The 70168-nt window shown below is 46.8% G+C and overlaps 14 non-coding genes across 14 annotated transcripts; 8 read left to right on the plus strand and 6 right to left on the minus strand.

The window, feature by feature from the left end:
* Positions 1 to 6564: 6564 nt before the first annotated feature.
* TRNAI-AAU (transfer RNA isoleucine (anticodon AAU)) lies at positions 6565 to 6638 on the minus strand. The gene has a single exon. It is a non-coding gene; the product is annotated as a tRNA-Ile (tRNA).
* Positions 6639 to 8842: 2204 nt separating this feature from the next.
* On the plus strand, positions 8843 to 8916 carry TRNAT-AGU (transfer RNA threonine (anticodon AGU)). Its single transcript has one exon. It is a non-coding gene; the product is annotated as a tRNA-Thr (tRNA).
* Positions 8917 to 12068: 3152 nt separating this feature from the next.
* Positions 12069 to 12141, plus strand: TRNAV-AAC (transfer RNA valine (anticodon AAC)). Its single transcript has one exon. It is a non-coding gene; the product is annotated as a tRNA-Val (tRNA).
* Positions 12142 to 13675: 1534 nt separating this feature from the next.
* Positions 13676 to 13757, plus strand: TRNAS-CGA (transfer RNA serine (anticodon CGA)). Its single transcript has one exon. It is a non-coding gene; the product is annotated as a tRNA-Ser (tRNA).
* A 1164-nt stretch (positions 13758 to 14921) lies between these two features.
* On the plus strand, positions 14922 to 14994 carry TRNAR-ACG (transfer RNA arginine (anticodon ACG)). Its single transcript has one exon. It is a non-coding gene; the product is annotated as a tRNA-Arg (tRNA).
* Positions 14995 to 16456: 1462 nt separating this feature from the next.
* Positions 16457 to 16530, minus strand: TRNAI-AAU (transfer RNA isoleucine (anticodon AAU)). Its single transcript has one exon. It is a non-coding gene; the product is annotated as a tRNA-Ile (tRNA).
* A 2331-nt stretch (positions 16531 to 18861) lies between these two features.
* On the minus strand, positions 18862 to 18934 carry TRNAF-GAA (transfer RNA phenylalanine (anticodon GAA)). Its single transcript has one exon. It is a non-coding gene; the product is annotated as a tRNA-Phe (tRNA).
* Positions 18935 to 29480: 10546 nt separating this feature from the next.
* Positions 29481 to 29574, minus strand: TRNAI-UAU (transfer RNA isoleucine (anticodon UAU)). Its single transcript has 2 exons — positions 29537 to 29574; positions 29481 to 29516 (listed from the first exon to the last, which is right to left on the minus strand). It is a non-coding gene; the product is annotated as a tRNA-Ile (tRNA).
* A 17757-nt stretch (positions 29575 to 47331) lies between these two features.
* TRNAT-CGU (transfer RNA threonine (anticodon CGU)) lies at positions 47332 to 47404 on the minus strand. Its single transcript has one exon. It is a non-coding gene; the product is annotated as a tRNA-Thr (tRNA).
* Positions 47405 to 53443: 6039 nt separating this feature from the next.
* TRNAL-CAA (transfer RNA leucine (anticodon CAA)) lies at positions 53444 to 53549 on the plus strand. The gene is made up of 2 exons: positions 53444 to 53481; positions 53504 to 53549. It is a non-coding gene; the product is annotated as a tRNA-Leu (tRNA).
* A 3688-nt stretch (positions 53550 to 57237) lies between these two features.
* Positions 57238 to 57343, minus strand: TRNAL-CAA (transfer RNA leucine (anticodon CAA)). The gene is made up of 2 exons: positions 57306 to 57343; positions 57238 to 57283 (listed from the first exon to the last, which is right to left on the minus strand). It is a non-coding gene; the product is annotated as a tRNA-Leu (tRNA).
* Positions 57344 to 62637: 5294 nt separating this feature from the next.
* TRNAM-CAU (transfer RNA methionine (anticodon CAU)) lies at positions 62638 to 62709 on the plus strand. Its single transcript has one exon. It is a non-coding gene; the product is annotated as a tRNA-Met (tRNA).
* Positions 62710 to 63868: 1159 nt separating this feature from the next.
* Positions 63869 to 63941, plus strand: TRNAK-UUU (transfer RNA lysine (anticodon UUU)). Its single transcript has one exon. It is a non-coding gene; the product is annotated as a tRNA-Lys (tRNA).
* Positions 63942 to 67653: 3712 nt separating this feature from the next.
* Positions 67654 to 67725, plus strand: TRNAD-GUC (transfer RNA aspartic acid (anticodon GUC)). The gene has a single exon. It is a non-coding gene; the product is annotated as a tRNA-Asp (tRNA).
* The last annotated feature ends 2443 nt before the right edge of the window (positions 67726 to 70168 follow it).

A 70168-nucleotide genomic window follows, 5' to 3' on the forward strand; every position in this document is an offset into this window, starting at 1 on the left:
CCCTCCACCTTTTATAAAGACTTTATTTTTTAGAGAAGTCACTCCCTTTAGAAACAGGTTTCTAGAAGCCCCTCACAAGTGATTTTCACTTGAATCTCAATGGTCAGACCCAGGTCCCATGCCAACCACTCCAACCATAAGGGAGGGAAGAAGTTTTGGCTTTCCAGGTACTATGGTGCAGGAAACCGAAGGAGAAAGGGATTTGGATAGAAATATACAGCATCAGCATGTAGACATCGGCCCCTGGTGATTAATCCAACTTCCAGCCCCTCTCCCCTTGCTGGAGGTCAGAGGGGGTAGAGCTGAAAGTTCTAATTCTCTAAACTCAAAATTGGTTCCTAACCCTATTGTAAGTTACTAGGAGCTTACCCCCCCCAAAAAAAATCACTTTATTAACATAAACTCAGGTGTGGTTGAAAAGGGTTTGTAATAAATAACAGAAAATATTCTTTTCACATTTATCACTCTAAAGATACTTGAGGAACCAAAGGGTAAACACCAAATATTTTAGCAAAAGATGCCCCCTCTTACTCTAGTCTCTTAGGAAACTACAAAGGGACCTATGAGCCAAGAACCATGGATAAAGACCAAAATATATATTTATTATATTATCATAATAGTTTATTCATACATAAACAAGCTATTACTAAGACAGAAATCTCTAAAATACAGTGTTAAGTGGAAAAAATAAGTGTAGTATGCCACTTAACATACAAGAAAGAGTGAAAATAAGAACACAATTTGTGTTTGCTTGTATTTTCACAAGGGAACTCTGCAGAGACAGCTAAAAACACTGATAAAAATGGTTATCTGTTTGCTGTGGTGGGAAGGGAACAGGGTGGATGGGAGGTCGGGCAGGAGTGAGACTTTACTGTGTACCTTCTTTAGTATTTTGATTTTGAACCGCATGAATATATAATGGTTTTTAAAAAGTAAATGTATAATAAAGACGTTTTAAAAATTGAGAGACTATAGCAGAAGCACCCCATTGGCTTAAAAGTAAAAAACACAGGCTCTGATGTCATACAAACATGAATTCAAATCCTTGGTTCTGCCACTTACTAGCTATGTGATCTTGACCCTTTACCAAGTTAAACTCTCTGAGCCCCAGCTTTACACGGTGTAAACGCATCTCTCGTTCAGGGTTGTGAGGATTAACCACAAAATATTTGCAAAGCCGTTTAGTAGTAGCTGGCATAGAATTCCTCCATGTGTGTTCCCGTAACTACTGCAACAGAGCAAAGAGCTTTTGAAGGATTTTTCAAATCACTGGAGCTTTCAAGAGCATCACTGAATGTTCACCCTAAGCCCTGACAGAAAAGACATTAAAATTCTATCACTGAGCTTTTAGCAGTACCAGAAAATGCTTATATGGACTCTCTTTTTGCTGAAGAAAAACTTGCTTAAACAGAGAAAAATACCACGGAGTTCTTCATCTTAAAAAAGATAGAAAGGGATAAGAAAGAATTCTTTCCCTCTGCTCATTCCTTGTACTACGGTGCTAGTAAATTTCACTCGGCGAACCACACACACGAATTAAGCGCTGGTTAAGCCACAAGGCCTCCACTAGACACAGTGTCAAAGAACTGTGTCTGCCCAGAGGAAGGGCAAGACACACCTCTGGGATCTGACTGGAGCCCGGTGGTTATCGTCACCCTCTGCACATTAACACTGCTCAAGAACTTTAATCTCTAATGACTTCAAGATAGAGGCAGGCTGTTGAGGTCGATGGACTGCTATCATCTGATGACCCCCTGTCCCCCCGTCCCGCCTCATGACATTACACATCTCACACTGACCTGATGCCCAGAATTATCAATGTGCACTCAACACAGTCACAACGCTTCCGCCTTCCAGAGAATGGTTTTGCAGAAGATGCTATCAGCCCGAGCTGTAAACCCCAGCACCTGCCGCCCAGCACCCGAGCAGTAAACCCCAGCACCTGCCGCCCAGCACCTGAGCCCGAGCAGCAAACCCCAGCACCTGCCGCCCCAGCACCCGAGCCCGAGCAGTAAACCCCAGCACCTGCCGCCCAGCACCCGAGCAGCAAACCCCAGCACCTGCCGCCCAGCACCCGAGCCCGAGCAGCAAACCCCAGCACCTGCCGCCCAGCACCCGAGCCCGAGCAGCAAACCCCAGCACCTGCCGCCCAGCACCCGAGCCCGAGCAGCAAACCCCAGCACCTGCCGCCCAGCACCCGAACCCGAGCAGCAAACCCCAGCACCTGCCGCCCAGCACCCGAACCCGAGCAGCAAACCCCAGCACCTGCCGCCCAGCACCCGAGCCCGAGCAGCAAACCCCAGCACCTGCCGCCCCAGCACCCGAGCCCGAGCAGCAAACCCCAGCACCTGCCGCCCAGCACCCGAGCAGTAAACCCCAGCACCTGCCGCCCAGCACCTGAGCCCGAGCAGCAAACCCCAGCACCTGCCGCCCAGCACCCGAACCCGAGCAGCAAACCCCAGCACCTGCCGCCCAGCACCTGAGCCCGAGCAGCAAACCCCAGCACCTGCCGCCCAGCACCCGAGCAGTAAACCCCAGCACCTGCAGCCCAGCACCTGAGCCCGAGCAGCAAACCCCAGCACCTGCCGCCCAGCACCCGAGCCCGAGCAGCAAACCCCAGCACCTGCCGCCCAGCACCCGAGCCCGAGCAGCAAACCCCAGCATCTGCCGCCCAGCACCCGAACCCGAGCAGCAAACCCCAGCACCTGCCGCCCAGCACCTGAGCCCGAGCAGCAAACCCCAGCACCTGCCGCCCAGCACCTGAGCCCGAGCAGCAAACCCCAGCACCTGCCGCCCAGCACCCGAACCCGAGCAGTGAACCCCAGCACCTGCCGCCCAGCACCCGAACCCGAGCAGCAAACCCCAGCACCTGCCGCCCAGCACCTGAGCCCGAGCAGCAAACCCCAGCACCTGCCGCCCAGCACCTGAGCCCGAGCAGCAAACCCCAGCACCTGCCGCCCAGCACCCGAACCCGAGCAGCAAACCCCAGCACCTGCCGCCCAGCACCTGAGCCCGAGCAGCAAACCCCAGCACCTGCCGCCCAGCACCCGAGCAGTAAACCCCAGCACCTGCAGCCCAGCACCCGAGCCCGAGCAGCAAACCCCAGCACCTGCCGCCCAGCACCCGAGCCCGAGCAGCAAACCCCAGCACCTGCCGCCCAGCACCCGAGCCCGAGCAGCAAACCCCAGCACCTGCCGCCCAGCACCCGAACCCGAGCAGTGAACCCCAGCACCTGCCGCCCAGCACCCGAACCCGAGCAGTGAACCCCAGCACCTGCCGCCCAGCACCCGAACCCCTCCGTGCGTCCCCCACCCCCAACCACACGCACAAATAGGGACGTCCTACCGTCTGCAAGACCAGGCCGCTCCGGGTGCATCTCACTTGTGGGGAGCGGCCAGGCCAGTGCCATCTGCTCCCGGGCCCGAGGACTCTGCACCGTCATCCACTCCGTTCCCTCCCGAAGGCCGAGGAGAAGCGACTACTGCCTTCCCCTCCGCCGGGCGCCTCCCGAGCCAGCCTGTGTGCCGCGGGGGCAGCTGCGGTCGCAGACCTACGTTTCTGGACACGTCCCCCCACGTCCCGCCTTCGTCAGGTGGCAGGCTCCGAAGCCTGGCCCTTCTCGAGCCGCCTCAGAGCCCATGGCAGTCCTGCGGCGCCTCCGGACCCGGGGAGCCGCCTTCCCACTCCGGGGCTGCTCCCGTCCGCAGAAACACCGCGAGCGCAGTGGCCGCTCGGGTCCACAACCGGACGCTCCGCCTCCGCCGCGGGCGTCATTTCCGGTCCGCTCTAGGAACCTGGAGGTCTCTGCGCCTCGGTGGTCGGCCTGCGATGTGACTTCTCCACCGGGGTCTCTCTCTCCTGGGTCGGCCTCCGAAATGGGCCGGGAGGGGTTCGGGCTTGACCGAGAATAGTATAATGAGCCCGATAACCGTATCTAACACTTTCAATAATTATCAACTCATGCAGTTTTATTCACGTATAACCCCAGCCCTCATTCCCCTCATTTACACGTTGAAGTAAATCTCAGACCTGAATCATAACTTCAGCTCAGCCTGGGGTAAGGTAAGGCGAGTACCTGCCTTGGGCACAAAACTGAGAAGCCTTACCAAAAAGCTTGGCAAACGAAAAAATATTTTAAAGCGATATTTTTTAAAAATAAAAATCAATGCAAAAGATCCATAATGAAGACAGTATCCAAGCTTTTAGTAGGGAATCAGTATTACTGATTTTTCCTTTTGCCTCAGGCTCCAATATAACTGGCATAGGACTAATATTTAAGTACGTACCTCTAAAAAATAAGGAAAAAATATAAATAAACAAAAATAAGAGATAAGGACTTGAAAAAACATAATCACAATACAATGATCACATCTAAAAATAAAAATAAAGTCAAGTACTCAATTATTGTTCAAATTTTGCCACTTGTTTTATATATTTTATAAATGGGTTCTATAATATATTACAATTATATGTAGATATTATAATGATAACCTGTATAATATAGAATATATTATAAAAAGCATATATATAGATAGATTACACATGTACTCTTTAAAAAACAAGCCTTTGAACTTATATGTCTCTCAAGTTCTTTGAATCTATAGTTTTTCTCTCTCTCCTTTTATTTGTAGAAGAAACTTGAGGTTTTCCACAGTCTGGATTTTGTTTCCTGTGGACTTTGAAGAAGGCACACAGCAGAAAACCAGTCTTTCACTCCAGTGAAGAGGAGCAAAAATAGTCTTTCTTTCTGCCCTTCTAAGTTCTCAATGTGAGCCCCCGTAACAAAAGACGAATTAACAGAAAAACACACAACTTTATTTAATGTGTTTTATGTAACACGGGATCCCTCATAAGGAAATGACCCAAAGAAGCAGATAGAGTTGCATGTGCATATACTGAATTGGACAAAGGGCAGTAAAATCAGGAAAATGTGATGAGTCAACGGGGCTGGAGCTAGGATAATTAATTGGGTGAAGTGACTAGGAAGATTAGGGTTAATTTAATAAGATTTCCCTGAGCCTCAACTTTCTATCCTTGAGAATTAGAGTGTGACTTTTCTGGTATAAAGAAGACATCTTTCACATGGGAATTTTATCTCCTACTTTTAAGAATAAGAAGAAAGTTTGGAGTGGTTTTCTTGTATCTGATGCTGTTCAAAAGCCCTTAGCTCAAAGTGATCATTGTGCCAAAGTGTCATATTTTGGGCTGGCATATTCTGCCACCCTTCACCAGCTTCTTCCTTATTTCCTAATGACAAAGCCCACAAATCAGCCAACCTACCTCACAAAAGCAGAATTTCCAGCTGGACCGCCTGAAGCTAGAGATCGTTCTGAGACTAAAATGGGCAGGGGAGGCCAGAGCACCAGACCCTCTTCTTTGCCAGCCTCCTTCAGCCACACGGGTCATCGATCTCTACAGTACTGTGTGTTCACTTGGTTTTAGGGCCTTTGCAGTTGCTGTACTGATGGAGAGGAAGAATTTTCTCTACCCTTCAAGTTTCTTCCAGCTGGTCTAAGAATTAAATTTACATGAGACTGATTAACAGGAGGAAAAAAACCCAAAGTTTCATTATGTACACATGGGGGGGGGGCAATAATGAGCAAAATTAAAAGCTTCCTTCCACAAGGAAATAAATATTTGTTAAAATTGTACATAATTTCTTTTGATTATTGAGCTGTTTGGGAGTCCATATTCAAGCCTCTAAATGTGATATGGCTTAAGAAAGAAAATGCTTTGTTCATACTAGAGAAAATTAAGGATATAATTTCCACTACCTCCTTCCCTGGGTTGGAAAAGCCTACACTTCGTACAATGTTGAGAGATTTCCAGATTCAACTTCTGGCTGGCAGGACCAACTCATTTGAAAATAAGCTTTAATTTTGATGGCGTACAAAGTAGAAAGTGCAATTAGAAATACTCAAGATATACTAAGAAAAAAAGTGCAAATGCAAAACAATGAGTAAATGATTATCTTTTGTGTGAAAAAGAAGAAAAATAATAATCAATATAAATATTTACATATACATGCCCAAGGAAAACCAGTAAGGATAAATGAGGAATTATGGACAGAGATTCCCTAGGAAGTGATTTTGAGATGTGGGCTAAGAATAAGGGTGAAAAGGAAACATCTCTATTTATCTTTTTAAAGTTTCTTTTTGAAATACAAAGATGTTGGTCATTCTTACTATTAAAGTTTTGGAAGATTTTTTTCTCATTTGTTAGCCTTTTTTTCTTTAAACTGAACTGGGAAATGCAGAATGACCCAGAAGGAGTGATATAAAGGGTGATCCCACAACTGGTTAATTCAGGGATTCTCCCCCCCCCCCAAAAAAACAGTTTCTTCACAGGAAAACAAAGCAAGACCAACGCTGTCTGTTGTGTCTGGTCTTTGCTGCCAAGCTGGACCTGCTGGTGAGATGCAGGAGCGCCTGGAGCCGAGGCTGGTATTCGGCTGCGTCCATGTGAGGACGCGACCTCGTCGCAAACCGGCTCAGAGATCCGTCCACTCCGCGTAGCCCGCGGTCGCCATTACGCCCCACGCGCAGCGCAAAAGCACCGCATCCGTGGCCCGTACGGGGATCGAACCCGCGACCTTGGCGTTATTAGCACCACGCTCTAACCAACTGAGCTAACCGGCCAGGATGTCCGTCGCGTCCTCTAAACGCCACTGAAACAGCATTTTTAATTTAATTTTATTTTTTTAAAGATTTTATTTATTTATTTGGCAGAGAGAGACGTCTACAGCGGGAGAGGGAACGCCAGCAGGGGGAGCGGGAGAGGGAGAAGCAGGCCTCCCGCGGAGCAGGGAGCCCGACGCGGGGCTGAAACAGCATTCCTATCTTGAGGTCTGTCTTGAGAAAAAGGGAGAATTGTTCCCACCCTTTGCGTCCTTCCCCTCTCGCGGGGCAGAGGGGGGAGAAGGGAGGGGAAAAGTTCCATACTCCGCTTCAAGGCATCACGCTTCTTCCAGGAACACCCGAGAAGAGTCAGGCCAAGGTCCGGCAGCGGGACCAGGTGGCTCCCGGCTCCTGGGGCCTGTTCGCGGCAGGCCAGCTCCGCCCGGACCCTGGGGACCCGGGACCCGCAGCCCCCGCCGCCCCCGGTCCGCCCCGAGGGTCGCCGATGTGGAGCTGCAGCGCGGCTCACCGGACGCGCGGTGGCGCCCGAGTGCGGGGCTGGCGTCGGCGCGCGCGCCGGAACCGGGGCGGTGGCCGAAGAGCTTCCGACCCCGCGGGGACCCGGAGCAGAGAGCCGGGCCCCCCCAAACCAGGCCGAGGGCTGCGGGAGGCAGGGCGTGACCAGAGCCAGGGCCGTCATCTGGCCCGGGAGAAACGCCGGGACTGACCCGGGTCGGGAGGCTCAGGAGGACGGCGGGAAACCTCCTCGGAGGTGCGCCCTCTCCAGCCCGCGCCCGACGCACCTGCCGGCAGGTGCGCGCCCCGGGAGGGGCCGACGGAGCCGCCGAGTCCTCTCATCCTCTGCTCTCGCTGCCGCGCTTGCTGCTCTTCTTCCCACCACGGCTCTTTCTGAGCGAGGGGTGCTAGTATTTTCAGAAGCTTATCGGCCTGTGTACATTCTAAAAACCTTTACCCTCCACTTGTAAGAACATATGTGCACATCTGTGTATTGTGTGGTCTTCTTCTGGATAAGCACTGTAGTCTGTAAGATGTTTAGTCCTTGATATTCTCGTTTTTTCCTAGAAATGGGAATCATATTCTTTGACTAGCTAAGTTTCCCACTTAGTTTCTAACCTCCCATTCCAGGTACTTGCTTCTAATACCATAAATTATTCTTCTGGTCCTTGAGCACGTTTTAACTAACTTTATACATCGTTTGAACCAATTAGTAGATATCTTCATATTTTTTGTCGTTCTGTGGCAACACTTCTGTAAGTCTGTGGGGTAGAATATTGATAGCACCACTCTTGTTTTACCAGGGCACTTGATGTGGTAGATGATTTCTGAGTCTGGGCCACATTCAGACTTACTTTGACCTCTAGAGATCGAAGGAGTCATCAGTCACTTGCCTTTGGTCAGGTTGTGGGCAGTTTTATTGGGAATGCTCTTAGAATCAGCAAATGAGAGAGGGTAAGGGAAGCGGGGTCGGCAAGAGGCAGAAGTTGAGCTTGATGTAGTTTAACAGAGGCCTCATTGTTCTCTCAGGGGTATTTGATCATGGAATGGCCCTTCAGAAATGTCCTGCCTTGAGTCCAATAGGAGGGGGGGAGGCCTTTATACTCTTCCATCAGCCAGTCTTGGATGTGAGCACCCCCAATGGTGGGTGTAAATTTGAGCAAGGTGCCTCTTCTGTTGAGGACAGTTCCCAGAGACCAACCCAGTTGTGAGCCAGCGGCAGTCAACATTTCTGAAGTTGAGAAATGAGTGCCACCATCCTTAAGCGCCATCTGACAGGTGCAAACATATCCTCACAGTTCTTCTGGCAACCGTGTGTCAGACACCTGTTGATTTTGACCAGTAGCATGTACCTTTCCACACTAATAGAGGAGAGCACAGGTGTGGTTAAAACAAAATGGTGGTCAGTATGAAGTCAATTCATTTTTCCTTTGGGGCTCAACAAAGGGCTCTGTCCCTGCCACCAGAGTTTATAGTCTGGCGAATCTAGGGGTGTCCACATTGAAACACTGATCCAAGAAGAGACAGTCATCTCAATCCAGTCCCTATGTTCATCCTTCCAAAAGAACATTCTTCTTTGGTTTTGACTGAGACAATGTGTGTTCTTTTTTGTTTTTGAAACATCTGGTAAACTAGTTACTAAGCTCATTACAGTTGAAGTGTGTGAAATCATACTCAAATAAGATGCAATTGGTGGGGCTGCTGTGCTTGGCTCCGTGGCTTAGCTGGTTAAAGCGCCTGTCTAGTAAACAGGAGATCCTGGGTTCAAATCCCAGCGGGGCCTGTCCTCCTGCTTTCTTCCTGGCTTTTGTGATTTAACCTCCTATGTTTTCTCTAGGTGAGTAGGAACGAACTTGAATTTACACTGGATGAATCTTGCAATACTCAGGCCCTTGAGAAGCATTCCCAACATATATACCAAGAGTAATTTAAGGACTCAGAATATTTGTCCTAGTCATGATATTTGCAGTAAGTGAGTAGCCTAGCTGGGGTTTGCCCCTTTGTCCTACCATTTGAGATCAAGTGACAGAGACTCAACCACTTTAACAACATGCCCTTTCAGATATTCTTTGTATTACTAAGAAAGGATTAATTTCTTGTTGATTGCTGAGCATCTGGGAATGCAAAGATGTTAGAGGACTATTTTTTAAAACTCCTTAAAGTGAATTTGAATCTAACAGATGACATCATGTAACTCCGGAAACACTGAGTGATTAACAGCACTAAATGATAAAAGGTGCCTACTCTGTGAGACAGTTTTAACCATGTCTTGGACATTCACAGTTGTGTCTTTGCTGAAGGGAGTTCTCTGTAATGGAAATGCTATTTCTTTCCTGACACAAGTTATTCTTTATTCAAACCACCTCCCCTATTAAATGTTCCCTGGCTTGGGATCCTCAGACAGACCTCTCCTCTTTTGTGCTATTAAAGTAGGCGTGCTGTTGTTTTAGACCAGCTGTGTGGTTCTTTCTTCTTCATGTCTAGTGATTCATTGGTGAAGTTGGGCAATTGGATAGTTTGGTGAATTCACCTGAACAAAATGTCCATTAAAAAGTGAAAGGTAAAGCATGGCCACGATGAGAAATGTCAGGGAAAGGGAAATGGTTAGGAAATATGTCCACTTGGTGTCTACCCAGGAAACTTTAGGTTTGAAACAAATGTCATAATGACCACACTGTGGATAACTACTTCCGGAAATCATTACTCTGCAGACTCAGCTGAGATCCTCTGGATTCATCTGTCCCTGTTACCTGTTATCACAGTTTCTTCTCTGTATTGGGATTGTTTAATGCTGAGTCTGTGTCTACAATTCCGCATACACAGCACATCAAACTTAGGAGTGTCAAACACTCTTAGGTGGTTAAGTTTTAAGTTCTTGAGTCTTGTACCTACACATGATTGCAACTGGAAGAATCTCAAGCATCTTGGTGCTTTCCAGGGCTGATGTTCACATCTTGACTCATTGCAAAGTCTCTGGAGTTGATCCTTCATCCTTCAGAATTTCTTCATCAACTCTAAACCTCTTGATTGCCTGCCTGGAGCTAATCTCCCCAAATATCCACATCTAAGACAGATCTCTCCCTAGCTTCAAACTCACATCTCAGTCTCCACTTGGATTTTATATAGGTACCACTAACACAGTGCACCATAAACTCAACTAACATCAATCCCATTGGAAACCTGTGGTTAACTTTGATTCCTCCCACCATCAAATCATCACAAAGTCTGTTGACTTTGCCTTCAACATGAGTAAGATGTCTTTCCCTTCTGTCCTTCTATTGGTCTCTATTTGGGTCTTCAATATCTCTTCCTGACCATAATCTATAATAGCCTCCTCTTGTTCCCCCCTGTCTTCAAGATTGGTCATCAAAGCCATTCTCGACATGTGTATTTTACAGTAGTTAAGTGTAGTGTCTTTTAAGTGCTAACTAGGTCAAGTTGATCAGTTACTAGCTATGGTTCAAATCCTCTATATCCTACTTACTTCCCCTTTTCTTTCAGCTTCTCATCAGCTACTCAAAGGAGTCTTTAAAATCACCAACCATAGTTGTGGTTGTTCTATTTCTTGTTTTAGTTTTCTCAGTTTTGCTTCATATGAGAATAAGTCCTCTTGGCGAATTGTTCATTTTATTGTTATTGAATGTGTCTCTTTATCTTTATGCCCTGCTTTTAAGCAGACAGAGAGTCTTTAGTACCCTAGGGTCTACTCTGTCTGATATTGATATATATCCGATATTGATATGATGGTTCATTTTTTCAAGGTATATCTTCCCTCACCACTCTACTTTCAACCTGTCATCTTTATTTGTCTTATGTATCTCTTGTAAGCAGGGTACAGGTGGCTCCTGTTTTTCTTTGTTTTATTTTACTATTTAGCCTGCCAATCTCTGCCTTTAATTATGTGTTTATCTCATTTACATTAAATGCAATTATTTATATTTGGATTTAAGTCCATCATCAAGTTAATTGTTTTCTATTTGTCCCAATTGTTTTTTCTCTTTTTCTGCCTTTCTTTGATTTAATATTTATTATTCCATTTAATCTTTGTTTAACCTAAAATGTATTCTCTTTTCCCCCCAGCTGCTTTTAAGGTTTTTTAAATTTTGGTTTTCAAGCATTTCAATATAATTTGGGTAGTTACAATTTTCTTTATGGTTAATCTGGCTGTCATTTTCTGAGTTTATTGAATCGATGCGTTGATGTGACTTTTTTTTTCATTGAGCTGTGTTCTTAAGATTAGTGCATTTTAATTATGTAAATTACACTTTGATTCTTTTTTAAAAAAGAAACCTTGGGGCGCCTCGGTGGCTCAGTCACTGAGCGTCTGCCTTCTGCTTCTCCCTCTCCCACTCCCTCTGCTGTGTTCCCTCTCACTGTCTCTCTCTCTCTGTAAAATAAATAAGTAAAATCTTAATAAAAAAAAAGAAATCTTCACTGATGACATCTACACTCCAAGAATTAGCAGTCCAACTTCTCTCCTCATATTCAGATTTAAATATACCTTCCCCTCTTTGGAAGGCACAACCCTTATTTTCTCTCATCTGGCCCACATATTCCCTTTTAATCTAATTTATTTCCATACCCTGCTTCAAATCCTTGGATATCCTCCCACCACCAACATCATGCCCACTCCATTCAGCTCCCGATGAAAAAATCCCCTTTCTAACTTCTCTGCATCAAATTTCATCATACTCTTTTCATCTATGAAGTCTCCGATCTGGTGTCATTTTCTCTAGAAAGCCACCAGGGCACTGGGGTAGTTTCCAGGTTTTTGGCTGTTCTAAACAGGCTTCTCTGAACATTATAGTAGATATATTTGGCAAGAGCATTTCTACCGGTATATGACAGTGTTAACTTCGTAAAGGGAAATCCCTCCGGAAAAAAGACCTGGGGCATCAAGAAATACTAACTTTTACCATGGGCTTCCCCCATGGGGTTTCCGTAGTGTAGTGGTTATCACATTCGCCTAACACGCGAAAGGTCCCCGGTTCGAAACCGGGCGGAAACACACGCTTTTTGCTTCTGAGCCTATTTCCTTTTAGCCATGAACTTGTACTTTCTTTCGAGGGTCTCAGACTTAAAAAAAAAAAACGCGAGTATTTGAGACCCTGAAATATGCCACTTTAGCATAAGGATGATTTTGAGCTGAGAGCTATTAAGAAAAAGCAAATAGGAAGGGCTCTCTGTCTTTCTCTGTCTGCTTAAAAGCAGGGCATGAATGTCCCTTTGTGAAGGTGTTCCCCTCCCGTCTCTCATGACAGAGGAGGAGAACTACCCTGATCACTAGAGATGGAAAGTCAGCACCAAGATGAGTCTGCAGAAACAAATCCTGCTAAAATAATCCCCGCTTCCATTAGTTTCCCCATATAGTTACCTTCCCACAAATGTTGCCCCTAGAAGCCCAAACTCCCCTTTTCTTTGTCTACCTACTTCCCTACAATGTTGTTAAAATGGTATGAAATCTTTCGAGTCTAACTGCCTCTTTGGGTTCTCGTTTCTTTCCTGGGAAGCCTTCATGAATGTAAAATTAAAATAAAAAACATCCACATCAACAAAATTTGTAAACTTTTTCTCCTGTTAACCTGTCCTTTGTCAGTTGGACTCATAGGCCCCTGCTACAAACCTAACAGAATAGAGGAAAAATTCTTCCTCCTTACATATGGAAATTGTGAAGATCAGGGCTTTGGGAATTTGAAGAAAATACACACATATCCAAAAAGATGTTAAGGATGAAGCATGTAATGTGGAGCCAGGAGTACTTGCATTTGAAACATAATTCACAAGGTTCCACACAAAATAAATAAGGTGCATAGTGTGTTAAAGGACCATGAGTGATATGGAGAAAAATAAAGCAAAGAATGGGGAGGAATCCTGGAATGAGGGGAGTGTAGGGCTTAGATATAATGTTCAGGCTGTGTTTCCTGATAAACTGATATTTGAGAAAGCACCTGAAGTAGGTAAGGGGCTGGGTCATACATATATCAAAGCAAGAATAGTCCAGCAAGGGGTGCAGTGGGAGAAATGAGATCTTGGGCAACTCAGCAGCCCAAGTGGGGGCTTTGGCATTTACTCTGATGAAATGAGATGTTGTTGAGTTTTGAGCAAAGCTGTGCTCAAAGTGTTTTGGGTTCAAAAAGATCTCTCTGGTTGCTTATCATTGAGTGTTTTGTAAGGACGGAAGAAGGGAAACCTATTAAGAGATTTTTGCAATATCCCATGTCAGAGATGAAGATGTGGTGGCCCGGGGTGATAGCAGTTAGGTGGTGAGAAGTTGTTCGGATCTAGATGCATTTTGAGGGGAGAGGAAACGAGAATCCCCTCACATATGTGGAATGGAAGAATAACTGAAGTCAAGGGTGTTGCCAAGATTTTTGCGTAAATATCTGAAAAGTTGAAATTGCCATTAAGTGAAATATGGAAGCCTGGGCTTGGAGAAGGTTTTGAGAGGACACTCAGGAACCAGTCATCCTCTCTCTAACATGCTACATGGTAAATGACATGTACCTGTCTTCACTCTAATGAATGAAGGACTCAGAAGAGGGGCTGTGATGGCCGAGTGGTTAAGGCGTTGGACTCGAAATCCAATGGGGTCTCCCCGCGCAGGTTCAAATCCTGCTCACAGCGTTGTGCTTTTTGGTGTGGGGCCCACCCGTTGAAGCTTCTGCAAAATTGAATGGCTCCCCGCCCAGCACCGCAGAGACAGCTCTTAAGCAGCAGTTCCAACTTATAACTCAAATCCTTTAGGAAGGCAGCGCCCCCTAGTTACGAGTTCCATCGTCTTTCATCGTCTGGGTGCCAGCTCAGTGTCCCCACTGTTCACACCGAGCTTCGGACGTGGAGCGCTCAAAAACACTGGCTGGTGGAGGGGAAGTTGTTAAATCTGGTGAGTGCCTGAGCACAGCAGCAAAGAGAACACAGGAGATGTTGAAATTTGGGGGAATAGATGCCCTTTCTGATCATAGAGCCCGCAGCTTCCTTAAAGGCATTCTCGGGCAGTAATCTTTAGTGTTTGTACTGACATCAAAGGCTGGTGAGAGCCATAAAAAATTTAGGGTAATACTCCATCATATTTGCCAAGTGCTCTTTGAGCACTTTTTACAAATAAGGAAATTGAGGCACAGAGAGGATATATTTGGACTTCTGACTTTGCCTTTTCAAGCCCATATGAAACCTCGTCCCCTCAGCAGACTACACCTCTCTTTTATAAGCACTTTTGCATTTGCAGCTCTTTTGAAGAGCTAAGTAAAATTTAAGCCAATTTTGTATTTGTTAGTAAATGAGTTCCTGGTTTCCAAGTTTCTTTGTCAAATGCCATTCTTAAAATGTATACTTCTATTGAATTCTTGCCTCCTTATTGCATCTTTTGTTTATTGCAATTTGTGGGCAGATGAATATTACGGGTGGGGGAGGGCAGTAATGAAGAGCTCAAAACTAGGCACTAATATAAACTGGGTAAGGAGTGAAGAGAGAACGTGGAAACTGAGTCCATGGAGATACGTTCAAGTAAAACAACAAAACAAAAATAAAACCAACAGCTACTAAGCACCAAACAAGTTTCCAAAGCATACAGTCAGAAAATAAGTGAAGATTGACCTATTTTCAATGAAAACATTTTATGTAAATGTGGATAATGCAAACCAGTCACAAAATAAATTATGCTTTCCCAGAATTGGTACAGATTTTGTTTCTAATCCCTGTCTAAATTAAAAAATCAACCACTTCTTCGTCTGATATGAATTGTGTATAGTAATAGAAAAATACAAGTATTGATAGCTTCATGACAGGTGCGGGCCAGTGGCGCAATGGATAACGCGTCTGACTACGGATCAGAAGATTCTAGGTTCGACTCCTGGCTGGCTCGCTGAGCTCACTTTTTCTTCACACTTTCTAGGTACTTTTTTTTTTTTTTTTTTTTTTAACAAAGCATTGAAGCAATCCTTAAAGTCTTTCGAATACACTTTCCTGGAACTGATCCTTCACTTTTGCGGATGCTCTCCCGCATCGACTGTTGCTGAGCCTGAAAGAGAGGTCAGAAGCATCAAACGAACAATCCTCTAAGATTTTCTTCTGTCATCGCTTCTTGAACTTGAGACAGGAGATTGGCTGAAAAAGACCATTAGAAGGAAGGTTTTAAAATCAAAGAAGCTCTAAAGAAAAATAAACAATGACTTTTCTTTCAGTGTCTTCTCCATTGATGTTTTCTCCCCACTGGGAAGAGTCCTCACCCTAGAGGTCTCTCCTGCGCAGTTCCTTCCTCGCGTGGCTACCAAAGAGAGAAGGACAGACATCTCTTGGGGAAATGTTGAGGCAGGGAAGGTTCGGCTGCGGGGACACGGGTGCGAGCGGCCCTTTGCCTCAGCTGAGCCCTTTAGAGAGAGGTTGGCTCTGAAGACCGCGGTCGCCACTCACCCCCGACGTGTCCCCACGTGCACGGCCGAGCCTTCTTCGGGACAGAGCCCCCACCCCCATCCCCACCCCCGAGGGGACAGAGAATCAACAGGAAGGGATCCCTTGTTTTGCAAAGGTAAACAACGGGGAAACGATGAGAGTGTAAGGAAGACCTGGGAGGTGGCAGCTTTCGGGCTGCCTCTCTGGACCGACCTGCCTCCTCCCTGCGCGTCGAGGCCGCGCGCAGAGGCTGGAGAGAAATCACTGCCAAGTGGGGAAAACGTCCTCAGACCAACCCCGAAAAATCATCTTCATATGTGGGCCGATTTCCGAAAGTGCAGCTCGTCTCCTCGGTGTGCATCGCAGGTGACTTGCAGTCCCCGCGTCGCTTTGGGGGCGGAGACCAAACCGGAGAAAGCAGGTGCGCCCGCAGGTGCACGGAGCCCGGCCCGCGCCGCGCTCGGCGCCCTGTCCTCGCAGGCACCCGGGACGGAGGGTTCTCGATGAAAAGGGAGGACCGAGCACGGACCCGACGGGAACCCAGCGCGCGTCTCGCGGCCCTAGCCGACCGGGTCGCTGGTGCCGCTGCGCACGACTGCTTTTCTCCCCTGAAGCTTGAAACTTCTATGACGCGCCCAGATAATGCTGTCTCCTGACTTCCACTGAAAACTGAGCAGGCGTATTTCAAAGACTCCTCAATGTCCCCATTCCTAAAACACAACCGCCTGGCTCCCACGATACTCCCTCAAGTTTCTTCAGTGGAGTCTTCCTAGCAGGGGTTACGTTACTTTTTATTAAAAACAAGCAAAGCGAGGCGAAAATACACAGCCTTCAAGTTGAGGGCCGATGTCTGAACTCTCGCTTGTGGCCCTGGCGATTTGGGGTTGTAGGTGGTTCGAGCTGGGCAGGCAGACAGGCCAAAAGGTCACCCTGTGTGGCCCGTACGGGGATCGAACCCGCGACCTTGGCGTTATTAGCACCACGCTCTAACCAACTGAGCTAACCGGCCACCCTGACGGCGAGGCCCTTTCTTTAAAAGGTAAGTTTCTCTACATTTCTGTTTGACACTAAAAGGAATTTCTTCTCTTCTCCCCCCTCGTTCTAAGGGGACCTCTCAGCCATATTCACAGAGTGTAATGAGTCTACATCCTTTCAGTTCTTCGGATTTGGAGAAGAAAATCCACGGAGAAACTTCTGTGCGGGGGCTGAGTCGAGTCTAGTTGTGGAGGGTGCGCTGTAGCCGGATTTTCAGCTGCTGGTGAAGGGAGTCCCCCCTTTTTAGAAGCACGTCCGTAGCGTTGGATCACAAATTGCACACTTGTCTTTCATGGCTGGTAACGTAACGTCCCATTAGGTTCAGGCTGTTCCAAGGCGAGGAAACGAGCGGCGGAGGGAAGGACCCAGGGCCCCGGGGTCGCGGACGACCCGCAGACACTGCGCTGACGTCATCAGCCATGCGGTCGGGCGCTGGACGGCGGCCCCCGGCAGCACGGGTCCCGCGCTAAGTCGGGGTGACTTGTTGTCTTGTTAGGGGTGGGGAAAGGGGCCGCGGAGGTCGGCAGAGGGCGAGGTGGCGGCGGCGCCGGCTGAGCGTTCACGTTCTCACCCGACGGCACATTCTGCGCGTCACTCAGGTTGCGGGGCGCGAGCCGAGGGGCCCCCGGCCCGGGCGGCGGAGGCCGGGGTCGGGGAGGCGCGCTCTGCTGGCCCCCTCGCCCGGAGACGGGGGGGCCGCCGCGTGCGTTGCCCTGTAACTTTCCGGTTTTCTTGCTGACCGACCCCAGGCAGTTTTCGGCGAGTCCTTCATCTGGAGCTGAGCGAATCAACAAGTAACGACTGTTGATTTGGAGGCCGACGCGGCCCCGGAGCGAAGCTTGAGCCTCCGGTGCCCCCGCTCAGGTCGAGCGCGGAGTCCCGCGATGTTCCCCCTCGCCCTCTTCCCGTCTGCAGGGCTCTCGCCGGCGGCCCGGGGCTCCCGAGCCTCGACGCCGCCGAAAGGGCGCTCTCCGACGTGGCCTCTGCAGTCTGCGTGCTCCTGGTCGCCGCGGTGGACTGCATCCCCGAGCGTCCGCAGGCAAAGCCACCGCGACGCACCTCGCTTGTGCCCGGGCCTTGCAACCCCAAAAGGATTACTCTTGGCTCCTCCCTCCTGCGGACGAGCGGAGTTTCCCGGGAGGCGGGCCTCCCTGACCTTTCCGACCCCGCCCGAGGGTGTCCGGGAGGATTCCTCGCGCCGGGCACTCGCTCTCCTAGAAAAGCCAGCACCTTCCCAGGTGGCAAACCCAAGATATGGGTCTGCTGTCCTCACCTCCACCTTCAGCTACGTCCCGGGTAGACTGAGGGCTCCAGATCCAAGAACTATATTTTCCTGTACCCTGCTTTTGAATGAAATATTGTGTATGAACCCTACTAAGAGTGATTCCGGATCAAAAGAAGGACTCGTTAAAAGATCTGTCCTTTAACATTACACCATGGTGCAGAACGAATCTCCACCGATCTTAGACTCCAACTCCCCCCAGATCCTCCTGGGAGGCCACCGGAGCGCTCGGTTTCTTGTTTATCCTCCTCAAAATATTCTGTGCATAGTCAAGCATACCTTTAATATCTTCACCTACATCATTGGCAATACACAAGGGAATACCTGCCTCAAATGTCTTGTAAGAAAATTTCAAATTATGTGTGTTACATTCCAGATTAGAGTCTATGAATTATCCAACACTGTCCCGGGAAAAATAATAAATCAATATTAAGAATCCCTATTATATTTTACAGCATATACGTATGTATACATACCATCCCATATAATCTTAATAAATACTACTAAAATTCAATTTATGCTTATACTATCATTCTTGCCTTTCTTCATAGTAAAATGACGCACTAGGCCTGTCTCAGCAGCTGAAAACCAAATGCTGTATAAGATAAGCAAAACTTTTTACAGGATTCAAAGTGCTGACAGCAATGTAAGGACCGGTAAGGGCCAACACTAAGTAAAGGCAGGAACAGAGGTAATTAAGAACTGAAAGTGCCCATGCCCTGATTCTTATAGATGCACTTAATAACACCCGAGTGCTCTGAAAAAGGCACTGGGAGGTTTTCTTTCTTTACTTCAAGGAATTGCTGGAAGGAATTAGGTGTATGGGCGTAGAATTGCCAAAGAATTTACAAGGGCCCTTTCCATGATGAGGGTAAATGTCTGTAGCTCCTTTCCACATCACTGGCACTGTGGACTCAACTTATTTGAAGGTGATTGACATTGGTATGGGTGGGTATTCACGGTTTACACAGCCAATCAGTAATGGGAAAGTCAACGATTTCTGCAAAAAGAACAGGAGGTAGCTGCCGAGACCCGGGATTGAACCAGGGACCTTTAGATCTTCAGTCTAACGCTCTCCCAACTGAGCTATCTCGGCCCGTCTTTAAGATGGTTTTTTTTTTTTGTCAATTACTTTTACAACCTTTTCTGAACAGCTTATTTTCCTTTTTGGATGCTACATTTCAAGAAAAATAAGTAAAGTCTTTGTCTTGTTTTCTGCAATTGTAACATTGTGCCCATTTCAAAAATGATTATACCTACATAAAAATTAGACAATGGGGAAACATACTCAAAGTTTCCTGAGTATTATAGGAAGAATGAAAAAACAGTGATAACGAAAATTTTATATACGGTTTCTAAGGATATGAATTAGACAACCGTTGGGGTGTAGTGATTCAAATCGTCCTGCTGGAAGAATTCAAGACAACACCATCTGGAATAAATTCTAGTTTGGACCGCAAACATTTTTTTATTCTTTCAGTTGTTTTTATTCCTTTCCCCGTTCATTTATTAAGGTATAAATTACATACAGTAAAGTATGCAAATCTTAAGTGCACAGCTTGATGATTTTTACAAATTTGCATTCCTGGGTAACCACCTCAGCTCTCTCAGGATCCCTCTCCTTTGCTATCCTCCCAAAGTTAGCCACCGGTCTGAACTCTCACTATATGTGCTGTCATTTATTTTGTACCTTCCCATACATTAAATCAAATTGAATCTGCGTTCTTCTATCTGGCTTCTTTCACTCAATATTGTCTTTGAGATTCATCTGTGTTTTTATCTATGAAAACAGTTTGTTCCTGTTCATCACCTTCCATTTGGTCAGACCACAATGTACTTGTCCATTCTAATGCTAATGGGCGCTTGGTTTCCAGTTTTAGGTTACAAAAATCATGGAACCTTCTTGTGCAAATTTTAGGTGAACATAAACACTCATCTATCAGATAAATAGATACATATATACATGTATACATAGATAGGTACATAGATGTGCAGATAGATGTGTGAAATTGCTAGGTCATGTATGCTGGATATATGTATGTGTAACTGTTGCTAAACAGTTTTCCAAAATGCATGTATCAGTGTAAACTATTAACAACATGTTAATGAGGCTTCCGGTCACACCACAGACTAGCGAATACTGGATATTGTCAGCCATTTCAATTTTGGCTCTTCAGGCCAGGATGTAGTGGAAGTTCTTTGTGATTTTAACTCGTATTTTTTGATGACTAATGATACTAATTATTAACAGGGGAGAGAATAAGATATTTTTGGTGTTTCTCTATATTTTTTTAAATATTTACATTATGGGAGTATCTATTATTTGGATAATGGAAAAATAATTGAAAAAATTGAAAATTTTAATAATTGAAAAAAATTGAAAAAATAATAATTTAGCATATCCCATATCAAAAATTATATGAGATGTTTGCAGTCAACAAACCCCACCTCCTATATAATGCAAAAAGTTATAGTATTTAGGTATGGACAAGGCCAAACACAAGTCTTGGCTCTTTTGCTCAAACCTGCTGATAAGGCCAAACACAGACCCTTCCCCTTCCACTCCTAGCCAAGTTCTTGTTCTTTGTCTCATGAGTGATTAGCTAAGATGAGAACTGTTTGTCCCTGTGTGTCCCCTGGTTCAATGATTTGAGAAGGACTCAAGGACTCAGCATATAGTTGTCCTCACAGCTATTATTGATTACAGCAAAAGGATACAAAGCAAAGTCAGCAAAGGGAAAAGGCACATGGGGAAAAGTCTGGAGGAAACCAGGTGCAGGTCACACAGGATGGGCTTAATTCCTTCAACCCAAAATTGTGACAACACATGAAAAATGTCCACCAGGCAAGTTCACTAAAGACTCGGTACCCAAGATATTAGGGGGATGCCTAGCATATATCAAAACTCCAGACCCAGAAAGAAAGCAGGTGTTCAGCACAAACCGTATGGTTAGCATGAACAGCTTAGGCAGTGAGCCACTCCTGTCACCTGGGAAATGGTGGGAACTCTCTTAAATCTAAGTTCCCAGGTGCCAGCCGAGGGCCAAGCAGGCCTTTCTAAGGAGAATAGTCTCAGGCCTGCTATGCTAACTTTCTGTACAATCCCCTTGAAAGTAGCTAGACACACAAATGAACACATCCCATTCATCTGATTAAAGCTTCTCCAATGCAAAACAATTCCAAATAACCTCATCTGGAAGTTGTGGACTATCCCTATAAAAGTCTATGGCAAACTACCCTGCAGAGAACACTCTGATCCTTCAGTCTGGGGTGCTCTCTGGATCGCAAGACCCTAAATAAAGTCAATGTCCTCATTTATCTGGTGTTCGTCTTTTTTAGATTTTTTTTTTTTTTAATTTATTTGAGAGAGAGAGAGAGCACATGAGAGGGGGGAGGGTCAGAGGCAGAAGCAGGCTCCCTGCCGAGGAGGGAGCCCGATGCGGGACTCAATCCCAGGACTCCAGGATCATGACCTGAGCTGAAGGCAGTCGCTTAACCAACTGAGCCACCCAGGCGCCCCTGGTGTTCGTCTTTGACAGTTTGGTATCCTGAGTCACACAGGAGGAAAAGCCCACCCGGGACACCCATCTCATCCACCCGGACACTGAGTCCTCCCAAGCCTGTTGTGCTCCTTTCCTCATGGGATCCCACAGGGAACCCAGCTCCTCATCCAGGTGCTCCACACATTCCTCTGTGGTAGGTTGGTAAGGATCTAATTTCACTTCTTTGTTTGAGAATTCTTCGGGTTTGGTTTGGTTGCTGGCTTTTGTTTAACCTTGGTATTATGGGTAGCTCTAAATCCACCCCCAGCCCCCTTCAAAAGCCCCCACCCTGACATGCTTTGACAATTCAGTTCATTTCCTCCCAAAATGGCAGAATTTAACTCCTAGGACTCTTTTTTTAGTACGTCCTTGGTTATTTAAGATAAAAAAGTCTTTCCTCTTTTGAAACAGCTAAGGTTATTTATAATCATATTGCCTCCTATGTTGATTTTTTAAAACAGACTTTATTCTTTAGAGTATTTTAAAGTTACATGAAAATTGTACGGGAAGTACAGTGTTCCCATATTTCCTCTTCTCCTAACTTCAGAGATGCCCCTATTATTAACGTCTTGTGATATGTTTGTTACGATGGATGAACCAAGGTTGATGCATTGTTACTAGCTAAAGTCCATAGTTTACATTAGGATCTACTCTTTGTGTTGTACGGTTCGATGGATTTTGACAAATGCATTAGTTAAATGACTAGTAGGCATGGCGATGTAGCCTGAGGCTACTACTGACCTTCTGATGACGTGAGAGAGGGAGGATTATCAGACCCCAGTTGACCGCGGGAAACTGAAACTGTCAAGGCGCAGCCGTGTGTAAGGGAGGGTGACTGTGCCGTCGGTCCCCAACTTACAGTGGTTCAGTTTACGATGGTGCAAAAGCAATATACATTCAGTAGAAAGCATACTTTGAATTTTGATCTTTTCCCAGGCTGTGATGTGGGTGGGATCCTCTCTGGTGATGCTGTGCAGCGGGCCGCGGCTCCCGGTCAGCCGCAGGATCACAAGGGACAACAACCCATACACTGAAAACCATTCTGTCCCCACACAGCCACCCTGTTTTTCGCTTTCAGTGCAGTGTTCGATGAATTGCGTGAGATACTCACACCTCATTACAAAATAAGCTTTGTGTTAGATGATTTTGTCCAACTGTAGGCTAATGTAAGCATTCTGAGCACATTTAAGGTGAGTGAAACTAAGCTATGATGTTCTGTAGGTAAGTGTATTAAATGCATTTTTGACTTACGATATTTTCGATTTATGATGGGTTTATCGGGACGTAATCCCGTTGTAAGTCAAGAAAGACTTGTATTTGTAAATATTTTCTATTCGTTTCCCTTGTTCTTTGTTTCATACTTTGTCCCCCACCCCCACCCCCACCCCCGTTTCCGCCTTCCCTGGGCTTACTCGAACATTCCCTGTGATTCTCACCAGCTGTGAGTCTCTGCTCCTGGTGACTGTGATTCACTCTGCACCTCTCTCCAGGTTTTAGGTCGGGAGGCTGCCCTGTGGCCTCAATATTCCGATATATATAAGGAGAGTTACTAATTTTCAGAGTGTTCAACTTTTCTCTTGTTCTGAGAATGGGACTGGTGAGTCCCAAACTTTTCACATGTTGGAGCAGAAACGGAAAGTCTTCTGTGTTCACATTTAAAATGTTATTGTCACTTGGTTAAATAGGCAGCCAAGTATTGTGTCTCAGTAACTTGTGATCCAATTTAGTTAGGTTTACTACCTGACACCTTTTGATATTTTTCCTCCTCAAATCAAATCCTGATGTCATTTGCACCTAAATCCAGCTGAGATTTCTCAGAGGGTTCCTACAAAATCAGCAAAGACTTGCTCTTTAATATTGTAAAAAGAGAGATGTTAGAAATAATTAAATTTATTTGCTATATTACTATCGATCAGTTTCATGAGAGGCATTGTCAAATCAGAAGAGATGTTCAGCCTTCCACCTGAGTTAGCCAAACAGCAAAGTGTGAGGGCACAGTCCCCTAGACTTCCCTCACTTCTGACACTATTTGCAAGTTTTGAGGTTTCCCAAAAACACCTTTGGGTTGGATAATTTGCTAGAAGGAGTCACAGAACTCATCAAAGCTGTTATACTCACTGGTTACAGCTTATTAGAGGGAAAGGACACAGATTAAAATCAGCCAGAAGAAAATACACATGGAGCAGATTCTGACAGAGTTCCAAAATGAAACTCCTGTTGTCCTCAGCGTAAGTTATCCTCTGGGCAACGATGTGTGACGATGCAGAGTATTGTCAGCTCAGGAAGTTCACCTGAGCTTCCATGTCCAGAGTTTTTACTGGGGCTTCATTCTATCCACATAAGCGCTTGATGACCCCGTGTGCTTGAACTCACTCTCCGGCTGACAGAGTAACAAAGCCTTCACCCTAAATCACATGGCTGGTCTTTCTGAGATGACTACGGTATGCAGCCAGATCCACCCTAAAGATATATCCTATTATTAGGTATGACATGGATTATCTCCCAGCAGCTAAAGCAGAGACCAGGGCTCTCTTTGGGCACAGCCCAATTTTTCACCACATGGGAAGGGAGGGGTTCCTCTCCACACACTCACCTAGAATGGTATTTGGCAAAGAAGAGAATGTAAGTCATACTATTTTTTGAAGAAACTAATACCATTGGTAAAATAAAGGAAATGTCCAACCTTCCCTGTGTGTGGGCCCTGCCCCTGGGCTCCCAGGGAAGCTCCACTCTAGCATTTACCCAGGTCAGAATGACTCAGCAAAACCTCAGAGCGTGGGCTCCATTTCTGCCCTGAGCACTATGTACATCTCCTTCCTTAAAGAAAATAACCAAAAGGAGCTTTCCAAGCATAAAGATAAGAAAAATTTTAAGCCCCCCCCCCCCCGCCCCGCCCGGCTCCCGTTAAAGTCATACAGCCTCACACATACTAAAAACATAAGATGAAGTCTGTAACTTTCTGGATGTTCTTCATCATGATGTAACATGATTGTAACTTTTTAAAATGTAAAAAACGTATATAACCCTGTACCCGATGTTCCCTCCCCGGAGGACCCTCTTCTTTGTGAAGATTGTGTATCCGGAGCAGCTGACCTAACTTGGGCTCAAATAAAACTCTTTTCTTTCCTCTTTAAAAATTGGACTAGGGAGGACCTTTATACCTACAAGTACTTGGAACCAGAGGAATGTATTATCTAGGCAAAAAATAAAAAATAAAAATTAACAAAACTGTTATATGAAATATAATTTGGATGTAACAAAAGACATAAAACTAGGCCATATTTGTAATGGATAAAATCACTTGCAGAGCTTTTTAAAGATCTGGACCTTTTCAGTCTGCACCAGAAACAGAAATGGAAACCGGGAGAAATAAACAAATAGTAAAGAGACCCAAAAGGTCAAATTGTAAGAAAAGTTTCTTGTTCAACAATTTAAAATTCTATCACTCCATAAATAGTCTTAAAAAATAATTAGACACGGGGGTGCCCGGATGGTGCAGTTGGTTAAGCGTTGGACCTTTGGTTTCACTCAGGTAGTGATTTCAGGGCCTGGGATGGAGCCTCACGTCAGGCTTGTACTCAGCACGGAGTCTGCTTGGGGTTCTCTCTCTCCCTCTCCACCCCCGTCTCCTCTCTAATAAATAAAATCTTTTAAATAATGTACTGGACACATATGAAGAGGGAAAATTTTAAAGTAGACTATCTGGCCCTTTCTGATGATGGCAATGTGAGGTCTGGGCAGGGGGGTTACTCTACACAGGGGTTAAAACAAACTCATTACCAAATCTCCTTGTCAGCCAAGCGTAGGTATTAATCCTCATTTGGCAGAAGCATATATAAACTCTAGAAAAGCCTTGAGTTGTAGTGTTTAAAATATCCCGTATTTTCACCTGGAACAATCAAAAGAAACACATTTTTTTTTTCTCCTCATCATTCCATCCAAACCACCTCACTTTTTCCTCCTTCCTTTGTTGTCTTCCTCTTCTCTCCCCAAAGTTCTGAGTTTACGCCACTGTACCATTTTGAGACTCTATGGATATTTTGAGAATTTTCTACATGTCACATAATGGACTATGTAATTAAAAGTTTTTTTTAAAAGTCATGGTAATTGTCCTCCATAAGCAAACTAGTAGAAAAGACAGTTGTGTATATAAATACATCTTTTTTACAATGAGATAAATGCGAATTTAATACTAGAAATGATCTATTAGTAAGAAGGAAGAAACCATCAGATTTTTTTTCTGGGCCATGAAGAATGAGCAGGAATCTGTCATGCAGACCAGATGAAGAAGAGCGTTATAGGTAGAGAAAGGAGTCAAACAGGCCTCCTCTTTTTTATCTGCACTAGCAAATCCCTTCTCTGACCTTTCACTTTACATTCTTTAGTGAAAGGAACTTCAAGACAAAACAAAACTCTCTTGTTAATACAGTTCATTTCTCAGTAGCTACGTTTAACCTTCATTTTGCTAAAATAAATGAAGTCAATAAAACAAAAGAAATTCTCATCCCAAAGATTAAGGGGGGAGACAGAGGGAGGCAAGGAGCAGAGACCTCCCTGAGATCACAGGTAGAGAAAGTTTACTGAGAGGTGAGTCAGGAATTGAGCAGGGTACTAAAGAAACAAAAGCAGTTAAAATACAGTCCTTGTCCGCCACCCCCCTCCCCAGGAGCTTCTGATCCAATAAGTGAGGGAGGAAAGCAAAGAGAAGCCTGAGCTAATGCATCAGGGGCTTGGCTGAGCAGGCAAAGCTCACAGGGGAGCCTCCCTGGGAACCGGGAGGTGCAGGCGCGCAGTCACCAGTGGAGAAGTGGCAAGAGGAAAGAGCCAGGGCAAAATGAGGGTATTTGTCAAGGCACAGAGGCCTTTGGGAACATGGACTGTGAGCAGGAAAATACTGAGAGACATTAGGAGGTAAGAGAGAATCAAGGAGACTAACAGGTAAATACGGGGAGCATAGAAAAGAAGGAATCAAAAATGAATCTCGGCTGCAGAGTTTAGCACAGCATTATACTAAGTAAAAGTAGTCTCAGGCCACAAACTGTATGACCCCATTTACACAAAATTCTAGAAAAGGCAACAGGATAGCAATGGAAAGCAGATCAGCCGTGGCCGGGGCAGGGGTGCAGGGAAGGATGGATTACACAAGCGAAGGAGGAAACTCTCAGGGAGGGCGCTGTTCTCCATCTCACACACGGTATGTGATGGCCCTGGCAAAGCAGGGGGTCCTCAGAGATGTCCCCACGATAAGCCCCAGGAGCTGGGAATGTGCTGCCACACAGGGCGAAAGGGACTTTGCAGAGGTGCTTAAGGTAAGGATCTTAAAATCGGGAGATCATCCTGGGTATCCAGGGGGTCTGATATAATCGTAGGGTCCTTAAAAGATGGAAGAGAAGTATTAGAGTCAGAAAAGGAGATTCGACAACACAGGCAAAGACCAGAGTCATTCACTTGCCGGCTTTGAAGGTAGAAGGTGGCTGAGAGCCAGGGAATGTGAGCAGGCTCTAGAAGGTGGAACAGGGAAGAAGAAGGACTCTCGCCCAGAGCGTCCAGAAGACCACCAGCAGCCTGATTTCAGCGCAGGAAGAGCCACTTTAGGCTTCTGGCCTACAGAACCGTAAGACAACAAATCTGTGCTATTTTAAGCCACTAAGTTGGTGAAAATCTTACTAAAAAGGAGACATTAGAAAGAAAACTGCATTGCCATTTTCACCCCACAGAAGCTGGTGTGATCAGAGTCACAGCGGAGTTGTCAAATCAAGCCATGGACACTGGGGACAGCCCAGCCCTGGGTAGGTCAGAGCCCCCCAGAGCAAACAGCCTTAACCCCTGGGGACACTTCTCTGTGCCTGTGAAAATTAGACTCTCACTCCATCCCGGCCTTACCTGGGATCATATAAATAACCTCGCTTCAGGGATCAGCTTTATGAAAATGATGGAAGCGTCTCTTCTGTTGAAACATGTGCTGGTCTGAGGTCTTTTTCTCTTTCTTCTGACTGTGTTTCTGGGGCCACACCCGCCGCCAGGCCTTGGCCTTTGTTCTGCCCTCCGCCCACACCGGTCTTGGACTGTGTGCATCCACCACCTTCTTCCTGACCTCCAGGTCGCTGCTGAAATGCCACCTGCCCGGAGAGGCCTTCCCTAACAGCCCTGCCTAATACAGCACTCCCAGCGTACTCTGGGATCTCCTCTCCTCTCCTGTTTTCAGTTTTCTCTATAAAGCTTCATCTACGTGTATATTTATTTTTAGCTGATCACTGTTGTTTCCTGCCTACTAGAACTTACCTTCCAGAGTCCAGAGGCTTCCTCTTTCTATGTCACCAGTAACCCCGCACCTAGAATGGACCGGCGGGAAACGTAGGCGTTGCACATTTGTGACATGAGTGCATTCGGGAGAAAGCACAGGAGAAGGAGTGGGTTGAAGCTTGATCATTTTCTCCCGTGTTGCTGTGACAGACCTGTGGGGATTTCGGTCAGAAGAGCGCGGTTGGTCAGCAGGATGCCTGGCTCTGGGTTCAAAGGGGAGGATCGGTGGGTGAGAAATGGTACATGGTCTTCAGTATTTAGAGAGGTCGTAATCAAGGGCGTGAATGTAATACAGAGAATATGCATATCATTAGCAGAGAGGAAAGCAGGGGACAGAACTGTCAGGAATATCATTCTTAAGGAAGAGAGAAGGAGGGCCCCCAGAAACAGAATAAATCTAGAAGAGACGGGATCAAAGCAGAGTAACCTTGAATCATGGATTTCGGACACAGCGTCAGAATGAATGTAATTGTCCAAACAGGACTTGTTCTTTTTCTGATGAAAATAAATACATACCCAGGCACCCCTGACCGATGTTTGACTGCTGGAGGCTGGCTGTGGGACTCAAATCACATTCAGATTTCACAGGTGGAATTCAGCAACCTCACCGAGCCTTGCCGCATCAGAACAAAGATGCTCTTTCCCCGCCCCAGGGATGGCTGACCCCAGGAACTGGCTCGGGAACTGACCCCAGAGCTGACCTCGGAGCTGACCTCAGAGCTGACCCCGGAGCTGACCCCGAGAACTAGCCCGGGAACTGACCTCGGAGCTGACTCCGGAGCTGATCCCGGAGCTGACCCCCGGAGCTGACCCCGGGACTGACCCCAGAGCTGACCCTGGAGCTGACCCCGGGAGCTGACCCCGGAGCTGACCCCCGGAGCTGACCCCAGAGCTGACCCCGGAGCTGACCCCGGGAGCTGACCTCGGAGCTGACCCCGGAGCTGACCCCGGAGCTGACCCCGGGAGCTGACCTCGGAGCTGACCTCGGAGCTGACCCCGGAGCTGACCCTGGGAACTGGCCCGGGAACTGACCCCAGAGCTGATCCCAGAGCTGATCCCAGAGCTGACCCCGGAGCTGACCCCGGAGCTGACCCCGGGAGCTGACCCCGGGAGCTGACCCCGGAGCTGACCCCCGGAGCTGACCCCGGGAGCTGACCTCGGAGCTGACCCCGGGAACTGGCCCCGGAGCTGATCCCGGAGCTGACCCCGGGACTGACCCCAGAGCTGACCCCGGAGCTGACCCCCGGAGCTGACCCCAGAGCTGTCCCCGGAGCTGACCCCGGGAGCTGACCTCGGAGCTGACCTCGGAGCTGACCCCGGAGCTGACCCCGGGAACTGGCCCAGGAACTGACCCCAGAGCTGATCCCGGAGCTGACGCCGGAGCTGACCCCGGGACTGACCCCGGAGCTGACCCCAGGACTGACCCCGGAGCTGACCCCGGAGCTGACCAAACCGCAGAGCGCAGGACCCAGGTTTTCCGCTCCCCTGCTCAGTTCCCAGAGAGCTGAGGATTCCTTTAAAGAAAGGAGCGGGGAAAGGATGGGGGGTTCCCGTGAAGCCGTGCAGTGGTTGTAAGGTCTCAGGCGGAAGAGAACCTCCTTGGGTAAACTCCATTGGCCTCCTTCTGGTCTGTGGTTTCTTCCTGTCCGAAAACTACCAAATGCCCTCCTTAAGCGTGGGAGTATCCGCGGTCTCAGCATGGAAAATGAAATACCCTCCTTCCAGCTTTTTCTTTCCGGAGGAGGGAAAAACGCATTCGACTGAGAAGAACCCGACCTCGCAAAGGGAAGAAAACGATGCTCCAGGTGAGGCTCGAACTCACAACCTCGGCATCACCCGCACATATACCGCCGTATAAGTACCGCGCGCTAACCGATTGCGCCACTGGAGCGTGCTTTCCCCGGCGCGCCGGCGCGCGCTCTACCGAGCCTCGGGCCAGGGCGCGCCGGTCCCCGCGCCGCCGCCCCCCGCACGTCCTGCCGGCCGGCGGGCAAGGCACAGCCGGCTGCTCGGGCCTCTCCCGCAGGGGTCGTGAGCGCTCCTCGTTGGTGCCGCGGTTACAGCGGCCGGGGCGGCGTGCACCCCCCCCCCCCGCCTGCTCCTGCACCCGTCTCGGGCTCGCAGGCTGCTTGCGGATCGTGTACCTCTGTGACGCCGTGCCCGCCCACGACCCTCGTGCCCTCCCCGGGCCTCTCGGGAGAAAGGCCCGTTGAGTGCGTCTCTGCTTATTGCCTTGACTTGGGCCCGGGGAAATTGCCGCTCTCGCAGTACGCGCACCCAAGCTCCGCAGCCTTCTGGCTGTTAGGAATAAACCCCGTGAAGCCGGAGACTTGTTTAACGAAGGGACTAGCCTGCCTGTTCTTTTTTTGTTATTATTAACATATCATGCATTACTTGTTTCGGGGCTACAGGTCTGTGATTCATCAGTCTGACACAATTCACAGCGCTCACCACACACAGCACATACCCTCCGCATTGTCCATCACCCAGTTAGTTACCCCATCCCTCCCCCCCCCACCCCCCACCCCCCACCACTCCAGCAACCCTCAGTTTGTTTCCTGAGATTAAGATTATGGTTTGTCTCCCTCTCTGGTTTCGTCTTGTTTCATTTTTCCCTCCCTTCCCCTATGATCCTCTGTCCTGTTTCTCCAGTTCCTATCAGTGAGATCATATGATACTTGTCTTTCTCTGATCAACTCACTTCGCTTAGCGTAATACCCTCTAGCTCCATCCACGCCCTTGCAAATGGCAAGATTTCTTTCCTTTTTTTTTATTAGCCGGCCTATTCTTGACCACACAGTGCCTACCAAACAGGACTGAGAGCAATAGACCAGCAGCCCGCCTTCTGCTTCCAGACACACAGAAAGTGGGGTGTCTACTGAGCGGCTGTACCCGTCTCCTTCCATGGGTATTAACACCTTAACATGAGAAGCAGTGAGAAACACCGTAAGCTCTTGGGTAGATGAGCACCTCACCAGAAAATTTCCTCCAACATCCCCACCATACAGTCCTAGAGAGACACCAAGTTCGCCTGAACCTCTAGAGATTGTTCCATCTACAGAACAACCCTAGCAATTACCCTCGGGTAGAGCTTACCAGCGCCAGGCATGGTTCTAAGTGGTTTACGTAAATCTCATAACAACACGCATGGTGCCATGCTCCAAGTCTGGATCTAGATAAGAACCAGTATCTAGGGAATTATTGTTCTTAAGGGAGGAAAACACCACGACTCGCAGTGTCACTGGCTCTTAAACTGACTGTCGTCAGAGGAGACAAGTCTGTGACACAACATAGGCCTCAGGGCATGAAGTCACGTTCACAGAGGAAAAAGCAGAGAGCTAAATGCTTGGAATCGTTAATGCTAAAAAAAGTAATAACCGGGCGCCTGGGTGGCTCAGTCGGTTAGGCGACTGCCTTCGGCTCAGGTCAGGATCCTGGAGTCCTGGGATCGAGTCCCACATCAGGATCCCTGCTCAGCGGGGAGTCTGCTTCTCTCTCTGACCCTCCTCCCTCTCATGCTCTCTCTCTCTCTATCTCATTCTCTCTCTCAAATAAATAAATAAAATCTTAAAAAAAAAAAAAAGTAATAACCATCTCTGGCCTCCATCTCCTCCTCCATGGAAGCCTAGCCTGCATGGACTACATCACGGGCTCCCTGCCCTCGGCCTTCAGCGGGAATTTCATGGTGCGAGCACTAGAAGGAGATCAGAATGAGAGAGGACACAGAGGCTGCAGTGTTCAGTTTCCTGCATTCTTTTCTGGAGGTCAACTCTGTCTAGTCCATCCAAGTGGACCTTTCCTTCAAGTTCCAGTAATGGCTTCTTTCCTCGTTCCTTCAGGCCCTCAGGGTGCTAACCATCTGATAGCCCTCTACTCCATCCTTCCCCCCAAACCTGCCCACACCTTTATTAAATAGCCCCTTTCTGAAATCCTTCTAAAAATATCCCTCTGTACCCTCTTGATTTCCTGATTGATAGAAACCGTGATCGAATTGACAAGTATGAATGACTGGCAATAGTTTGGGAGATAGTTTATAATATGATGTTTTGAATGCAGGAGCAATAGCATGGAAATAAACATATTTTTGTAATTGACGGGGTTCAGAACACACTACCCCAAAATATGGCAACTTGGCAAATTAAATCTTTTAAGCTGAAGGAATCTGAGAAAATATGAGAAGCAGGGAGGTCACTCTGACCCGCCCCTGCCCCTCTCCCCGAAGCAGGTCATAAAACTCTCATGTGAGAGTTCCCTGAGGAAAGGGGCACCCTTCTGTCCAGAGACAAAGAGACGCCAAGAAGTTCCTCCCAGTTTACTAGACTTACCTTGTACCCTTTGGCCTATCATATTTCCCCACAGTGGTCCACTCTTCATCAAACTCAGCATAAAAATACTCAGCTTTAACCACTTCCTCGGGTTTTCATTTCCTTCTGAAGGCTCCCATGTCCCATAAACCTCTTACCAAGTAAACTTGTATGCTTTCCTCCTGTTAACCTGTCTTTGTCAGTTTAATTTTCAGATCCAGCCAGGGACCCTAAGAGGGCCCAGAAAAACTTTTTTCCCTTCCCTACATAATAGTAATGCAAATACAGGGAAACCACTGGATCTTTAGCCTACTTTTCAAGAAGACGAAGGCAATCTGGTAACAACTGAAACATCCTATTAAAGTCATCTCAGACAGGAACTATAGGGAATGCTCAAATTCTCTCTCAAAAAGATGATTCTGAAGAATCCATGATTTAAGGTTCTCATGATCCTGCTCTGGAAAGAATCTGATATGGCTGGGCTCCATCGCCATTTGAGAAAAATGATGTGCTTTTATAACCTGAGAAAAATGCCATTTACCTGTGGGTGTATCTTCTCCCCACAAATCTTTAAGACCATATTAATAACATGAAAAGGCTGAATTAGGGGCGCCTGGGTGGCTCAGTCATTAAGCATCTGCCTTCGGCTCAGATCATGATCCCAGGGTCCTGGGATCGAGCCCCGGATCCGGCTCCCTGCTCCGTGGGAAGCCTGCTTCTCCCTCTCCCACTCCCCCTGCTTGTGTTCCCTCTCTTGCTGTATCTCTCTGTCAAATAGATAAATAAAATCTTTTAAAAATAAATAAAATTAAAATCATAAAAGAGTACTTTGTATCACTTAGCAAAAAATTGGAGAACTGGGACAAAACTGGTGATTTTCCAGGACAAGAGGCCTTCCTAAGGTTGATTCTGTAGAAGCTAGAGGGCCACAGAGGTTAATACCCCCGGAGACAGTTAAGTGACTTGTCAGAGAGCCAAGCCTCAGCTTCCCCAGGCCCAGATGGTTTCACGGGAGAGAGCCTTTCAAATCCTCACGGATCACGTGTGTGTGACTATACCCAGAAGAAAACCCATCTAGGTTCTGTGAGTGACATAAGCATTACGTTGACATAAAACACTGACAAGAGGGAAAAAAATCAGTTTTAATTGCTCTTATGTATGCACAGGAGTTCACAGATGATTGAGATTTACATACCATCCTGGGATAACACAGAGGAATAGGGATTTGGAGCTTCTGAGTTGGCAGAGGCAAATTATCGAAAGGTACGGAAGAAATGCTGGTAAATCAATGTTGCGTTTTTGTGCAGAAAGTGTCTCCAGCAATAAACTTATCCCTGGGACTAGTTCTCTTCTTGGTACAGATACTTTGCCTAATGGAAGTTTCCCTTATAAGTGTAAATTTCCTTTACAAAAGGGGATATTTGTACTGTAGTTTAGGCAGTTGAGGGCGGCGAGGGCAGAGGGGTTCTACTGTTGACTAAAAATAATCCATATCCAAAGTGGCATATTTTGGGGTGGAATATTTGGAACCCTTTTAATATTTAAATATTTAAATCATAGCATCATACAGGAAGAAGTGCCTTTGTTTTTTAATTTTACAACACCAGTATCACTCTGATACCAGCAACAAATAAAAGTAATGCAATAAAAGAGCACCAGTACAGAAATTCTCTGTACTTTCTGATGTAGGAAAGACTTAGGGGTAGTAAGTCTCTAAGGAACTTCGGAAGCAAGGTGTCCAGGACCTCACGGGGGCCAGCTGTTGTTGGGGAAAGGTCATTTATTACCGTCTAATAAAACCTGAGTCATGAGACCCTTCGGATGCATAATAATGGGTCATCTGCTTGGGGGATGATTGCCAACATGTATCTTGGGGGGTAGAGGTAGAGGAAGTTTCCAAATGAATTTTTATATTTTAAAGTTGACTCACAGGATCCTGGGGGTCGGGTTAGGATTGCCTTTTGCCCTCAGCAAAGTATTAACATCCAGGCAGCTGAGTTGCTAGAGAAATGTCACTCTGCATGTTTCAAGGACTTGTCAATGGGCTCTAGGTAGTAAGGAAATTTAATAATTTTTCTTCTGCCGTTGTTTCCCACATCACTTTCTGCTCGTTTTCCTGAAAAATCTAAAATTACTCTAAAAAATAAAGTTTGTTAATAAAAAAAACTGATTAATTTTGCTTTGTAAAGTAGGAAAAATAATTTTCCCTCTGCCCCTCAGAGTGCTAGCCCTAGATCCCTGTTGTAAACAATTAGCAAAAGAAAAACAAACAGAAACTCCTGTATGTGATGTGGGAAACAAAGGCAGAAGAAAAATTATAAATCATTAAATTTCCTTACTACCTAAAGCCCATTGACAAGTCCTTGAAACAGGCAGAGAGACCTTTTCCTCTAGGGACTCAGCTGCCTCGACGTTAATGCTTTGCTAAGGGCAAAAGGCAATCCTAGCCCGACCCCCAGGCTCCTTTAAGTCTACTTTAACATATAAAAATTCCTTTAGAAATTTCCTTCATCTCTAAACCCTCCAAGATACGTGTTGGCAATTGTCCCCCAAGCATATGGCCCACTGTTAAACATCTGAAGGGTCTCATGACTAAGGTTCTATTAGACGGTAATAAATGACCTTTTCCTAACAATAGCTAGCCCCCTCAAGGTCCTGGAAACCTTGCTTCCAAAATTCCTTAGAGACTTATGCTGTCCCTAACCCCCTCCCAACTTGAAAGTATATAATAGGCCACTCCTCATGACCCCAGCACGGCTCTTTCTGCCCCCCTTCCCCATCCTGTCCCTGTGCTTTAATAAAATCACCTTTTTGCACCAAGGACATCTCAAGATTTCTTTCTTGGCCATCGGCTTTGAACCCTAACATCATCTTTCCTACATCATATGTATGGAAGATACCCAGGGTATCAACCAGTGACTTCCAACTCTAGCTTAAATACCGTCTGTAGTTAAAGACGAAAAAGAGAAAGGTGTGTAGGGAGGCCAGTTTTGAAGAGGTTATCAGGAAAAGCAAGATAAACATGGGTCATGTTTGTCATGCAGAGTAAAGTCAGTGCCTTCTCCTTTGTTAATGTTATGGACCCCAACTTCAGCTGCCTGTCGCCTGGAAGATCATTAGTCAAGAGAGGAATTTTGATTGGAAAGGAATTTGAGCTTTAATCAGGAAACCAGCACACTGGGGAGAAGGTGGATGCTTGTCCAAAAGCCAGCTCCTAGGTTTCTGCCCGGCCCAGGGGTTTTTAAAGGATTTAGGATAGTTCGTCAGCAAGGGGAGCGCAGAGGCCTGCAACATTTCTGGATTCCGTTCCCACGCCAGGATGCTAGTACAGATACTCTCATGCTGGGGTGCGGCAGGGTGAGGGAGCTCGGTTCCTGTCTCGAGGTGTGCAGGAGGACTCTGTTCTTCTTGCAAAGGAGGACAAGATCTACAGAAACACAAAGGGAGGTTAGCAAAATCATTTGTGTGACCTGAAAAAGAAAAACATTTTGCTAAAAAATGGCTAGGCTATTCAGAAAGCTGGGGCAGCTTGGCCTGGGAAAGTTCTGGTCCTTCTCTCCTCAGGGCCAGGGGTCTGCAAATCCCAAAGAGAGAAAATTAGTTCCCTTACAGATCAAGGGCCTTGGGTCAGTGAGGAGTGTGTTAACTAGAAGCAAGTTAACCCTTGAGGCTGGTGGGAGTGCTGTTAGATTTTCTTATGATTCAAAGTCATCCTTCTCTTTCTGATGCAGAGGACACACAAATGGAGATTTCCTTTATAAATTGCCCTTACAAAGGGTATCTTCTACTCTGTTTTTAGAGCTTCTCCTGTGTCTGCTTTTTCTCAAAAATAATCAGCTCAAAATAATCCTTATGCCAAAGAGGCATATTTTGGCGTGGAACATTCTGCTATCCTTCAGTTTACTAATACCACTGCAAGAGGGATTCACCAAGAAATCCAGCAGTCCGCTTTTTAAGTGAACTTGCAAAAAAAGCAAAGCGGTCGTTTCAATCATTTAAAATTGGTTCAATACTTCATAATTTATTAATGTAATTCACCAATTATAGGTCAAATGAAAAAAAGTACATAAACTTGAGGGTGTAGGCCAAATAGGGAATAGGTAAATTCAGTATACTTTCCCTAAAAAAAATAAGCTCTTAAAAATACTTATGGGTGGGGGCGCCTGGATGGCTCAGTCGGTTAAGCGTCTGCTTTCAGCCCAGGTCATGATCCCAGGGGCTTGAGATCAAGCCCTGCACCAGGCTCCCTGCTCAGTGGAGGGTCTGCTTCTCCCTTTCTCTCTCCCTCTCCCCCACTTATGCTCGCATTCTCCTTCTCTCAAATAAATAAATAAAATATTTTTTAAAAAAATACTTATGGGTGTATATGTAGGGGCCTAGGGCAGGCTGAGCCAAGATGGGCTACTTTGGCATAAGATTATTTTGAATTAAAAGCCGTCAATACCCAGCAGATTCAGAAGAAGCTCTTTTTTTTTTTTAAGATTTTTTATTTATTTATTTGAGAGAGAGAATGAGAGAGAGAGAGAGCATGTGAGAAGGGGGAGGGTCAGAGGGAGAAGCAGACCCCCTGCTGAGCAGGGAGCCTGATGCGGGACTCGATCCCGGGACTCCAGGATCATGACCTGAGCCGAAGGCAGTCGCTTAACCAACTGAGCCACCCAGGCGCCCCCAGGAGAAGCTCTTTACCTTCCCCACAACTGCCTAAAAAGAACTTAGATAGAGGTCCTGCTTCAGGAAGAGAGCTGCCACCAAGGGTAACCACATTATGGTATAAACCAGCTATGGTGGACAGGAGGAAGCTAGCAAGGCCTGTTTGATGAAGATGCTCTCTATGTCCTGTTGTTTCTAAGTGGCCCAGCAAACATTTGTGTACCGGACTTTTACTCTCTTTCATCTTCCTGTGAATTGCATTTCTTCCCTTTGAGTCCCAGACCCCTACCCCCTTGTCCTTGCTTGAGGATGACATATAAGCCTCATTTCACCTGACTATCTTTAGAATTTCCATGTCTGTGTGGATTCCCCGTACACATGCTATTAAATTTTATTTTCTCCTGTTAATCTGTTTCATGTCAATTTGATTCTTAGTCCAGCTAGAAGAATCTTGAAGGGGACAGGAAATTCTTGATCCCCAACAGAAACACAATTATAATATCCTGTAGGTACAGTGGAGTGCCCTGTTTTGTGTTCTGGGGGATGTGCTGCAGGGATGGGGATGGTGGGTTATCTTCTGGCCTCAGAATACCCTTTCTCAGAGCCTGGGGCCCCTGGGCCCTTCACGCTCCTTGGCAGACCACCATCACACCCTCTTGCAGAATGGGTATTGACTTGTCTGGCTGATTCACATGGGACAGTCCTTGTATGCCATGGTTTTGTGCAAGTCTAAAGGCATCACGAATGGTCCAGCTCAACTACTCTGGTTCCTACAAACTTTCCTATTTGGAATAGCATCTCTCTCCATCTTGATTTCTTAGAGACCAAAACACCAAAAACAAAGAAGGTATCCAAAATCTTTCTCTACACTTTGACATTCAATTTCACTGTTTTGGGGGGGGGGGCGGTTTGAATTTACTTGATCTTTCTACTTTCCAGAAATTTAAGATGCTCTAGTCATTCATTATTCTTTCATATGCTCTGGTTGAGCTTGACTAGATAATAGGAAAGCATTTAAGCTTCCCAATTCTGCAGACTAACCTACTTGGCAGAGGGCTTCCAGCTACCTTCTTGAGGTTCTCGGCAGTGTTGGTGCTCTTCTTATCACCAGTTTAAGCCATGTACTAAACTTTCTTGTTGGTATAACTTTGCTTCCACTTTCTGACTAAAACACCTTACTCTTACCACCCCATCTTAGCTCTCCTTTCCCCCAGTTTTTTCCACCTCTCCTAACCAGGACAGAGTGACACTTCCCCAACACATCAGTTCCACACCACTAGGCACCTGCGAGGCATGGTCTTATCCTCTCAAACTACCGTTTCTCACACCACCAACAAAGGGAAGGAAGATACGCAAGTGCCCGGAATGGGCCAGGCTGAGCAGTAACACAGAGGCACAGAGGACACGCTGAGGACCAAGAGGAGAGGACTGGGGACACCTTCCCCGGTCCTGCCAGCCGCAAACCATCCTTCCCTCCACGTGGCCCCACGGACACCGCACTCTGTGGTGGCCAGGGGTCTGACGGATGCTGCTAAGATTGCTCCTTCCGGTCAGGATCACATCTTAGCTCTTTTTTGTCTCCCCAGCACCTGTCCCATTGCCTTGCACACAGGTGTCCTATCAGTGTTTTCTGAACAAAGGACGGAAATTCTGATTTCACTTTCCACTTGTTCAGTATCATTCCAAGTTTCATATGAAAACTGCAGAACCTACTCACGTACTCTTTTCTTGAAGAAAAGCACAGGGCTGCCCTTGACTGGTAGTGCCTTTCTGTGGGTCCCTAGGTAGGAATCCTGTCTGTTTCACACCTGCCTGCCTGCTCTTAGTCACTTTCTCCAGACTCTGTAACGTCTCCCTCCAGCTCCACTTACTCAAACAGCTTACTCAAACACAGACAGTCCTGTGAGCTAGAGATTCTAACTGGAAGCTAGTTGCTACCTCTCCCATTCACCTGATTAGACGTTTTTACTACTGACTGGTTCAGGCAGGAGGGTCATCCACGCTGTCCCCTGACCTTGGCAGAATGACTCTGTCACCTCCAGGAGCCATTAGGTTTCCTTTCCTGGGAGACCACCTGCCTGTTCTCTAAGGACTAGACCTTATTTCCCTTCTATGATGCAGGAGGGCATATTATCTGTTTTAAGCAAACATTTATTTTATTATTATTTTTTATTTATTTATTTGAGACAGAGAGAATGAGAGACAGAGAGCATGAGAGGGAGAGGATCAGAGGGAGAAGCAGACTCCCCGCCAAGCAGGGAGTCCGATGCGGGACTCGATTCCGGGACTCCAGGATCATGACCTGAGCCGAAGTCAGTCGCCTAACCAACTGAGCCACCCAGGCGCCCTAAGCAAACATTTATGAGGGACAGCCCCCTCCTCAAAGAAAGAGACCCTGAATAAAAGTACAACCCTGAAAGACTATGGACTATGAATTGGACTATGATCTCTGGTGGAAATCCATTTCTACAACTAAATTTCAGTCTTTCTTGTTTCTTTTGTGATTAGGGGGTTGCTTTTTGGTAGGGAAAAAGATTTTTTAATCACAGAGTTAAACATCTTGGAAATCCAACCCAGATTTTTAAAAAGCATGGTCCTCTCGAAAGAGAAAGTCATGACAATAATATTAATGGTGACAACAACAATATGGCAGATTATTGAATGAAATGGATTAACTTGAATAAAATGCTATGAATTCTCAAAAAATAAAATACATAAAATAAAGTATCACGTATATTTTGAACACTGCTTTGGAGTAGTCAACCTATGTTATTAAGAGCCCCATTCATCTCAAGGCAGAAGTTAGAAACTCATTTTCTCAGTCTCCCTGGAATCCAGGGTGCTGAGGTTGACCTAGATTTTTCTCCAATAGACACACTTATAAAGGACTATGATTTAGAGGAGAGTAATGTGAGGAAGAAGCATGGATAGATTTTGTTGATTTTTCCAGGATGTCAGTGGAGACCCATTGGTTGTTAGAATAGGCAGTTAGTGAGGCTCTAACGGATGCCTGGAGGCTAGCAAGGAGGAGGCCATGGCCAGCTGTGGGGAAGGTCAGAGGCCTGTCCTGGCAGCGTCCATGAGAGGCCGGATCCCACCAGACAGGCCCCAGATGGCGGCGCCACGACAGGACAGCCCTGAGCAAGTGAGGAAGAAAAGGCCCACTCTCCTACCAAAAAATCCTTGCTCCAAGTAATGAATATTCCACTCCGTTGTTAACAACTCAATAAAAGAAACCCAAACCCCATGCACACAGCTCTCTCTCTCTCTCTTTCACCTGCTCTCACGTCTCGAGAACGTACTTTCGCTTTAATAAATTTTCCCGCTATATCACTGTGCTGTGTCTGTCCTCGAATTCTCCCATGAGGAGACCGAGAGCCTTCAGCGCCATCTTTGGGATGGGCTGGGTGGGGGCCTCAGGGCCTGGGGTCTCTCCAGTTCACCTGGCAGATGGCTCTTGGGAACAGCTAATGTCCTGAAACATGCTTGGGGTCAGCTCTTCTCAGATGTGATCAGGCGTATGGGCGCCTAGGAGGAAACTCAGAATGATGCACTTTCTTGCCTCCGTCTTGGAGTGGGAACAGAGCTTCTCTGGTTGACTCAGATGCAAGGTGAAATACAGAACATGAGTACATGGGGCCTACCAGAGAAACAGGAGAAATGGAGTCTTCCTAGAAGATAGTCCCTTTGATGTAGTTTTGGAATGTTGGTGAGGTTGGTGGGGTCCGGAGCCAATGGCCAAGATAAAAGTCTTGAGACATCTTTGGTGCAAAATGGTGGTTTTAGTAAAGCACGGAGACAGGACCCGTGGGCAGGAAGAGCTGCTGTCCCGGGGTTGGGAGGGGAGGCTGATTATGTACTGTGGGGCTGGGGGAGGTGAGGCAAAGGGAGGTTTTCAAAGGGACTTTCATCTGCTAAAGAGGACCAACCAGATACCAGAGACCTTGCCATTGTCAAGTCAAGGTGGTTCTTCCCTCTAGCAAGGCATTAACATGAAGACAGTTGGGAGATTCCTGGAGGAACCGTACACTCTGCTCGCTTCAAGTATCTGTCAATGGGCTGAAGGTTATTAGGACATTTAATTTCATCTACTTTCCTTCTGGAAGGTTATTGATAAGAATGCCTTTTCCTTGTAAATCACCAAGACATTTGTAAACTGAGGGAGACTCAGGTCCTACAGGACTGTGATTAAGTTAACCATTTGTTTTCCCTTCCCTTAGCTTTGGGGCAGCCCGAGGGCCTGAGGGACGTCCCACCTGGGAGTGGGGGGCGGGGAGTTGTGGGGTGTCAGCTTGTGCTTTGTCCCCAGCTTGCCTTCTGCTCCCTCATCACCTTCAGCTTCCCTGTGTCATTAATCAGGGTCAGAATAATTTCTCTGTAACGACGCTAATAATTGGTCTTACTTTCCAGTACAGTATAATATCAAATCTTAACCCAATTTAAAGCTTTCTCTTTTCCCAGCTCAGGCCTTTTTAGGCTCTCGAACCTGCAGGGGGTGGGGAGGTATGCTTGCTCTTCTAACTATCCCTCCTCCCTCCTGCTGCCCTTTCAGGCTCCTGCGCGGTCGAGCAGGGGGAGCTGGGCTAGCAGCGGGCACAGCAGAGGAAAGAAGAGGGAAAGGACGAACAAAAACCACCTTGTCATTTTGTGTAGCTGGTCCTGGGTGTGGCCCTCTCCCGGCTTTACAAGGACTCCGGCGCAGAGGGCGTCCTTCACTGCTAGGCAACGTGTTACATTGGTCAGAAACCCTGCTTTCCTGAGGAAACTCGCCTCCGTTCTCCGTGGCAAGCAATGCTTCTCCTGATCGGGCTTGTCTGTGTGCACCCCGCTCAGACTCTGTCCTCCTGCCGGTCGTCCCCGCCCCCACTGCTGCCCCAGGCCCTGCACACATTCCTTCCTACGCGAGGGAGGGAAGCCGCAGTCCCTCAGAGGAGGCACACATCCATCACCAAGAAACACCCAGCTTTTTCTGATACCTGGGAGGGGGATGGTTCACCCTCTTTGTACCTCACTCCTCACTCTGCCATCAGGGCACCTACTCAGGCTCTTGCTTCTAGATGTTTTTAGCCATCAACCTGTAAGTTTTTTGAACGCTGTGCTTTGGGGATTTTTCTGGAGACTCATCCCATAGGCATGATGATCACTAACTCAATCTCCAACCCCTCGCCCCTTCCTGGAGGATGGTTGGGGGGGAGCAGCTGAAAATTCCAAGCCTCTGGTTGAGGCTCAGTCTCCCAGTGACCAGCCCCCATCCAGGAGCCCACCCAGAGTCACCCCATTAGAAAAAAAGACACTCCTGTCACCCAGGATATCCCAGGGGATTTAGGAGTTCTGTGCCAGGAATTGGGGTCAAAGACCAAATGTTAGGCCAAAAGATGCTCCTAGTGCTCTTATGACTTGGGAAACTACAAGGGTTTTTAGGAGCTTTGTGCCTAGAAGCAGGGACAGAGGTTAATAGGTATATACAGTTGATCCTTGAACAACACAGGTCTAAGCTGCATGGGTCCACTTATGTGCAGGTTTTTTTCAATAAATACAGCACAGTATTGTAAATGTATTTTGCCTTCCTTGTGATTTCTTTTCTTTTCTTTTTTAAGTAATCTCTATGCCCAACATGGGGCTTGAATTCACAACCCCAAGATCAAGAATCCCATGCTCTACTGACTGAGCCCGTCAGGTACTCCTGTGATTTTCTTAATAAAATTTCTTTTCTCTAGCTTACTTTATTGTAGGAGTACAGCATACAAAATAAATGTTAATTGACTGTTTATATTATAAGGCTTCTGGTCAACAATAGGCTATGATGTGGGAAACAAAAGCAGAAGAAAAATTAAATTTCCTTACTATCTATAGCCCATTGTCAAGTCCTTGAAACAGGCAGAGTGACCTTCCTCTAGGAACTCAACTGCCTCAATGTTAATACTTTGCTAAGGGCAAAAGGCAATCCTAGCCCAAAACCTCCCCCGCCTCCCCCCAGGATCCTGTAAGTCTACTTTAATGTATAAAAATTCCTTTGGAAACTTCCTTTATCTCTACCCGGCAAAGTACATGCTGGCAATCGTCCCCCAAGCATAGGGCCCACTGATATACATCTGAAGGGTCTCATGACTAAGGTTCTATTAGACGGTAATAAATGACATTTTCCCAACAACAGCTAGCCCCCTTCAAGGTCCTGGAAACCTTGCTTCCAAAATTCCTTAGAGACTTACTATCCCTAACCCCCTCCCAATTTGAAAGTATACAATGGATCACTCCTCATGACCCCAGAGAGGCTCTTTATGCCCACGGGTCCTGTCCCTGTGCTTTAATAAAATCACCCTTTTGCACCAAAGATGTCTCAAGAATTCTTTCTTGGCCCTCGGCTTCGAACCCTAATGTCTTTCCTACATCAGGCTATTAGTAGTTAAGTTTCTGGGGAATCAAGTTATATATAGAGTTTTGACTGCATGGGGATCAGTGCCCCTGACCCCTTCCCATTGTTCAAGGGTCAAATATATATATATATATATGTATATATACATATATATATATATATTACACTGTATTATATATAAAATATTACACAGCAAGCGCCTACAGTACCCAACATGGAATATATAAAACCCCATAAAGAAAACCCAGAGAGTTCACCACCGTGTCATTCTTTGGGTCCCAAGATCTCTTGATCTTCTTTCCTTTCCACACCTTTATCTCCCATGTAATGCCTAGGATTTGTAGCTGTACTTGGTGGAAGGAATAAGTAGAAGTATGTCTATTCCATTGACAGAAGTCACGCTCCTTTCAATCTATTAGTTTTTATATTTGTATTTTATACCCCATGAGTAAGAGTTTATTGTGAAGATGGATTCTAGAAGTCAGATAATCATCAGAGTCACAGTTTTTAGATTTGACCTCAGGCACCGTGAAGTGGGGGTGGGTAATAGGACATCCAGATACATGTACACGGAAAACAAAATGTGCTTATCGGGACGGTGTATCCAACGGATGCTCGAGGTACTTGCCACTCACTGCGGCCGTCATCGATGTAATGCCTCTCTCTGTCTCTCCGTCTCCCCCTCCCTCCACTCTCTATCTTGGCAATAAAGAAAAATGCCACACCTAAAAATAAACATATAACAACAAAAGTAACAGCCTTTCCCCCAAGTCACATTAATGAGGCATTTTATATACATAGAGATGTTTGCCCAGAGCGCTGCATTTTTTTTCATTTTTTTCATCTAATTCATTTATATTTCCTAAACACTCATTAAATTTAACATTTTTTATTAAAATAAGAAAATTCTTTAACTCATTCAGGAAATATTTACCGACTGCTTACTAGGTGCTGGGCATTACTGTAGAAGCTATGGATATAGGATCACAGCCAACAAACAAGAATGCCTGCTCTCAGCTATCTCATACTCCACTATGGGATACAGACGATATAGGAGATAAATCACTGAAATATATGTTCTATTATATTTTGGCAAGTATATAAATACATGTTAATAGTAAGCGGAGAAGAGGGATATTAATGCTGGAGGATACTGAAATATTAGACAGGATGGCAGAAGAAGGCATCACTGAGGAAGTGGAGGGTGCAGACTTCAAGGAAATGAAAACATGCGCTCTAAGGACATTTGTAGTCCGAGCATGCCAGGCGGGGAGTGGCCCGTGAGCACCCTGAGATGGAAGACTGTTGGTTTGCTCCCAGGGGAGCAGGAAGCCTGCTATGACTGCAGCCAGCAGAACCAGGGGAGACCATAGGAGAGCAGAGAGGGGGGCCATACTGGATGCTGTAATCAGGGTGACCATACAGCCCTGTTTATGCTTAGTGTTCTGCTGTGATTATTAATGATGCTGTTTTCATTCTCACGAGTATCCCAGTTTGATTAATAACGGTCATCAGGACTGTAGCAAGGAGCTTGATTTTCACTCCAATGGAGTTCACGGTTGGATGGTTTGAGCAGGTGAGTGAGTGGATGACATGATCTGTCATGCTTCACCTGAGTGACTCTGACTGCCCTACTGGGGAGGGGGGGAAGGCTGGAGAGGGGCAAGAGCAGAGGGAGAGAGATGGGTCAGGAGGCACTGAAATAACCCAGGTGAAATGATGGTGGCCTGAACCAGAGTGATCGAGGTGGGTATGGTGGTGGCAAGAAGTTAGATTTTGGAACTATTGAGAAAAAGGAGTAGAGGGGATATGTTGATGAACTGAGCATGAAAGAAGAGTTCAGGATTATTCCAAGGTATTTTTTAATGAAATTCTTATTTTAAATAATTTCAGATTAAAGTTTGTAAATACAGCACAAAGATTTCCAACTACTCTTCATCCAGATTCACCAAATGTTAGCTCTTTATCGCATTTGCTTTATCACTTTCTCAATCTTGATACATACGTATGAATGTGTATGAATATGTAGCACAATTATTATTTTATTTCTATCTGAAACTATTTGAGAGGAAGCTGCAGACACGATTTTTCCTTTACAAATAAATATTTCAAACAGTGTATATGTATTAGAAAAAAGAAATTCTCTTACCTAACCACAAAACAATTATATGATAAAAGCAGAACATTAAACTTGATACAATGCTATTATCTTACTACAAGTTTTATTTAAATTTATCCCAATTTAGTAATATCTTTTGAAGCAAAAAAAAAAAAAAAGGTGTCAGGCCCAGGATTATGTGTGATGCTTAGTTGTCATGCAATTTAGGTCCTTTTTAATTTGAAACAATTCCTCCCTCTTCCTTTGTCTTTCATGACTTTGCTACTTTTTAAGAATACAGGACAGTTATTTTGTGGAAGATACGTCTATTTGGATTTGGCTAATATTTCAATTATTTATATCATAAGTAATACTCCTCTGTTCTCAGTACTTTGTGTCACATTGTTGTGATGTCATTTTGTCTCCTTACTGGTGATCTTCACTTTGGTCACTTGATTAAGGTGGTATCTCAAGTTTTTCAACTATATCTTACTATTTTCCTTTTGTCATTATTAAGTATCTTATTATCCAATAATTTTAGCAGGCATTGATTTGCCTGAGTCACTAATTACCATTATGGTTTTCCAATGGTGAGTTTCTAATTCCATCAATCTTTTTATATCTATTACAGAATATTCCATTGTAAGGAAAGCCTTTTTATTTCTTTCCATTTAAAAGAAAGTTGTTGATAATACCAGGGTCTCATTGTATGGGTTCACATTTGAATCAGAAAGTTATAAAGATTTACATTTTTTTTTTTCTGAATTCTCAAATAGTTTCAGATTTGGCCAGTGGGTATTTCGTCAAAGTGTGTTCTTTTGGCCGGTCTCATCATCTTTGATGCTTCTTCACACTTTGACAATACACAGTGTTACAAGTTCTATCATCCAGTTTCCTGGGCCTTGACTCTGGATACACACACACACACACACACAGTCACTCAACAAATAGTGGAAGCCACTGGGTTATATGATCACAATGGGAGGGGCAGTGATCTTGGGACTGAAACGTGATGCCCACGAATAGGCTGCTTCGTAGACACAGAGGCCAAAATGAGTTCATGGGAAAAAAATAGAAATTCAGTCTTTCATTTGGATTTTTGGGGTCTCATTCCGCTGATTGTCTGTTTTTTTGGAGGCATACTTTGAGACCTGACACATGGGCCCCCCCCCCCCAAAAGTGCTGCTCACTTCATTTGTCTCTAGTTCTGTGCCAAGTAAGGCAAATCTGGGTTTCAGCATCATAATCAGAAGCCATGTTTTATGTCTTTTTCTTATTCTGGCAAAAGGTTTTTCTCATCGCCTTCTGCTCATCTTTATGTCCTCTCCCTCTGTTCCACCAGACTCTTGCCTTTAGGAGATCATCCGAGCACTCTGAGGCCCAGCAGCAACCCGCAGCTTCCTGTTCACCGAGCAACTTTTGAACAGATGCTCTTTCTGAATTGGGAAAGAAACCTATTACTTTTGATGGAGGAGTTAAAGATCATTAATATTGTTTATTATTTTTAGATGACATCCAATGTTTGTTTTTGTGGACAACTCATTCCCATTATGAGATACCAGAATGAGACCAGAAGGATTAGTCACTTCATATTTGGTAGAATCTTTATCAGGGCTGAGTTGCTTTCTTTGTTCTTCTCTATTAGCTGACCTTGGTTCCTTGACCTTCAGATAATTTTTATACCTCCTAAGGTATCTGCAAACTCACTGCACTCTGGTCACTTTTCTTTAGCTGGGCTTCATTCAACAAACCTTTACTGAGCACAGACTAGGTCCATACTTTGCAAGGCTCTGAGATGCAATAGCAAATAAGATAGACTCCTGTCTGCCGGGGGAGTTGAGTCCACTAAGTAAGTATAATACAATCAGTAATTAATAATTCTTTTAGGCCTACGGTGGCTAAACTAATCAGGACTCTGGATTGTCATTGAAACTCCATACAAATTAGCTAATCTGCTGGCTTCTATTGGCGTTGATTGTGGTGCTGGTGGCGCTTCACGGTTTCCTACACCTGAATTTCGGGCATCACCAACAATTTAAAGATGGTACAGTAGCTTTATTCCCATTTATCGTGAGGAACTTCCATCTTAGAATTCCCTGCTGTGTTAGCAGTAATTTTCTGAGAATACGGATTTGGTAAACTCATTTCTAGTTCCGGGTGTTGGTGTCAAGGAAACATTCCTTTTGACGTCATGTACCAAAGATGCAAAAAGCCGAGCGCTGGAGGCCCCAGTGAGATTCGAACTCACGACCCCTGGTTTACGAGACCAGTGCTCTAACCCCTGAGCTACGGAGCCCCGTCGAGCTGCCCCTCGACTCCTTGCCCCAAAGCTGATTACACATGCAAATGTTTCGCCTTCTGCTCCCGAGAGTTTCTGGACATCTGATGTGCCACCCCCTCCCCTGTCCGAGTTCCTCCGTGACAGTTACCACGTCACAAAGGCTGTCTGGGGACTCGGCCGGACTGAGGAGGGAACGCGCGCGGGAAACGGCGCGCCTCCCGCCCCAGGCCCGCGGCAGGTGCCGCAGAGCCCCGCGCGCACGGCTGTCGCCACCTCCACGGCCTGCCGGCCTGCGCACAAATAAGTACAAACCGAACACCTCGGCTGCGGGCGAGCACGCGCCGCTCATTAAAACGACTCGGTCAACTAAGACTCACGGGGCGGGGAGGACTCTGGAGCGCGCTCCGCGGGCTGCAGGGGAGAGGCGGTGCGATCCGGCCGCCAGCTCCGCAGAGGGCCCACCGGCTAAAGCACGGCCACACACAGGCACCACGATGCCCTGTGACCCGGAGTGTCACGAACGCGCGTGATAGGAAAACCAAGCAAAACAAGGAATGGTCATATTAATGAAGTTGAGAGTGAGGGCAGGGGAGGGGACGTCAATCTTATCAGTTATTCTTAGTGATCAAAGATCACTAAGGATAAAAGATCTTTTAGGATTAGAGATCCGCCTCCTGCATCCCAGAGGAGCCAGTTTGTTCGAATTCTCCAAACCCCTCAACTTGTCTGTGCATAAGGGACATTACCTACTGAAACTCCTCCTCATCATCCTGCTATCAGAGAAGAAGGGGATTGCGGGCCCAAGGAGGATCATGAAGCTCCAACGAGCCTGAGATTTGCAGTTTTTTTTCAGATTTCATCCCATGTTTAGGTACCGTGCTCACCTCCTGTTTCTAGCACCTAAAGAAATTTATAACCTCAGTGAAATACAGGTCTGTTAGGTTCAGAGGAATCACTTGGACTTTTTTTTTTCCTTTTTTTTTTTTTTTTGGTGCTTTATGTTTTAATGATGTTAAGTGAGATCTCAGTGGGCTCTTTTTCTTCCCCTGTCTGCAGAGACAAAGGCTTCTGACCCTTAAATGCATTCATTCAATATAGCATTTACTAACACCTGAGCAATCATTACGGGCAGGACACTGTGGAGGACACTTCTCTGGCTCACCGAGGTCCCGGTAGTTAGGAGACTGCCTCGCCTACCTTCAAATCTCTACCACATAGGGCGTGTGTGACAGACTAGTTTACCTACGAATACAGTTAAATTGTAAGTGGCTTTTGCAGCTCTGCGAGGGCCTGCAAAAACACACAGCTCTGGAAGGGTACCAGCCCAGAGAGCAGCTCTCTTCCTCCCAACTTCAGACTCCAGAAGTCAGCAAAGCCTGAATAAGACCTCTGAGGCCGAAAGACAGGACTGACTGTCTGGTGCTGATGAAATGAGGCATGGCCTCTTCATTAGAGCTTAAAACACCACACTGAGGTACTATATATCCATACAGAATGTCATGTATTATAAGATAATACTAGTACTATTTCTTTGCATTTGGTTTAGCCTTACTTAGGATAAATGTGATTTGAGGAGCCAAATGATCCAGAATTCAGTCTATGTAGGACCTGGCCCTTTGACTCTGTGATGCTAACCTAGACAGTTAACTTTTCCTTACTGTTGTTACTAATTTCCACCTCCTTCTAATGTAGGAAATCTTCGCCCAATTGGAATTTTTTTAGCAAGGGTTTTCATAACACCCGTTGGATTGATCTCCGAATTTTGGGTTACATTCAAGAGGGGACATCAGGGACCTCTACCTCTCTCTCTCTTCTTGCCATCTCCCATCTGCTAGCACCTTCTATTGGCTGCGTCCAGACAGGAGCTAGGAGGCAAGAGAGCCCAACTGATGCAGCCTTCCAGGGCAGAAAAGCAGGGCAGAGAATGGGTCTGGATGGGCAGGTGGAGAATGATCAGCACCTGGTGTTGTAACTGTAGTGATAGGGTTAGTGTAGGGTTGGTTGAGTCATGAACGTGCATCTTGTATGAGCCTTGGATAATAGCGTAGGCTGAAGCTTGAGCAGCTGGTAAGTAATACGTACTGCTAAGCAATTTTTATCATCCCATATTAGGAGCACAGCCATTGCAAGGAGGAATACGGACATATTTGCCACTACCTGACATGAAGTGAGGAAGAAGGCATGAAGAAGAAGGCTTCTTTCCAGCAGACGCGTCCCAGTGAGACTGGCATGTGAAAGGCAGCTCTTCTGTCAGATAAGGCTGAGGAGGCATCTGGTTCGGAGAAAATGTGGGGATTCTGGTTTCAGGCAATGGCTCAGTTCATTCCAAACAGCCAGCTAAGGCTGCAGTGTAGGCGTATTTCCTCCTCCATTAGTCCTGCTGGAGGGGTAAGCGCATCTGTTTCTCTTGGAGACTCTATGATCTAGACAAATAATGTTTTGGAAATCTCATTCTGATGATGCTAGTGTAATGAATTATCTTTTTAAGATGCACGGTTTCTCCCTGCACTTGAGTGTTGGAATACTCCTGTAAGCAGTGGTGTGCAAAGTTGCCAGGCAGGAAGCATCAGTTCCTGGTCCACAAAGACGTGAGCTTGTTCCAGAATATAGTTAAATACACCCCTGCCTTCACTGAGGAACCTCACTACAAACCAACCATCACCAGAACTAAACAAGGTGCTTAGCCATATAGTTGACTCACCTCTGACACATCTTGAAACAGAGCAGACTGGAAATGGACATTTATGGATTGTGCTGGTCGCCACTCACACTTTGAGAGGCTCTGCCCACAATTTTCCCTCCTTCTAGTCATTTGCCCTCGGAGTATCCACTGACAGTATCCACACACGTGTATCACCTAGGGTTGATGGATACGGCTCGTTCCATTGGACTGAGTTTGTACACAAAGCACAAAGAAGATCCTCATTTTTTCATAGCTCCTTTCGGTGGCAGATTTCTGGCCAACTGGACTCAACTGGAATCCATAACATCTCTCCTAACGACTAAAACAGAGTGCCGTTGTAATTGCCCCAGCTGGTGTTGGCCTTTGCAATCCCTAATAGGTAGACCTAGTGAAACAGATGCTCTTGTCTCTTCTTTCATAGGATGAGAAGGAGGTAGCAGGAGCTGAGAAGGTACAAACACATTTCCCGCTAGGCATAAATAACTGAAACAGAGTCCAAAGGGCATGGGAGGGAAGTTCCATTGGCAAGAATGTCAGGAATTCCATAAATGAGACATTCTACGCTGGTTCCAGGGAAGAGTCAGAATAGAAGAGTATATTGGGTCCACCAAGTCCACCTGCATGGGAAATCTGGAGATAGATTATTCCTCTCTCAGGGAATAAAGTGTACCCTGGGGCAGAGAAGGTGATGGGGCCTCCAGCACAAGACTGATGGAAGAAACGTGGCTAGATCTCGGCCTTCCACAAATCTCTCACCCCCAGATGAGTATCCTCAATGAGAGACCGCTCCAAGAAGAGCTTTCCAAGAAAAGCTAGAAGATGGATTTCCAGCAAGTTCCGGAGGGCACTTTCAAGCAAGTTCTGCTAGCACAACAGGGCAATGTCTCTGCTCTTCAGTGAGCCAGGCTGTGCCCTCCACAGCAAGGTCTGGGTCTTCGCTAGGGGTGGGGTGAGGGGTGGAGGGCTCTTCCTTCTGTGCTAATCTCCGCCCTCACTTCCTAAGGTGCTTTATCAGCCCTCAGGGTGGTGACTGCTCCTTACATCTGCTATCCTTACAGTCCTTAGAATTCTCTTTACTTTTTCCTAGCCAATTCCTTCGTCCTCCAATCTCCCCTGTAGTTAATCATTCTCTGTATTAAAACTTTCCCTGTGCATTACAAGATAAATATGTTCTGGGGATATAATGTAAAACATGTCAACTATAGTTAGCAATACTGAATTGTACATTTGAAAATTGCTGAGAGAGGAGATCTTAAAAGTTTTCATCACAAGGAAAAAATTGTCATAGTGTGAGGTGTGCATGTTAACTCCGGTTATTATGGTCATCATTTTGCAATATATACATATATCAAATCATCATGTTGCACACCTTAAGCTTACACAGTGTTGTACGTCAATTACATCTCAATAAAACTGGAAAAAATAAGTAAATAAATAAGCAAGCAAACAATTTTTCCTGTCAAATTGCTGCATGGTTTCTCTCTCCTGATTGGACCAAGACTGATACCTATGTACATATTGCTGCATAAAAAAATCGTATTAAAACGTAATGGCTTAACTTCCACACCACTGATCATGTCTTCTCTCACAGACTTGGTCAGGACTTTGGGCAGAGCACAGCTTGTCTCTGCTCCTGATTTCTGGAGACCTGACTGGAAGACTAGAAGGCTGGGGCCAGGAAGTCACCTACTCACATGTCTGGCAGTCGCTGCTGGCTGTGGGCCGGAGACCTCAGCTCCACTCTACAGGGTCCCTCCCTGTGGGCTTTCTGGCAGCATGTTGGCTCGGGTCTGAGGACAAACGTTCTGAGGGAAAGCTGTTGGAAGCTCTTGTGAGCTAGCTTGCGGAGTCCCACCGCATCAATTCCAGCACATCACAGATCTTTCCAGATTCAACGAGAGGGAACACAGACCCCTATCTCTGGAAGGAAATATGTCAAATCACTTCAAAGGAAGAGCACATGGGATGAACTATGTTGCTATGGCCATCTTTGGAAAACACAATCGGTCACAGGCTTTCTACGGCTGAACTCAGAGCCTCTACTACCTTAGATTTCACTTAACCAATTTCCCCTGAACTTGTAAAGAAAAACTTGAGAAAATAAATTAATAATAAAGAGGTGTTAGGAAATAGTCTACCCAGAAGGTCATGAAATATTGACTGTGCTGTGCAGGAACCCATCTATCCAAGACAACTGGATTATGGCATATTTTCAGCTGCAATTCTATATTCACATTACATTTTAGTAATATCCATTTTCAAGTATCCCAGATATTTTCAAGCTATATTCAGAAGTTTTCATTTCATAGAAAATACATACATAGACTTCAAACAGGTATAGGAAGCAATATGCAAAAATTCAACATAGGCATATATCAAAAGAGACACTTAATTTTGCATATTGTTGCAACCGCCCTGCTGAAATACAGTCACATTAAAAAAGTAACATCTACAAATACTAACTTAATTTTCAAGGAAGATAGTTCCCACTCAATTTTAGAGTCACAGATGAAGAAATTAAAATTAATTTTAAGTTAGATTTAAAAGTGATGTCTACTAATTTAAGTATCCTGTGGATATAGACCCTTGCGGTCTAATTATAGAAACCTGTTGAGGCTCCTGTTTACCGGAATGTTACATTGTTTCTCTCCTCCACCGTGTAATCCGAGCATACTAGTTGCAACAAGGTTACTGCTTTTTTCTTTTTCTTTTTTGGCTACTTCATTTCCGCAGTCACTGAAACATATCTTTTCCAGCCCTCAACGGCCAGCCTTACGTTTCAGGGCGGCTGATGCAGAGCCTCCGAGGGCTCTAGAGAAAGGAGGGACAGGCCTACCCCGCAGCGCCCGGGCGACCCCGCGGGGCAGGACACCGAGCTGGATCCCGAACCGTGTGCGGAAAGGAAAGATGACGCGTGGCTGCGGGCGGTGGCTTCACAGTCTGGGGCGGTTGGCAACAGGACGAACGCCTCGCAGTGCACTGAACGGGGCTCTGGATGATGAGCGCCGGCGCCCGGGGCAGCGGGGAAAGCCTCTGTTGGCTGAGTCTCCGCCGACCCTGGAGCAGCCTCCACCTGGGCTGCAGGATGCGGGTCCGAGCCACCGAGGTCACGGTGACCGGCACGCAGTCCAGGTCCCAGGTGGGGTCGCTGCGAGGACCGAGGCCCGGCTGCGGGGAGAGCCCAGGAGGGGCGCCCCCAGCGCGCCGGCGCCCTGGGCTCCAGGCCCGCAGGAAAGGCGCGTGTCTCCGCGTTTCTGCATCTGAGTTCGGAACTCGCGCCTCGCCCGCCAGGCCCGGGAACGGTCGTTTTCCGCGATGCAGCCGCGGGGCCAGAAGCCCAGGGAGGAAGCTTCAGCCTGGGCCGCCGCGGTGTCAGGATGGCCGAGTGGTCTAAGGCGCCAGACTCAAGCACCTGCTTCCCGCGCTGGGGCTTCTGGTCTCCGCATGGAGGCGTGGGTTCGAATCCCACTTCTGACAACCCCAGTTTTGTTCCCCCTGCACACCCCGACTCTCCACGAAGGAAAAGCCCCTCACTAGAGGATGCTGGGATGTTCTCAGGAGCCGTATCAACGGTGGACCGGTCATCCGCACGTTGGGCCTGGCTTTTCGCTGACACTGTTGAAAATGTTCAGGTCGGCAATAGCAGGGAAATGGCCATGCTGTTAAAACTAACTCAATAGCTCCCTCTGAAATATTATGGCAGAATTATGTGATTTAGATGTCTTCTCTTTCATTTTTTGAAGTTAAAAAAATGCATCCTATGAAGTTCTACATAGGCGAAAATCTTGGTCTTAAAATTAAGATCTTAGATTTTTGCAGGTTGCTTTTAAATGAGTTTGTCTTCCTGTATTGTATAGCTTTTGAATTACTATTCAGCAGTGTCTCTCCTGGAGATGTACCTCTGTGAAATTCCAGCTCAGCTCCATGGCTGGCCTTACCTAGTAGAGTCTTTGTAGCATTTTTTTCTTTTTTCAAAATTGAGATATATTTGACACACAATATTGTACAACATAGTTCTGTCTGGTCACATAATTATCATTTCTTCTAGTGCTGAGAACAATTAAGATCTAGTCTCTTGACAAGTTTAGTGTTTATAGCACAATTTTGTTGTCCATAATCTCTACACTGTGTATTAGGTTTCTAGGAAGTATGTATCTACTAGTTGCATATATGTACCCTAGAACAATATCTCTCCCATACCCCTCTCCCACCTCCTGGTATCCACCATCTACACTCTGCTTTCACAATCTTTTTTTAATTCCACCTATAAAATATATTATGTAGTACTTGTCTTTCTGACTTATCTCACTTCGCATAATATTCTCAGGGTCCATCCATGTTGATTCAAATGGCAGAATTTCCTCTTTTTTTTATGGCTAAATACTATTTTTAATATATATATATATATAGAGAGAGAATATAGATAGATCTATATTCTATACATATAATTGAAGGGTGTATATAGTGATATATAATTTTATATATTTATATATAAATATACACATAAAATATATTATATATAATTTTATATCTATATCTATATCTATATTTCTCACATCTTTATCCATTCATGCATTGACAGACAAAGGTTACTTGGCTATTGTGAATAATACTGCAATAAACATGGGAGTGCATATGTCTCTTCAATACACTGTTTTCATTTTCTTTGAATAAATACACAGAAGTGGGATTTCTGTGTCATTGATCATTCTATTTTTAATTTTTTGAGGAACCTCCATACTGTTTTCCAGAGTGGCTGCACAGTTAACACTCCCACCAACGGCGCATAAGGGCTCCCTTTTCTCCACATCTTCCCGAACACTTGTTATCACTTGTCTTCTTGATGATAGCTATTCTAACAGGTGTGAGATGATATCTCATTGTGAGTTTGGTTTGCTTTTCCCTGACAGTTAGTGATGTTGAGCACCTTTTCATGTACCTGTTGTCCATTTGGATGTCTTCTTTGGAAAAAAGTGTCTATTTAGTTCCTCTGCCCATTTAAAAATCAGATTGATTGTTATGTTGTTATTAAGTTGTACGAATTCTTTACACATTTTGAATACTAACCCCTTATTCAATACGGCGGTTTGCAAAATATTTCTCTCATTCTGTAGGTTGTCTTTTTATTCTGTTAATTGTTTTGCTGTGCAGAAGAATAGCTTTTTTTCTAAAGAATAATATTAAACACTTTACAGAAGACCTATATATTGGGGGAGAAGAAAGGGTTGGATACCAGGCATGACAGGGAAAAACAATGCATCAAAGTATAACTGGGAGTGACCTTTTATGGACTAATAACAAAAGTGAGTCATGGACAGCCAAGTGTGATTAATTTACTTCTTTGAATTCAAAGCCTCTCTTCCCCTTCCCAAGATGATTAAATTCCTTTTCTTACACTCTCCTTCTCACGTCTACAAATTTATAACCACCTACCACTCTTTCCTGCCTTACCTTTCCTCTGAAATGATGAAATTCTAAATTATTTTTCCCCGTATTCTCCATTTTTCTCTTTTTCAATCATTGTTTTGAGTTGGGACTGTTTATTTTTCTGTTACTGATTTTACTTTCTGTGTTTCAAAGCATCCACAGTATATTTTCGGCTAGATAGGGAAACCTAAAAAAAATAAAATAAAATAAAAATCCTTTTGCAACATTTGCTTCCCTTTGTAAAGTACCGAACACCTGCTGAAGACAAGGAGTACAGGCCTCTGAGGCTCTCTCTAGCCAGGAAACTGTTACGGAGCTTGATGGAAATGTGGAAGCAGTGATCTGAGTATTTGCCCTGTTCCCCAATGTGTCATTTGATACTCAACCTGGACGATGGCAACATAAGGTATGTTGATACTCTTTTAAAGGCAAAAGGCAAAACCAGAAAATGTATGTATTTACACGTATGGTATATCTTTCTCACTAATATAAAAACACAAAGGCTGCAAATCGATTCCAGCAGATGTATTATTTATTCTGTTTTGTTTCTTTCAGTTTCTCTCTGTGGGGAAAAGCAGTGAATTTCCCAGTAATTTTGTAACAGCACTCCAACCAGACTTAAGGGTTAACTTGCTTCAAGCTTATGCGCTTCTTGCTTGCTGACCTAAGTTCCTTAAACTGTAGCAGAAATAACCTACTTTCCTTGAGATTTGCAGACCATTGGCCTTGAGGAGTGAAGGACCAGACTTTCCCAGAAGATAAGGCCTGGCTGCATTCGAAAATAGCCGACTCAGAGTCCAGCAAGTCTGTTCAGGGTCATGTCCACATATGAGTAACCGCCTGGGCACCTGTTTCTCCTGCATGTAGCCCCCTCCCTTTCCCCATGCCTTCCCCTTTACAGCCTTCCAGCAACACCTGGACAGGGAAGATGGTCTTTGAGACATTAGTCTACCATCTTCCCAGGTTGCCGGCTTCCCTTTCCCATCGTCACTTGTCTCTGAGCACTGATTTTCCAGCTGCAAGCAGCCAACCTGAGTTGGGAACCAGTTCTCTGTCCAGTAACAACTTCCCCAGTGGAAAAGCCTAGGACAGATGTGTGGGAGCCTCTTCAGCTGAGCTACTACTCAAGAAAGCCCCGGTCTTCTCGTTCTCATGGTCAGGCAGGAGACTGGCCTTTACTTTCCCAGTGGCGAGGCAGACAATGTAGCATCTTCCTCCCACAGACCACAGGATCTGGCTGCACGTCTCTCCCAGGAAAGGGAGGGCTTTCTGGCTACCTTGTATTTGTTTGTTTGCTTGCTTTGTTTGTTTTTAAGACGAGTTCCCAGGCTTCGTTAAGGTCACCAGGTTGGCAGAACAAGGCATGACCTTCTGATGGAAATCACTGCCGCCTTCTCCCCAGGAAGAGGGGGTCACTGGTGGCTCTGAGATGTTTAAATGCGCCCAACGGGCTGTGGAGACACGCAGGTTCTCTAATGGAGAATTTTCATCGGTCAGCTCCCTGGCTGGGGTGCGAGAGATGCCTTCCGACGTGCTGTAGGCCGGATGCTGCGGCCTGTGAAGAGGTCTGGTGGGGGGAGGGGAAGGACGAAGTAACGGAGGGTGCTGCCCTCGTGCGGGGAAATCGAGATGGGGCTGCGAGGACGGGGAGAGCGAGAGGAGTCTCGAGCGGGAAGAATGAGACTAGGACCTAAAGGTGAAAATGTTTGAGGAGTCTGGCAAGAACGAAAAAGAGCCATGTCAGAAGTGGGATTCGAACCCACGCCTCCATGCGGAGACCAGAAGTCCCAGAGCGGGAAGCAGGTGCTTGAGTCTGGCGCCTTAGACCACTCGGCCATCCTGACACGACACGCAGGATCTGTGCGAAGTAACAACTGTCAGTGATCAAATGTACCCTAGAACAATATCTCTCCCAAACCCCTCTCCCACCTCCTGGTATCCACCATTTACACTCTGCTTTCACAATCTTTTTTTAATTCCACCTATAAAATATAGGGAGCGGAGAGCTCCTTCTAGCAGGTGCTGGAGCGAACAAGCATTCGGCACGACCTGCAAAACCCAAAGCTGGGACCGGACGAGGCCTGCGGGGAAACTGCGAGTTGGCGACAGGATGAACGCAGCTCTGCAGTCCGGGCGCCCACACCCCTCCGGAGGTCTTTCTCCCGCTGCCCCCCAACCCTGCTGGCCGAGACTTGCAGGACGGGCCTTAGACGTGGGAGCTGGGGATGCAGGTTTGATCCACACTGTGTGGAAACCACCGTCTAGGGGGCCTCTCCCCGAGGTTCACAGACTCTCCCGCACGGTCCCTCACAGTACTTTATCTCAAAAAGTTTTATTAGTGGGGAGTGGAACTCTGAGGGAAACTGAAATATCCCCCGAACACTGGTATTTTCAGCAACTTAACAATCGCCCGCCCACCTTGGGTCATGGCTCTGTCAAGATGCCCTTGACATCTCAGTCAGGACTTCTTTCTCCTTCTCTCTTTTAAATTCTCAAAACATATTGGTGTCATCAGTCAGATGAAAAGCTAACAACTTGACTTTTAAACAAATATAATATGAACACAATGTCAAAGATTTCATATATCTCACCAATTAATGGGTAAACTGATAGAAATGCTTGAAAGGAGAGTATGAAGAACGGACAGCACACAATCAGAAATGCTGAAATAAATTGCTAAAATATGCAAAACTGGTTAATATCCTATAGGGCAATAAAACAATGTTTGGGGTTATCTCTTCTACTGGGCAAAATTGTGTCTCAACTGAGCAAAATCTTTTGTGCTGATATAAGCAAGAATCACTTGCATTATTGTCACTTTCTGTAAGTTAACTTCTACCATCATAGAGTTCTAGAAAAGCCTAGTGAATAGAAGGTCAGTTAAAGGTGCACGTTCTTATAAAATAAGATAATTCCCTGAGGGTCTGGCAGACAATGCCTAGCACTAAGGCAAGGACCCAATAATTTCTGTTGTCCATTTTTAAGTCTTTGACAATTTTTTTCTGACATATATGAAATCTTATATAAGCTGTTTAACTGTAAGCTAATCAGGAGAGTGTTAGTGGAGATGGAGACGTGTTTGATCAGGTCACTTAGTTCTGACTCTTAGTTTACCTATTTATAAAACTGGGGATATATGTATTTAATTGCAGTACTGTGGTCAGGTGGCACATTTTAAAATCTTTTATGCTTTCCTTAGTTTACAGGCTTTTGAAGGGGAGCAGAATATGCCACCTAGGTTGTGCTACTTTGGCATTTGGACCCAACTGCCTAAAAGAATTTAGATAGAGGGCCTGGTCCAGGAAGAGAGCTATTAGCAGAGATAATTATAAAGTGTATGGGCCAGGTGTGGTAAGCTGAGGGGGACTAGCAGGGCCTGTTTGTTCAAAGTCCTCCCTGGGTCCCACTGTCTTTGCCTGGCATGACAAACATTTGCTCACCAAACATTTGCTTTTCCCATCTTCCTGTGAATTGTCTTACTTCTCTTTGAAGCCCCAGACCTCCATCCCATTCTTTAGCTCAGGATGGCATATAAGTCAACTTGCCCTTGAGTCTCTTATCTTTGGGGCTCCCATAGATAAGAAATCAAATTTATTTTTGTCCTATGGACCTGTTTTATGTCAACTTAAATAATAGACTAGCCAAAAGAACCTAGAAGGATAGAAAGAAAACTTTTCCTCCCCTACACTTTCTCATCGTCTTATGTTCCCCAGATTAATAAAAACAAATGTATTCTTCTTCTTTCTTCTTCCTTTGTTCTGAATCTTTTTTCTATCCCTCCCTCCTTGATTATTTAAAATATCAGATGTATGTATTGTGAAGGGAATTCAAAATCAGCAGAGGCTCTAGAAGGCATGTGATATTTGTTTCTCAAGCCCAATACAATATGCAAGTCAATTGAAACACAAAATCCAGCAGACTAGAGATACAGCCATGGACATTAAAGACTCCACAATTTGATTGATGGAAGTAACTAACTCCATCCTGCTACGGTAGGCAGTTAGTTAGGTTCCAAAGGATGCGTGGAGACCAACAAAGAGGACGTTAGAGGCTGGTCCTGGTAGCACTCCAAAACAAAACCACAAGAAGCCAGATTGCATCAGACAGGCCCAAGACAAAGAAGGCAGGTGGGAAACCCTGACCAAGTAAGGGTGAAAAGTCACAAACCAAAAAAAAAAAAAAAAAAAAAAGAAACACCCCTCCCCCATAATAAATATTCCATCCCCTAGTTAACAACGGTCGGTGAAAGATGGTAACCCAAACCCTGAATGGGCAACTCTCCCTTGAGCTCACCTGCTTTCACAATCTTTCACTTTAATAAACTTTCTACTTGCACCTCTCAACTGTTGTGTCTGGTCTGTCCTTGAATTCTTTCTCATGACAAGACCAAGAGCCTCCCAGGGACATCATGGGGCTGGGCTGGGCAGAGGTGTCAGGGCCCGGCGTTCTCCCCAGTCCACCCAACAACACTTTCTGCCCTACCATTCCAACTGGAGACCCAACATGAAGAGAGGGAGTTAACCTTGCATGGACTTGACCTTGCAAATGGATACTATTCTACTATTCCAGCCACAGGAAGAGACGCTTTCCTCGTACCCCCCACCTCAGCTCAGCCAATAAGCCACCATACTTCAACTCCCAGTTTATTCCAATGCACTTTTCATTTGTAACTGTCTTCCCAACTTACCCTTTTTCTCCTTATAAGAGCGTATTTCTCCTCTGTTCTCTGGATTTGCCTATGGTTTTGTCATAGCCTGTTTGTTCCAGACTGAAATTCTCTTTTATTCCCAAATAAACCCATCTTTTGCTGGTAAAATAATTGGCAGTTTTTGTTTTTAAGGTTAACAGGCTAATTCAATACTGAGATAATAAATATCTTTATGATTTAAAGGCCTTTAAAAATAATTGTTCAAAATTTAATTTGTGTGTCACTACTCAAACCGTATTCAGAACCTCGAGGGAGAGATAACAGCGTGGTCCCTCCGGTGATGGAATGTCCCCAGCGGCTCGTCTAGCAGTTCCAAGCCGGGGCTGAACTGTGACTGCACCACGGGCCTTCTACACTAGATCTTTAAGTTTCTGAATAGAAATTGAAAGACAATTTTGAAGCTAAAGATGAGGCAGTGAGGAGTGCGCGATAGAAATGAGATTTATGGGGCACCTGGGTGGCTCAGTGGTTAAGTGTCTGTCTTCGTCTCAGGTCATGATCCTGAGGTCTTCCCGCCACACCGCGTCCCCCCCCTTCTCCCCCTCCGCGGGGACAGTGATCAGCCGCGGGGAGTCCCGCCCCCGCCCCCGCCTGCCCCTCCCTCTGTCCTGCCCTCGCCCCGCCCTCACCCGTCCTCTCCGCTCTGTCCTCGCCCCGCCCCCGCCGCCCCTCCCCCTGTCCTGCCCTCGCCCCGCCCCCTCTCCTGCATGCCCCTCCCCCTGCCCGGCCCTCGCCCCGCCCTCACCCCGCCCCTCCGTTCGGTCCTCGCCCCGCCCCCGCCGCCCCTCCCCCTGTCCTGCCCTCGCCCCGCCCCCTCTCCTGCATGCCCCTCCCCCTGCCCAGCCCTCGCCCCGCCCTCACCCCGCCCCTCCGCTCGGTCCTCGCCCCGCCCCCGCCTGCCCCTCCCTCTGTCCGGCCCTCGCCCCGCCCCCTCTCCTACGTGCCCCTCCCTCTGCCCGGCCCTCGCCCCGCCCTCACCCCGCCTCTCCGCTCGTTCCTCGCCCCCCCCGCCGCCCCTCCCCCTGTCCTGCCCTCGCCCCGCCCCCTCTCCTGCATGCCCCTCCCTCTGTCCGGCCCTCGCCCCGCCCTCACCCCGCCCCTCCGCTCTGCCCTCGCCCCGCCCCCGCCTGCCCCTCCTCCCTCTGTCCGGCCCTCGCCCCGCCCCCTCTCCTACGTGCCCCTCCCTCTGCCCGGCCCTCGCCCCGCCCTCACCCCGCCCTCACCCCGCCCCTCCGCTCGGTGCTCGCCCCGCCCCTGCCTGCCCCTCCCTCTGTCCGGCCCTCGCCCCGCCCTCACCCCGCCCCTCCGCTCGGTCCTCGCCCCGCCCCCGCCTGCCCCTCCGCTCGGTCCTCGCCCCGCCCCGCCTGCCCCTCCCTCTGTCCGGCCCTCGCCCCGCCCTCGCCCCGCCTCTCCGCTCGGCCCTCGCCCCGCCCCCGCCGCCCCTCCCTCTGTCCTGCCCTCGCCCCGCCCTCACCCCGCCTCTCCGCTCGGCCCTCACCCCGCCCTCACCCCGCCCCTCCGCTCGGTCCTCGCCCCGCCCCGCCTGCCACTCCCTCTGTCCGGCCCTCGCCCCGCCCTCGCCCCGCCTCTCCGCTCGGCCCTCGCCCCGCCCCCGCCGCCCCTCCCTCTGTCCTGCCCTCGCCCCGCCCTCACCCCGCCCCTCCGCTCGGTCCTCGCCCCGCCCCCGCCTGCCCCTCCCTCTGTCCGGCCCTCGCCCCGCCCCCTCTCCTACGTGCCCCTCCCTCTGCCCGGCCCTCGCCCCGCCCTCACCCCGCCCTCACCCCGCCCCTCCGCTCGGTCCTCGCCCCGCCCCCGCCTGCCCCTCCTCCCTCTGTCCGGCCCTCGCCCCGCCCTCACCCCGCCCCTCCGCTCTGCCCTCGCCCCGCCCCCGCCTGCCCCTCCTCCCTCTGTCCGGCCCTCGCCCCGCCCCCTCTCCTACGTGCCCCTCCCTCTGCCCGGCCCTCGCCCCGCCCTCACCCCGCCCCTCCGCTCGGTCCTCGCCCCGCCCCCGCCTGCCCCTCCCTCTGTCCGGCCCTCGCCCCGCCCCCGCCCCCGCCCCGCTCCGCCGCGGCCGCGCCCTGCTCCCGGGCCCCGCACCCAGGCTTCCCCCACGCCCTCCGCCCCGCGGGGGTCGCGGAGCGGCCAAAAGCGCTGGTGGAGGCGCAGGAGATCCCAGTTTGAATCCACCCCTAGAAATCCGTGTGGGAGCCCCGCCGGTGAACCGCGAGCTCCCGGGAAGCGGCTTCCGTTCGGGTTCTGCTCGTCTTAGAGTCCGCAGGCCGCGCGTTGGAGAAGGCAGCGTGGCGTAGGCCCGGAGGGGGACGCGGAGTAGAGGAGCGGGCGCGGGAGAGGAAAGGCACTGCCGGCCCCGCGGGTCGACTGCTGCGGCACCAACAAACCCGCGAGCCCCAAGCGGCGCCGGCGGCGGGCAGCAGAGTGGCGCAGCGGGAGCGTGCTGGGCCCATAACCCAGAGGTCGATGGATCGAAACCATCCTCTGCTAAGCGTTTTGTCCCTCCCAACGCGAAGTGCGCACGCTCTCTTCTCTGCAAGTCCCAGAATCGCCACAGACCACCGGGCCGACGAAGCAAGTCCCAGACGTTCACGGCCGTGACGCTACTGCGTTACACCTCTTGTGCTCTTTCGGATCCTGCTGAAAGTTGGCCACTGTCAAAACTGTGTCTTTTTCACATTTTTAAAGCTCACGACGTAGCGGAAACAACGCACCATCTTCGCGTCCGTATGCCCTGACTCCCCTGCTGCTTCGCTCTGCAGCGGGGCCACCGGGTCGCCTGGACGCGCGAAGATGGCCGTGTCGGAGGCCGCGCGCCCTTCCGCCGGCCTGGTCCCTCCTGCCTTTTAATAGGACGCAGCTCAACACGAAACTGGAGTTAAAACATAGAGCAAGTGGGTCCAAGCGGACTCCGGTGCGCTGGTGGCGCGGCGCGGCGCTCTCCAGGGTCCACGGCCGTGGAAGGGCGGGCGAGTGGGCGCCAAAGGCAGAACTGGCAAAGGGGAGGATGCACAGGTGTGGGGCAGGCAGACGCGGAGAGGGTGAACGACAGGAGCGGGCAGGCAAGGTGAGGACGACGAGCGCGGGACTGCAGAGCGGCGGGTTTCCAGGGCGTTAGTTTCCCGGACCGAAGCCGCGCTCAGAGAGCGTGTCACGTCTGTCCGTCCGTTGCTCCGCCATCAACATCCCAGGACCCCCAACTCCGAAGGAAAACACTGTTAGAAGGAACAGGAAGGGAACCTCCTGCCTTGCGCCACAACCCTCCATCCTCACCGAAGGTGGGCCCTCCTCAAGTTCGTCCAGCCACCGAAGCCACCGGTGCAACGGACGCTCCTTCCTCCCGGCGAGGGACGTGCGAGTCCCCCGGCCGCCGGCTGCAGTCCTCACGTGCAGGAATACCCATTCCCTCCCCAGTGCATCCCACCGTGTTCCGAGCCACTTTCCTGTCACTCCCCCCGCAGTAAATATCGCCCAATAATTGTGGAAGGAAGACTGCAGGGCTCAGAGCCGTCCAGCTCGGGTGCGGCGCCGCGCGGGGGGGGTGACCCGCGCACCTGGAGGGCGCTGGCGGTCTCCGAAATCGTGAGCGTAACTAGCGCTTCCTGGAGCTCTTGTTACTCATGCAGTGACCGAAGGCGGCCTGCGCGAGGCCTGGGTAGCTCAGTCGGTAGAGCATCAGACTTTTAATCTGAGGGTCCAGGGTTCAAGTCCCTGTTCAGGCGGTGACTGCTCCTTTTATTTCGGTAAGGTCTAGGTAAGCAGAGCTCACCTGCAACACCTCTGGAGTGGGGTATCCATAACAGCCAAAACAAAGGCATATCCTTGAAATGGCTTATGTTCTAGTATTTCAGTAATTACCTCTTCCCAATAGTAATTAAAACATGGTCCCAAGTTGCCAAGAGGAATTGAAAAAGGGCACAATGTAAAAATAACACACAAGGGACGGAATTACTAAGACAGCCATTCTAAGGTTCCCTTGACGTGATTCATTCACCTTGGAGTGGCGGGGGAGCATTTTAGGGGGACCTGACAAGAATTTAAGAGAGCAGTGACTCTGTCCAGTTGTCTCTGAGGCTCCCCACAGTTTGGACCGACTCTTCCTACACACAAAAAAATGGGTAGCATCTCAAAAGCCCCTGGTTGTAAAAGCCATAATATGCAAACACATTTTTGAAATGGTCTTAGCTGCCTTTTTTGTCTTTACATTAAAAAGTTTCTGTTGTTATCCAGGGATTTCGATTATGGTTGAAGACCCTGATCCTGGGCTCCAACAGCATGGTTTCTGCGGGCAGAGTGTTAAACCACGTGGCTGTGAATTCAGTTTTTGTAATTCTTTATACTTTTAGCCTGATGGTATGAAATATAAATACTGCACCCACATTCATTGTGTTAGTTCTCTCCTTCTTTGTTGTTATATTATTAGTTTGAAATAATCAGGTGTGTGCCATTTTGAATCTCTATCCTGTCCTTGTTTATGTTATTTATTATTCTTGTACACACATGAAAGATAACATCATTCTAAAAGTCAAAACTCTGCAGATATACTGAGAGAAATGTCACTCACCCCAATGGTTTTCTCACTTTTCCTCCATCTGTCTCTCTCCATTCACTCCCACCTGCTCTCTCTGTGGGTCATCAGTCTCTCCAGGTCTGGTTTATCCTTCCTGTATCTCTTTTTGAATAAGCACACAGAACGTAATTTTTAAATTTCCTCTTCTTTCTTAAGCTAAAGATAGAATACTATAGATGTTGATTTGCACTTAATGTTTTCGCTTAACGATAGATCCTAGATATTGCTCTGTCAGTTCATAGAGATCTTCCCTGTTCTTTTTTATATTTTTACAGCTGCATATGTACTCCATTATGTGGAGGTAACAGTTTATTTAACCACTTTCTTTTGTATGAGCTTTTAGGTTGTTTGCAATTATAGACAATGCTGCAACAAATAAATTGGCACGTGTGTATTTTCATTCTGTTGAAGGTAGATTTTCAGGGTAAATCACTAGATTTGAGATTGTTGGAAGAAATGATGAAGGCATATACAATCTTGTTAGATATACCCAAATTCCCCTCCATAAATGTTGTGTCAGTTTGTATTCCCACTAGTAATAAATAAGACTGCCTGTTAACACCCCAGAGCTTTGACATACTCTTTAATTTTTGCAAATCTAAAAGCAGAAAAATGGCATCTCAGTTTGGTCTCAATTTGCATTTCTTTATCTATTAGAGAATTTGGACACATATTCATATATATAAGGGCCCTTTTTCTATCTTTAAAAAGATTGTCTATTAACATCTTTTGACTATTTTATGATGAAGTTTTGGATTTTTTTTCAATTGTTAGTTGTTAATTAATTGTTAATTGTTTCTCTCTCTATGTTAGCCAATTTACTATATGACGTTTCTCCACATCGTCACCCAGAACAGTATAAACAAGTTCCTGATTGATTCATATACATGCTACCGAGAGTTTTAAAGTTTGTTTTTGACATTTATATCCTTGATCTTTCTAGTGTTACTCTTTATCTAATTTCATATTTCCATCCATGGGAATACAATATTTTTTCCTAGCTCCATTTATTCAATAGCTTGGACTCTGCCCTGCACAGGCCACCACTGTCCTTATACCAAATTACATAAACACACAAATCTCTCCTGAGCTCTCTGTCCTGTTTAATCAAGTTGAGGTTCAATGCCAGTGCCTGTATTGAAATATTTTAATTGCTGGAGTGTCTAATAAGTTCTGCAAGCTTGTTGGCAATCCTCTCCTTATTTTTAGTAAAAGTGTCCTTGATATTATAGGCCCTATACACTTACATATAATTTTACAAAAAGGTCTTGGAAATTTTTTCAAGTTCTTGGAAAACATTGTTGGAATTTATATTGGAATCACATTGAATTCATAGATCAATTTAGGAAGAAATGATATCATTGAGATATTAAGTCCCCCATCCATAAAATTATATACCTCTCCATTTATTTAGGTCTTTAATGTCTCTTTTGAAAAGAGGCTATTTTGTCATTTTACCTTTTTTAATATTTTTAGAAAGTTTGTATTTTTAACTGTTAGTTACGGTCCTCATCGTGGCATTTAAGAGCTTTATTCTCCTCTTTCTTTAGACAATCTCTTCTGCTTTTTAGTCCGAGCAACAATAACATAGCACTATATATTCTTCCTTTCCACCTCCCTACTCTTTCAGCCACAACCACTTTTAATCAGCACATTTCCAGCTCTTGGTGCATACTTTGGTGCAGTCAACTGAGTTTATGCATAAACACTTTATCTTTTATTCTTATTTGTAGGGGGCTAAATAGCATCCCTTGGAAATTTGTGTCTATCCAGAACCTCGGAATGTGACCTTACTTGGAAAAAGGTTTTTGCAGATGTAATGAGTTAAATTAAGATTAGTTAAATTAAATTACAGTGGATCCTAAATCCAGTGGCTAGTGTCTTTGTTAACAAAGGACACACAGAGACAGACAGAGGCAGAGATTGGGATGGGTACAGGCCAAGGAGCCCGGAGGACTGCCCAGAGCCACAAGAAGCTGGGAAGAAGCCAAGAAAGCGTCATCCCTACAGCCTTCAGAGAGAGCCTTGCCCCTGACATCTTGATCTCTGACTGCTCGTCTCCAGAACTGAGAGATCACACATTTCTGGGGTTTGTAGTGATTTGTTCTGAAGTGGTAGGGAACGTATTGTTCTCTCAGTATACAAACGTATTGTTCTCTCAGTATACACATTCATTTCAGTAATTGACCTCCAGTATGTCTTCAATTCTTTGCTACCTTGAGTTGCTACAATGACTATCTCCCATGAAGCCCCCTGTGGAACTAACTGAGCTGGAATTTCACTGAGGAATATTCTTAATAGTGGGATTTCCACAACTAAAAGGCTATACAAAATAAGAACTCATTTAATGCCAACGCTGGGAAATCTAAGATATAGATTTTGAGAGTAAGCTCTTACTTGTACTCCATGTAGAAGTTCATACATAACACATGCGATTCTTGCTGTGACAAACCGAAAAAGAGGAAGTACATCTAACTCAAAGTGATCTGAGAAAATATCCCAGGGGAAGGTGACCCTTGAGGCAAATCTAAAATAAGGACTAAACTTGAAGTGAAGAAGGAGGAAAGTTATTTTTGGGGGGGTGGGGGGGGAGGCTTTTTGAAAATGTTTAATGCATTTCTCGCTGTTAGGGACATTTCTTTGCTATGAGTGATAAAACCATATACAGCAATGTCTAATCTCAGGTGGGCTGTCGTTTTTAGATTTTCGAAGTCACATTGGGAAATCTGTTTTATAGAATCTTATAACAGATGACTCTTGTAGAGATGGGTGAACGTCCCAGGAATTCCGTGCACAGGAAAGAAAGGTCAGGACCCACCGCGTGAATCCTCTGCAGTCAAGACTTTGCAGACGCACGCATGTCCTCCTCGTTAGTATAGTGGTGAGTATCCCCGCCTGTCACGCGGGAGACCGGGGTTCGATTCCCCGACGGGGAGAGAGCGAGCGCGCTTTTTGCCTCCGCCCTTTTCAGAGTAACAAGCTTTCCGGGGGTGGCTCCCTGGAAACGAGGCCTTCTGCTCGGATCCCATCTCTTGTTTTAAGGCGAATTCCCGCGCCTTGGTTTACCGCCGGCCTCCGCAGGGGATCCGCGGCCGCCTTCGCGCTCGGGTGCAAACTGCGCCCTGGACACTGTGCAGGACGTTGCGCCGGGAACCGATCTGCCGACCGTCGGGGCTGCGCGGGGGCGTCTCTCCCCGCGGCCGTGTGTCCAGGCGCTGCAGCCGGGCCGGGCTGCGGGGGGACGCGCTCGCGGCCGGCAGGGACGGACACCTGCCGGGACAGGTAAGGCGACCGAGAAGGTGCGCTGGCGCATCCGGGGCGCGGCCGCGGCGCAGCGGGCAGGGCGGGCGCTCGGGGACCGAGCCCGGTGGAGGCGAAGGGGCGGGAGCGAGAAGGAACCTCGGGAGGTCGCGCGCCGCTGAATGGCAGGTGCGTCAGTCGCGGGACTGGACCCCCTGACTCCCTGCGGCCGGAACGCCGCCCGCAGAGACTCTCCGGTTCTGCGGTTTCCGCATCGTCGCGGTCAAAGCTCTAGGCAATATTGATCGAACTCGCTTTCAGGAGAGAGAGATTTTTTAAGAAGGCTGCACGAAGTAGCCATTCAGAGCTGCCTCCGAACTGAAGCGGCGGGAAAGGACGAGCTTCGGTAGAGCTGACAAGAAAATGAAGCAGCTCAACTTATTTTTGAGAAAGTGGCGGACACCGTAAGCACCTTGAATCAAGGAGAGCTGTGTTTGAATTGAGGCTGCATCGCTTACATAGTGGGTGACGTCTTAGGGTGCTGTGCGCCCCAGTCCCCTCCCTGCACCTGCACGTTTAGGATAACAACGTCTACCCCACGAGTCTTCAGGAGATACTAATAAATGAGCCATTCATGGGAACTGGTTAGCAATCTATAGGACAATAATACTTGAAATTATCTTTTTTTGTTGGGCAACCTTTACTTGAATTGCTGTGGACAAATATCATTTGCATTGCCCTCAATTATCTACAGGTCAACTCGTACCATACAAAACTCTAGAATAGTTTAGTAAATAGGAATTCAGTTAAAGGTGCACACTCAGAACGAAGTAATTTCCAAAAGCCTATCAGACAATGTCCAACACTTCACTGAAAGGACACCCAATACTTTTCTGCTGTCCATTTCCAAAACTTGGACAATTTTTTTTCTGACACAGGTGAACCTTTACGTAAGTTGTTATATAGTGTTTCAAGCTGAGTAAACATGGAAGTATTAGCAGAGATAGGTGTTGTAAGCCAGTATTTCTCCCCCTTTAAGTGCTTCAGGATTACCGGGGTATTTTGTCAAATGCACATTCTCCTCTAGTAGATACCGTGTGTGTCTGGACATTCTGTATTTCTAGCAAGATCTCCAGTTATGGAGATGTTGGTGGTACAGGAACCAACCACCCTTGGGAAAACTCTCGATGTACGTTAGAATGTTGCTGTACGTTAGAATCGCCTAGAAGCTTCTAAAATCCCTGATGGAGGGTAGCACCCAAGCCAATTAAAGTAGAATGTCTGGAGGTGGGAGCCAGCCTCCAATAGGTGTTGGAAATTCCCAGGTGATCTCAGTGGGCCTCAAAGTTTGGAAGCCATTAGTCATTTCTCTGTCATTTGTTATTCTGATTATGTTACTAACATATTCAAATGTTTATTGTATTTAATATAAAATCTAAACTATTTGTATAGCATTTAAAAAAAAAAACTAGTTATCTAGCCTAGATTATCATGTACCTACCTACCCATCATATAACAACAAAAATAACTTCATGTTTCTCCTCCAAATCATATAGTCACCACAGAATGCCAAAGGGTGCAGTGGGGATAACGCATTTTAATTCTGCTCCACTTTGCCTTTAGAGACTTTAGGTGGCAGATGAGGGGTAACAGAGAGGGAAGCAAAGAAGAGAGAAGAGGGGAAAGGAGGAGAGGGGCTGGGGAAAGGTAGAGAAAAGGAAGGAGGGGAAAATGAGCAGAGGAAACACCTACTGAAAAGTGAGAAGTGGGTTCTGAGGGAAATGGTCTTTTCCAGCTGAAGAAGCCCTCTGAAGTGGGCACCACATTCCCTCCCCCCCCCTTTTTTTTTGGCTCCAAAGAACCTGCAAAATCCCAATTATGAAAGTGCAGGGAAAACTCCAAAGGGGGGAAACAGACTCATATGCCCTGCCTTGTAATTTTGACCTTCAGCTCTCTTTCCCTATCTTTCACTTTCCTGAATAATTAAATGAGCTCCAGTCATTGGACTCATCTCTCCTCAAATTCATAAAGGAACCTCATGTCCTGCTCTTCGTGCCCTGTAAGAATAATGATGTCTCAGGGCCCCTGCTCTGCCCACCTACCCGCTTTCTGCAATCCCTGATTGACTCCAGTGAAAAC

The sequence above is a fragment of the Mirounga angustirostris genome, unplaced genomic scaffold, assembly GCF_029215605.1.
Source record: "Mirounga angustirostris isolate CCGP_5_RB_7025 unplaced genomic scaffold, mMirAng1.0.hap1 SCAF_8, whole genome shotgun sequence".
Lineage (NCBI taxonomy): Eukaryota > Metazoa > Chordata > Mammalia > Carnivora > Phocidae > Mirounga > Mirounga angustirostris.